At 37.5% G+C, this 72,089-nt stretch overlaps 1 protein-coding gene and 1 pseudogene across 1 annotated transcript; one reads left to right on the forward strand and one right to left on the reverse strand.

The window, feature by feature from the left end:
• Positions 1 to 5,589: 5,589 nt before the first annotated feature.
• LOC138378440 (forkhead box protein K2-like) lies at positions 5,590 to 8,986 on the reverse strand (annotated as a pseudogene).
• A 4,594-nt stretch (positions 8,987 to 13,580) lies between these two features.
• On the forward strand, positions 13,581 to 42,705 carry LOC138378441 (zinc finger protein 43-like). Its single transcript, XM_069463776.1, has 3 exons — positions 13,581 to 13,747; positions 40,922 to 42,241; positions 42,426 to 42,705. The coding sequence occupies exons 1-3, from the start codon at positions 13,581 to 13,583 to the stop codon at positions 42,703 to 42,705; spliced, it is 1,767 nt and encodes a 588-aa protein (XP_069319877.1).
• Positions 42,706 to 72,089: the final 29,384 nt, after the last annotated feature.

The following is a 72,089-nucleotide window of genomic DNA, read 5'->3' on the forward strand; positions in this document are numbered from 1 at the left end:
GGTTCCTTTAATTATTGAGCTAAGTGAGTAAATGTACCATCTAAATTCAAGAAAATGTATCTTTTTGAAAGATAAGTTTCAACAGCATCAAACAATATAAATATTTATCACTAGTCCTGACATGAATTACTTCTATAAAAAGAATTAGAAAATAATTTATCTATTAAAATTAAGAAAACTAAAAATTCATTTCCTCAGCACATAGTAACCACTTTTGTGTGCTCAGTAGACACATGTGCCTAGTAACAATTGTACTGGACAGTGCAGGCTTAGAGCCTGGTGTTTACAGGAAACTAAAAATGTTTTTTTCAAAGTTTATTGCAGATAAGCGTGACATATGATCATATAAGACTTTGAGCCTAAAAATACCTTAAATTTCCATAGGTTCTGTCAGGAGGAAGTAGAAAGGAACATAAAAATTTTCTGAGCATGCTCAATGCCAATTTCTTGGGCATGTCTAATGCCAGTTTCCAATGAATGGTGATGAGCAATGAACCATTATAGTATTTAAGTTCTCAGTGTTTATATTTAAAAGGCTAAAAGACATGTCACCCAACGAAAATCATTCTAAGAGATACAAGGGCAGAAATGTGAAAACTGATGTATTAAGAGTACTTAAATTTTTTTCTTCAATAGATTCTTATATTGCATCTTTTCTTCTTTCTGTGAGGAAATATTCTGGAGGAATATTTCAGAGATGATCCTGAACCAAACTTATTTACACATATGTTCATATTTTTTCAGTGACACAAAGCTAACAGCTCCAGGTGCATTGATAGGTTTTGTAAGATATTTCTTATTTATAAAGCATCTTTAGAAATAAAAGTAGATTCCTGAAATTAACATCTGAATTTTAAGAAAAAAAATCTATCAAAGGAAAGTAAATACATGCGTACGAGTTTAATAATCATTATGGTTTAAGATATTGCCATTGTTTTTCTCATCACAAAACAATTGCTATTAAGTACAGCAAGATAAATGCCAGGGAGTATTACTCAGCTATAAGAAATAACAGTGATATAGAATCCCTTTTGTTTTCCTAGAGAGAGTTGGAACCCATTCTATTAAGTGAAGTATCCCAAGAATGGAAAAATAAGCACCACATGTACTCACCAGCAAGCTGGTTTCCCTGATCATCACCTAAGTGCACATTTGGGAATAACACCAATTGGGTATCGGACAGAGGTGGGGGGTGGGGAGAGGGGATGGGTGTATGCCTACATGATGAGTGCGATGTGCACTGTCTGGGGAATGGACACACTTGAAGCTCTGACTCAGGGGGATGGGGGGGCAAGGGCAATATATATAACCTGAGCTTTTGTACCCCCATAATAAGCTGAAATAAAAAAAATAAAAAGTACAGCAAGAGAGATTTCTGGATTCTCCCCCAACAACCCATTGCCCAAATGCACCTGCAGTGCACACACACACACGCACACACAGCATGCTGCGGGGATGGGGAGCAGTAATAAAACCATCTGCTCCATAGGCAGAGACTGAGTAGAGTGTAGGTATAAACTGAGTCACAGACTATATTCCCCAGGCATTCCGATGTGTGTTGTGACTGAGAACTCCTTCCTTAAAGTGTTTGTTCCTTGGATCATGGGTGTTAATCTTTTCCTGATGACTTCTTGTTCCTGCTCAGGAAGTTGCCCAGGAATATGGTACAAGTAGAACTTGGACAAACACTTTGCCAGTTAACTTGGTAACTATAGCTGTGTCCTGACAGTTGCATCATTTATGCAGAATTCCTGTGTTAAGTATTCATCATTTGGAATGACAAATCCTATTCAAGTACTTGGGATTGTTTTTCTGCTCCCGACAGCAAACCTGTAAAGAGAAGTCAAACTGCATGACCCAGAGGGACAGAATACTTAGGTCAGTACCTACTCCTGTAGCATCCAGCAAGGGTTTAGGAGAGGAGGCTTCTGCTGTGCACTTGAATAGAAACCCCTCAGTGGGCACTGGATCAGACACAGGCCTTTTCGTGAAGCTGCAAGCCATTTGGGGACACTTAGCACCTGCTGGAGAGAAGCATGGGTGATGCTTCCACATGCGGAGAGATAAGCCATGCAGGAGGGAGAGCTGGGTTGGGAGACGGGGAAGTTCATTGCAAACAAGGGAAGCTTGATGTGCCTATGAAATAGCAGAGGGGTCCTGTGTAGTCACCATTTAGATATATGGGACTGGAGAAGGAATCTGAGCTAGCGATAAGGAATGAAGAGTAAGAGTAGCTGTTCACATGTAGAGAAAGTCTATAGAATAAAAGGACAGAGCATAGATCTGTAAGGACTATCATAATTTAAGAACAAGTCCCCAGAGGGGCAGGTAGAATGGGAGGAGGAAAACTAGGAGACATAAGATAAAAGGCGACAAGATAAGAGAGGCTATGGTCATAATGCTAATGCTGCCAAGAAGTTGCTAAGTGATGGGATAGAGGAGAGCACAGGTGGAACAAAGTTCTTGCCTTTATGAGCTGATGATCTAGTGAGGAAGACATTAAGTATTTTTTCAGGTATACAAATATCCCAGGTGGTGGGAAATACCAAGAAGACAAAGCAGAGAACGAGATACAGTGATTGGAGGTGCTCACTATTTTAGGTAAAATCATCAGAAAGAGCCTCTCCTGATAGGCCACATTTGAACAGTGACCTGACCAAAGTGAGGAAGGTAAGGAGCTCCGGCATTACACCCGGTGGAAAGAGTGCCAAGACTCTGAGACAGGAATGTGTTTCATGTGTTGAAGGAACAAACAGCAAGGTGGCCAGTGGGGTCAGAGTGAGGAATCAGGGAAAGAAGGAGGAGAGGAGGTTACATGGGCAAGGCTGTAGCTCAGTGGTCCCCAGACTTTTTGGCACCAGGGACCATTTTCATGGAAGACTATTTTTCCATGGACTGTGGGGGTGGGGGCATGATGGTATTGGGATGATTCAAATGCATTACATTTATTGTGTACTTTATTTCTGTTATTATTACATTGTAATATATAAAGAAATAATTATACAATTCACTATAGGTTGGGAAGCCCTGCCGTAGCTCACAGGGCCTTGTGGCTTTCAGGGCATGGGAAGAAGTTTGGTTTTTAATCCAGTTTGATGGTAACTTTTGGTAGATCTTGAGCAGGGGAGTGCAGTGCCTTAATTTAAGAGGTTATGCTGACTGCTCAGGGGAGAGTAGACCATAGTTGGGAGTCAGAATGTAGGCAGAGAAGAGGGTTAGGAAGAAAGTCTGGTGATAAAACTGAGCAGTGATAAATGGTGGCTCAGAATGAAAAGCGGACAGACTCCTGATGGAGGAATTGCTCACAGGTTGGAGCAGGGTAACTCATGTAGGTATTTGCCCCAGCAACTAGTCAATGGCAATGCCCTTTCCATTATTAGGGCAGACGTGGGGAGTTGTGTGTTTGGAAAAAGAGCTCTGCTTTAGAAGTGTGAAGACACGAGGGACCTTGGCAAGAGGAGTCTCAGGAGAGTGACAGTGACAGGGGGCAGATGGAGTGGATTAAGAAGAGACAGGAGATGAGAAGCTGGAACCAGAGCATGATTCTGTGAGCAAATGAGTGGAACATCTCGGGAGTTGTGGGGAATGGGATGGGAACAAAGGGGACACATTCATCTTGGGGAAAATCTCTGGCAGAGAGGGGGAAAGTGTTCAAAGAGAGGTAATTGTTGGAACAGTGATCTGCAGAAGTGGGATGGAATTGACTGCATTGATAGGAGAGTTAGCTTCAGTGAAAAAAAATACATCTCTGGGCTGTTTTCAACATGATCATGATGAATGACCTTTTCCGTGTGTTGAATTCAGTTTGCTAATATTTTGTTGAGAATAATGCACCTATGTTTATCAGAGACATTGGCCTGTCATTGTTGTTGTGGTGTCTTTGTCTAATTTTGGTATCAGGTAATACTGGCTTCATAGGATGAGTTTGAATGTATTCTTCTTCCTTGATTTTTTGAAATAATTACAATAGGATTGTATTAATTTTTAAAAATCTTTTGTATAATTCAGCAGTGAAGCCATTAGGTTCTGGGATTTTCTGTGATGGAAGATTTTTTATTAGTACTTCTACAAGTATATTAAATACTTGTTAAATAGACATTAAAATATATTTAATATATTATCATAAATACATGTATACTTTAATATATTAAATACATTTAATCAATATAAAACATAAATATATATTATATATATTTTTATTGCACCCTTGAACAATCCAATCTTTTTGAATGTACATGGAAATTTCACCAAAATTGAGCATATGATGAATGGCAGAGTAAGCCTTAAAAAATTCCAAATGATTTAAATTGATTAGAGTGTACTTTCTTTACCTAAATATAATTTACTTAGAAAATCAGTAACAAAAATACTAGAAATGCCAAATTTCTTTGAACTTAAGCTAATTGTTTTAAGGCTGTTAATATATTACAGACAATATCATATTTTAAATAAGAAAATATGTACATAAAGTAGTTCAAGAAACTCCAAGAGAATAAACACATATTCATACCAACGCACATGATCATCAAATTGTAGAAAGTCAGAATTTTGAAAGCAGCTAGACAGAAGAGAATCATCCTATACAAATTATTCTCAATGAGATTAACAGCATATTTTTCATCAGAAACAAGGTCTGAAGGGAGTGAATATCATTTGTAAAGTGCTGAAAGAAAAAAATATATATCAATATAGAATTTTATATCCAATAAAGCTTTCCTTTTTCATAAATGAAAAAAAGCTATTGAGATATTCAAAGATGGATAAAACTTAGGAGGTTGTTTGCTAGTAGACCTGCCCTACAAGGAATGCTGAAGGGAGTCCTCTGGCCAGAAATGAAAGGACACTACACAGAAACTCAAAGTAATATGACGAACAGAGAAATAAACTGCAAGGTAAATATAATAGCCTATACTATTGAATTTTGGCTTATAACTAGTCTTTTTTTTCATTTCCTATATTATTTAAAAGACAAACATGAATATTTATAAATTCATGTTAATAGGCACACCGTGAATGACAATGTCACTTGTGCAACAATAACCTAAGGTGGATCTGTAAGAAGCAGAGCTTTTGCATGCTACCAATGCTAAGTTGGTATCTAATCAATCTAGATATTTTAAATCACATTTTGTCTTTATGTAACTAATAAACATTCCTAAAATTGCCTAAATTTACCATTCTGAGCTATTTCATTCCACCAGGAAGATACAAGTATTTTTTTTCCTCTCTTTAAAAAATTTAAATACCAAAATTACTACATTTAAATAAATAACATTATGATAATGACACCAAAAATTCAAAATAACGCTAACATCCTCTTTCTATTTGCACTGATGCTCTGTACTAATCCCTAGAACACTCTGGAAAGGTCTGGAAAGGAGAACGTTTTGTTCCTCTGGAGTCTGGGCTGAGGCTAGGGGTGGGAGGAGGTTGGAACTTCTCATTCTCTCACTTGTTTCCTTTCCTCTCCTTTTCAATTTTGGTAGGAGATAAGTCAGCCTTAGTTTTGAATTCAGTTCTGAAAGGTCAGGGAAGTTTCTTACTGCAAATCAGAAAACAACCTAAATGTTTCCTGATTTGGGTGCTTGCTTAGACCCTAGAATTAACATTCAGCTCCCGCTCCATTGGCATGGCTGCTCCCGCCTGGAGTGGGGACAAGTGCAATATAACTGAGAAGACAGTTGGTCAGATGATGCCTTGAGCTGGCGACTAAACCTGCAATAACACACTATGGAGAAATCTGTGATCTTTGTTTGAAAATGCTTGTGATAAGAGACTGAGTTTCCCCCAAAATGTAGTGGTAATGGCTCTGTTGTTTTAAATACACAATACTTAGGAGACTGGTTTTACTTAGAATGGAAAATTTTGCCAGGGACAAAGTTAACACAAAGAAACAAACAACAAAAAACAGCAAGAAAGAGAACAGTTAAGTGCAGCTCGGATGAGACCGGGCAGTTCTTTCCCAGCACCAGCTTGTCCCTGAATTCTCACGGTCACATGCAGCCTCAGCATTAGTCTTCTGTCCTACGCACTGAAATGGAGGTGGATTAAATTCATCAAGCAACTGCTCTAACATGGAAAATCTGCAAGTGTCATAAACTAGCTCCACCTGAACAAGGTAAATAAATAATTCCAAAGGCTGAAAACAACAAAAACACAAAACTACTTTGTTTCTTTTCCCCAAATGAAATCCACATGAAGGTCCTGTATGATTTACAAAATTTCCAGAGTAGAAATGCAGTGATATGAAATGTCACAAACCTCATTATTGTGTAAAGAAAGTGCACTTCGGAATATAATTACACATGTGAACAACAAAATACCGTCTTGCCTTCCAGTACCAGCGGTGAGTACTGTGAGGACCATTGTGAGGGGCGGATGGGAGGGTGGTCCTGCCTGGTCTCTGCAGGCGGCCGAGTCCCTGGAGGTCTGCTGGCACCTGCCCCTGACCGCTGACCACGCTGCACCATCCTCACACGGAGATGCCTGGTCCTCCAGGAAGGGCCATGGTTTTTCACTGGTAGTTAAAGCTTCACCGAAGGCAGCAGCCCAGGGAGCGCTCAGCAGGAGAGACACTGTCTCAAGTACCGGTTTTGTTGTATGTGGTTTTTGTTCAAGTGTGACTTCTGCCTGTAAATTAAGGAGTTTTCAGGCCACCTGGGTTTTGTATTTTCAGTACTGAGAGGTGAAGTCCAAACGCAGGGCCTTTACCACTGAGAGAGAGCGCACTCCTAGTATTGGTGAGAGGCAATGTCCCCTTTTGGCACCACAACATTGATATTTTAAAGGAAGAAAAACTTTCCCAGTCGCTAGTTTTAGACACCCTTTTCCTCATAGCTGCCCGTGACGTGTCAACACTCAGGGTGATGACGACGCTCTGGCCGTCTTCTGTTTTGATTCGCTTCAGCCCTGGCTGCCCAGGCTGGTTGCTGTCCTGGCAGATGCTGATGCGGGGGTCTCCAGCACGTGTGAAGGACTCCTCGCGGCATTGTTCACCTGGCAGTGGACCGCAGTGGGGATTGGTACCACAAGAGTCCTGTTTTGCGTTACACTTTTTACTGGTAGCTAGTGTTGACCTAGAGGTGTCTGTTGTACTAATAACGAAGATCCTCATCAATCTAACACTAACCTATTACCTGGCTTCTGTAATCACGCTTACCTATTGCATCAGCCTCCTGAGACCCCACCCCTTGGACCACCCCAACCTAATAAGAGTGGAAAAAACCCAGTAGACGGGCTCATAATTTGGTGGTAAGTCCACTCTGAGCCCGCAAGCAAATAAACCTTGATTCTCTGACTCCCTGTGTGCTGCTTGGTTTGTCCTTGGAACCACACACTGTAACACTTGCTATAACACTCCTACAGTGACCATCTGGACAGAGGTGGTCTGTGACATCTGAATGATCTGGCTGGCAGCACCTAATGTGCCATGGCTAATTGCAGCAACAGGTTCTACTTTTACTTCCCTGTGATTTCTATTCTCTTGCAGCTGGGCACTAGCAAAGGCCAACACAGCTGCCTGAGTGACTACAGCTTGTCCTGAGATAGTGTAGGTGTTCACTGGGGCCAGTCCAGCCATGCTGGTTACTGACACTGCTGGTATCTGGTGGAGGACGTGAACTGTCTGCACAAAGGGTGGCTGGAAGGTCACTAGGTCACCACCTTGCAGTGGTCACTAGGGTGGCAGCAGAGTAGGCAGCAGGCTTAGCCACCTGTAGTAGCTGCCACTGAATGGTGATTAAGACCAGCTGGCTGGACAGAGGTGACTCTGGTGAGCTTTGGGCAACCCAGGCTTCTTGCATGATGGCAAGTGTGGGGTGTGAGTTGCCAGGCTCAGGCTCCCGATGGGCCAGCAAGGCTTCCCTCCACAGGCTCTCAGGGCTCTGGGGCCACTGCAGTGAGCAGACACTACTCCAGTGTAACTGGGAGAGGCTCCTGGAAGAGAGTGGTCACAGAGAGGTTCTAAAGCAAGGTACACTCCTAGGCTAAAAGCCTACTCTGTTAATTTGCTTTCAGAGGCAGGATCTCTACCTTCCAGAATGAGCCTTTGCCTGGTTCTTCCTGGGAATGTGGTACTTGGATGAAATAACAATTCAGACAGAGATTGTCGGGAACTGAATTCTGCCACTCCTTGTCAGTCTTGTAGTATGGATAATTTTTAATGATGTCCATATAAATTCCATTTAGGATGAATTATTTACCAGGAGCCATTGTAATTGCTTATACTATTGTGCATAGGAATAAGGTGGCTTTGAATCATCCTTTGTGCTTCCTCCACCAGAAACTTCCTTTTCATTTTCTGGGTGCAAGTTTTCAGCCACTAAATTGAGGTCGGATGGCATCAGTGGCCCCATTTTGAAACCTGAAGACTCCACTTCCTGGGGGCTGGATGGGCAGGAGTTGGCAGCACTGATAGTTCCTGCTGGGGAGGGAAGGGAGATGATGAAGTGGGCCATGGTGTTTTGAATGTTGATGGTCAGAGGCGAGAGGTGCGGCTGCACAGCCTTCGCTGGGGACTCAGGCGCTTCTTGCTTCTTCCTCTTCTGGCTGGATAGGGAAGGGAAAGTTGGTTTGAAGTTTGTGCTTGGAAACCTGGTGCATGAAGCTTGGTAGCTGCAGCAGCGGCACCCGGTGCCTCTGGAACATCTGTCCACAAACACACTGCTCTGGCCAAGGCAATGCAACTGGAAATCGCCACTTTACACCTGGGCTGTGCAGGTGGTGGGTCCAGGGCTGTCCAGTCATGGCCAGCGCTGCCGCTCGGGGTCATAAAGATCTCGAGGTGGCACTGGGAGATGAAGCTCGAGTGGCCCATGCTCACATCCACTGAGCCCTGCGACGAGATGCACTTGATGGTCACCGAGTGCTTGGTAATTAGGTACTCGAATTGGCAGCCCTCCAGCTGCGCCACTTCCCCGCAGCCTGGCCAGGACCACCACCCCTGGCCCCGCCGCCCATGAGGGGGCGCTGCTGAAGCCACTGCCATCGGCCTGAGTGGGAGTCCACCGCCACTCACTGGGAGCTACGAGCCAGAGCAGAGGCCTCCAGTTTGCCAGGGAGCAAGCCAATTAGAAACGGCTAGTGGCCTCAAACTTGAGTTAATAAATTGATAATGTTAAATTCAAGCACATATAAACCACTAAGAAATTTCAACAGAATACAAATAAAAGCCAATGAGAAGGAAATCAAAATAGTACCCTACAAAACTTTATTGAATGCAAAGAAGGAATTGATGGAGGGAATAAAGAAAAAAAAGGTAAGAGGTGCACAGGAAACAAATAGTAAAATAGCATAGATAAGTTCCCCCTTATCAGTAATTAATTAAGTGTAAACGTATGAAAGTCTACAATGAAAGGAAGAAACTGGAGGAATACATTTTAAACAACAAGCAACAAAATGATCCAAGTATGTGTTATCTACAAAAGCTATATTTTATATTCAAAGATATATATATGTATATATGTTGAAAGTGAAAGGATAGAAAAACATATTCCATGCAACATTAGGTGTCTATGTTATAATCAGACAAAATAAACTCTAACCCAAAACATTTTATAAAAGATACAGGCCATTATTTATTGAAAAAACAATTGATTCATCAAAAAGATACAATTACAAACATTTATGCACCAGGCAACAGAACGCCAAAATATATGAGACAAGTATTGACAAAATGGAGAGGAGAAATCATTCTACAATACAGGTTGGAAACTTTAATACCCCATTTTCTTTAATGGATAGATGATCTGGACAGAAGATCGGTAAGGAAAGGAAGATTTGAAAAGTGCTATAAACCAGCCAAATAGAGCAGACATAAAGAAATTCCTCCACAGAGCATAATGCACATTTCTATCAAGCCCAGATGGAAAATTCTCCAGGTTAGACCACATATTAAGCAGAAAATAAGTGATAAGAAATGTAAAAAGATGGAAGTTATAACAAGTATCTTCTCTGATCACAATAGAATGAAGCCAGTCATCAAAAACAAAAGGAAAAATGCAAACTTCGTAAATAGGAAATTAAACAGCACAGTCATAAGCAATCAATGAAACAAAGAAGATAATACAAAAGAAATTGGAAAATACTGAGAGGGACATAAAAATGAAAACACAATATAACAGAACATATATTCAGTGACTGCAGTGCTTAGAGGGATGGTTAAAGCAGTGAATGCCTATATGAAACAAGAACAAATGTCTTAAATAAACCTATATTACAATAGAAGGACTTAGAAAAATAAAGTCAAATGAAACCCAAGCCTAATAGAACAAAGGACTAATAAATATTACAGTGAAGACAAATAAAATTGAGAGGAGAAAAACATTAGAGAAAATGAACAAAACTAAAAGTTAGTTCTCCCATAGGATTAAGAAAATTGATAAATATGTAGGTACACTGACCAAGAATATATGAGAGGATATGAATATTTACAATTATAAATGAAAGTGGAGACACTAATAAATACCTTACAGAAATCAAATGGATTATAGAAGAATGATATCAGCCATTGCACAAAGAGATAACCTGAATGAAATGAACAAACTTCTATAAACACATACATTACTGAAAGTGACTGATGAGGAAACAGAAAATAGGAACAAACCTATAAAATATAAAGAGGCTAAATCAGAAAAAGAAATCAATCAAATATATTAAAGCAACTCCCAACAAAGAAAAACAGTACTAGATGGCTTTCCTGGTTAAGTCTACCAAATATTTCAGAATTTTTTAAAATCCTCCTCAGACTCTTACAAAAAATAGAAGAGGTAAGGTCACTTCCAAATATATTCTGTGGAGCCAGAATTACCCTGATCTAAAATACAGATAAAGACACCAAAAGAAAATTAGAGATCAATATTCCTTACGGTCATAGATGCAAAAGAGCCTGAACAAAATACTAGCTAATTGAATCAAACAGTATATTTAAAGGATAATACACAAAAAGCAAGTGGAATTATTTCAGGAATGCAAGATTAATTCAATATAAGAAAATCAATTAATTTAATAACACAATAGTAGAACTGAGGAGGAAAACACACACAGCAAATCAGCAAATGCAGAAAAAACATTTAAATAACAACAAAATCTCTTAGCAAGTATGGTTGCACATACCTTTAGTCCCTGCTACCCAGGTGGCTGAGACAGGAGGATTACTTGGGTCTAGGGGAGTTGAAGGCTGCAGTGCTCTCTACCTTGTGCCTGTGAAGCCATTGCACTCCAGCCAGGGCAACATAGTGAGAACTTCTCTCTAAAAATTAAAAAGAAAAACAAAAAAAACACACCTTTTTCTTTTTTTTTATTGACACCTGGCAAATCTACTTTGAATCCATTCTGTTATATGAAGAGGTGTGTGTATGTATATGTGTGTGTGTGTATACACATTTATTATTATTATTACTTCAGCATATTGTGGGGGTAGAAAAGTTTAGGTTATGTATATTGCCCTTGCCTCCCCCCCTCCCCGAGTCAGAGCTTCAAACGTGTCCATCCCCTAGACAGTGTGCATCGCACTTATTATGTTTGTATACATCCATTCACTCCCCCACCCACATCTGCCTGACACCGGATCGATGTTATTCCTGAATGTGTGCTTAGGTGATGATCAGTGCAGAGCTGATGATGGTGAGTACATGTGATGCTTATTTCTCCATTCTTGGAATACTTCACTTAGTAGAATGAGTTCCAACTCTATCCAGGAAAATACAAGAAGTGCTATATCACCATTGTTTCTTATCACTGAGTAGTACTCCATGGTATACAAAAAAAAACCATTTTTGATCAAAGCAGTCAACAAACTAGAAATTGGAAAAAGAGCATTTATTAAAAAAAATTAACAAGTCAATGGGTAAAGGCTAAAATTTCTCCACACCAGCTAAGATTGGGAACAAGAGAAGGATGCTCACTTTTCTCCACTTTATTCAACATTGCACTAGAAGACATAATCAGGTAAATTAGGCAGGAAAAATAATAAAACCCATTCAAATTGAGAAAGAAAAAGTTAAATTCTTGATATTTACATATGGCATGATACTGGCTTTAGAAAAACTCAAATAATCCCTAAAAATTTATCAGAGCTAATGAACAATTAAATAGAATTGTAGGACTCAAAATTAACATACAAAGATCCATGATGTTTCCATATACCAGCAATAATCAACCTGAAGCAAAAATTAAGAAAACAATTCCACAGAATAGAAAATACTCTTGAACTAAGGAATAATTTTAATCAAGGAGGTGAAATAATTGAATGCTGAAAATTACAAATATTTCTAAAACTTAAAGAATAGCCTAATAAATGAAATTGCACCCAGTGTTCATGGATTAAAAAATTCATATTGTTAAGATGGCAATACTCCACAAAGTGATCTATATAGTCAATGTATTCCCTATTTTAAAAAGTGCCTGTCTTTTCAGAAGTGGGAAAGTATATTCTCAAATACATATGGAATTGTCCACCTAATAGCCAAAAAAAAAAAAACCACGAAAAATAGAAAAATGTATGAGAACTCACACTTTCCAGTTTTAAAATATATTACAAAACTGCAGAATCAAAACTGTGGTAATGGCAAATGGGTAGAAAAGTAAATATATGGAATACAACTGAGAGTCCACAAATAAACCCATATAATTATTGTCAGTTGATTTTTTTTATAGTCACACTTGCATTTGATTTAAAAAATACAAAAATACCCGTGGTTCCTGTACGAATTCTAATTAAGAAACATTACTTTCAGAATAATAATGCTCGGTGATAGTTTTCAGAAGACTAAGAGCTTCTTTACCATTTAAGGGGTACATAGGGTGCAGGTGTTTACGTGAATGTATTCTTAAATAAGAGACTACACCACTCTAATTTGCCTGGCTGTAGCTCTGTTCCAGGTTACTGACTGCTAGTTCATGTTCCAGAGTTTCTTTGCCAACAGGTTACTTAGAAAAGAGGCACCTCCAAAGTCTTAGAGTGAATTGGGAAAGGGCTGGTTAAATGAGGAAACAGGCTATCATTCCCCTGTAAAAGTTCATCGTTTCCTTTCCCAATGCATCTTTTTATTGAGAACTTCTATTTTTTATCCTGTGTGCCTCCCCTGCCATCTCACACTCTGGCTCTACCTGCTGTATTTTGGCCACCTGCACCTCATTCATTTGTATCAGTTGTAAGATGGAAATTGGTTGATGGGGTTCTTCCTCACGCATCTTTTTAAAGGCACCTTCCTGGGAGATTTTGCTCCTGTAGTTTTTATTGGAAGTTATTCTGACAGCTGAATGACAGGTGGAGCAGTCCCCTCACATACTGGGAAGCAAGGAACTCTTTCTCGTCGTTGCACAGTTCTCTATAAGAAGCAGCAAATGATTCTGGGCTGCAGCATGGGGCGGTATTCGGCCTCTTCCTCCCCCCATCCCTGACTCTGCAGGAAGTAGAGCTGCTCAAGGGCATCCTGTTGGCAATCTTCTCCTTCCCCAGGATGTGGGTACTCAGAAGTGGGCTGACACTGTGCTTCACTTTCTGTTTCCTTTCACAGCCTGTAATTGTTTGGGTGCCAGGCTTGAAGTTCTCCAGCACTTCAGCTGTGTGGAAAACCGCCATGGCACGCTCCTTGCATTCAGCTAAGAGTTGCATGCGTGGCAAGCGCTGGCCAGGTGTGTCGCTTGAGGGCAGTATTTCCTATATCGCATCACTTTACTTACGTTCCAGCACATATTCGGAATTTTCTACTAAAGCAAGCAAGAGGCTCTTTTCCAATTCGGAGAGGTATTTGGCAGGTTTTATAATTTTGTCCTTTTGGATTTTTCACTATATTCCGTCTGGACACTAGCTATGTGAGTCCACTGCGGCGCAAAGAGGCAGCAGCAACATCCTGCCACCAGTGCAAGGGTCACAGCGGGTCCCCTAGGGAGCCTGAGCTAACAATTGATTGTGAACAAGGGTGTAGATGCATTTCAGTGGGAGAGGGGAAGAGTTGTCAACAAATAGTGCTAGAAAAACTGGATATCAACCATGCAGAAAGAATGAAGCTGGACTCCTAGCACAAACCTGTACAAAATTGACTCAAAATGAATCATTTACGCTCATGCAAAGGTAAATGTATTTCTGTGTGTTCAACCCTACTTGTGTTTTAATTGGGTCCCCTATCACCTGTACTCTGACAAACATTTTTCTGTCTGAAGTGATCCTTGGGCATATTCCTGTCACTGGATGTTCAAGGCTTTGTTCCCAGAGGCTTTGCAGGTGATGGCATGGACATGCCACGTTTTGTATAAAGCACAATATAATTGATCTTTTAAGACAACATAAGAATGGTATGTTTTTCATCTGAAGACATTCTTAAAAATGGCTACGTAGAAAATTTGTTTAAACCATTAATCAGACCTTCACTTGGAGAAGCTGCGAAGAGAAACTTTGTTCTCTTCCCCAGGTTAAGAACATACATTACTCACCAGTAAATACTTTGTGGTTAGAGTCTCAATGCAATGTCACAGACTTATTTTATTCTGTGAAACAATTAAAAACAATTAAAAAATTTCCTTAAGGGATTAGGTCAAACTAGTAAGGAAATAGTTAATTCTTTCAAGCAAATAGCAAGTAGGAAGAATTCTTATCATACTTTTATTTTTATATAAAAATAAATCATGGCTGATGATTGTTTTATGCTGCCTCTACTGATTAACAATTCTTATATTTTAAAGAAAACTTTACTTAACTTCAACTTGAAAAACACACAAAACTATGTATGTAGAAGTTCCAGAAACACAAGAACACCAATATTAAAGCAAAAAAAAAAAAATTGAAAAACAGTTTGTAGGTAGATACAGATATAATAAATAAAAATATTTTTATATTTTATAAAAATTTATTGAAATGTAATGAATCAATTTCACTTTTTAGTTTTGATCACTATCCTTTTGTCTTTTCAAATCATTCTAATATTTTTATACTAAAAGTGCATAATGTGGGTGTGTGGGCATGAAAGTGTGTACAATTTATAAATATTTGAGAATAATAGTGTACAACTTTTTCACGCACATTTTGAATGTGAGTATGTAATGGAGTGTACCTAAATATTTCTCAAAGGTTTATGGATAACAATGGTTAATATTTTTAATGTGGCAAATCTAATTTAGAAAATTGTTACAATCTTTAATCTCACAACTAAAATAATGCTTTTTAATTTTTCTAAAGAATATTGAATATTTTCTTATTTACAAATACCAATAACAACAACAAGAAAAGTGTAAACCTTCCACTCTTACCAGTTACAGAGGAAAACTTTTTTAAAAATCCCTTCGAATATTTGTGGCATTCAGGAATATGCTATCCTCTCCTTATTGCTATCTTTCCTTCATTTCTATTTAATCTTTGTTTTATTTGTAACTCCTCCTTACTGCTTGTACTAGGAAATTTTCAATAAATATATTCAGGCTGCAGCCTGAAGAATACACTGAAGACAATCACTGTGCTTTACACCTAAGATGGTTTAAGTTCCATAAGTCTCTCTAAACTTATCATGGTCAAAATTTAAAAAAATTTTCAAAAGTCAGTATATTTTTATTAAAAAACATACATGTGCATAAAGTAGTTATATTTTTATTTGTCAAAATTATTGGAGGTCCTATGTAAGAATTGGATGGTAATTTGCAAATTGGTTTTTACATATGACTTCAGTCTGTTGCTTTGTAAGCTAGAGTTTCCCTGTAAGAATGATACATGGAAAACAAAGTCAAATACATTAAAAATGCAATTCCAAGTTGTAACTTGCTCATATAAACAAAAAAATACCTCAAGTATGTTTAATTAATTCAAACTAGCTAGTGGACAATTTACTAAGTTCTATTAGTGAAACAAAAAAGTGGTAGGTAGTTCAGTGTAAAAAAAGGAAATGTCTCCACAGCTTTATGCTACCATCCAGGTTTTAAAGACATATCTGACCTTTCCATGTAATATTTTTGATAGAGTGAAAGGCTTGCAGGGTTTTAAAAATATTTGCTTTTCTTGTCACCCATTACTAACCAAAATTTTCACATTTATTTGTGTTCTTATATATTGTAGTATTTTCCCCTTCACAGAAAACAGGCAATTAAAAACAGTAATAATTTCCTTCTTCCACTAAAACCTCACTGTCAGAACAGCTTTTAGATGGTTGTGTGTAATCAGTAAATATCTTTTGAAAAACTAAGACTTTAGCCTGTACTTCTCACAAGGGATATGAGTTTTATTATTTCAAACCTACATTCAATATATTGATTTATGGAGATTGGGAAAGAACATACCTTATTTTGGACCTAGTCATTTGTAAATAAGTAGGATAAGGAAGAATTTTAGTGGCCAATCAGTTACATTAAAATGCATTTCTTTATTAACTGTCACATGTATAGACATGTACTTGGTACTAAAAGTTAAAAAAATACAGTAAAAAATTCAAAGAATTTACACAAATGTGTGGGTGACAAACACATGCAACATTCCTATAATTCAATATAAAATTTAAATTTTAAACAAAATGTAGGTAGAAGAATAAATCTGAAATTATTAGGAAGGTTCAAAGCAAAAGCGGTATTTGAGTTTGATTTAACGACTAGATAGATGGTAAGGGAAGAGCATGATATTACAGGCAAAGAAGGAAAGTGGCACAGTCAGAGACCAGTTTAGGTTTATTCTGAGAATGAGGAGTGTACTCAGGTGAGGACTTCAGGTTTGTATAGAGAAGAATGAGAATTAGGGACAGAAAAATATATTGCATATAGATTTTGCAAGACAAAAAATATTCCAATCTCGTGAAATGTAACTTATAAACAACTTGGGCTGTCTACTCACACATACAGCCTTGTGGAACACATGCATTTTCAGAGATGATCTAGAAAGCTCATAAGAAAAGTGACTTTCCTGAGGGAGATGGTGGTTAATGTGAGAAGATGCTGAAGAGGAAAAAGGTTGGATAAGGTGGGGGATATAAACATTTATGTCACTCATGGGATTTAACTGGTAAGAGGTCTTTCAAAAGTGGTATGATCAGTAGTGCCAAAAATCTATTATATTAATATTAATATGATATATAGATGATACCTTTAGGAAAAAGAAAATGTAATGAAAAGAATGGTCATGACTAAGAAAAACCATTTTACAGACAGAGGAATCTTAAACTTTATGCAGGTAAAAGCATGAACTAAGAAACATTATGACAAGCAGAGCTTTAGGAAAACAAAACAGAACAAAAAAATAGAATCGGAATCAATCCATGCTAGAGGCTTTTAAGGATTTTGTAATAATCTGCTGGAAACGGCAAATAAATAAGTAAATGGAGTCTGGGCACGTGGCTAACACCTGTAATCCTAGCACTCTGGGAGGCCAAGGTGGGAGGATTCCTTGAGGTCAGGAGTTCGAGGCCAGCCTGAGCAAGAGCGAGACCCTGTCTCTACTAAAATTAGAAAAAAATTAGCCAGGCAACTAAAAATAGAAACAAAAAATTAGCTGAGTGTGGTGGCTTTCACCTGTAGTCCCTGCTCCTGGGGAGGCTGAGGCAGGAGGATTGCTTGAGCCCAGGAATTTGAGGTTGCTGTGAGCTAGGCTGACACCACAGCACTGATTCTAGCCCGGGCAATAAAGCAAGACTCTGTCTCAAAAAAATTTAAAAAAATGTAAGTGGAGATGACCTGGGCAGTGATGGACAGGGCAAGGGTCATGAAATATTAGTATTGAAAAGGATTCCAGTGGAATCATGGGAGGCAAATATGGAATTATGAAAAATGTTTTAAGCTATAAATAAGTCAGATTCAAGTTGAGGCACAAAAAACTGCAATGCCTGCAGCCAGCACTGGCCAACAGAAAGGGCCCAATTCTTCTCCATGACAACACCTGACCACACATCACACAACCAACACTTCAAAAGTTGAATTAAGTGGGCTATGAAGTTTTGTCTCATCTGCCATATTCACCTAACTTCTTGCCAATCGACTACCACCTCTTCAAGCCTCTCAACAACTGTTTGCAGGGAAAATGCTTCCACAACCAGCAGGATGCAGAAAATACTTTCCAAGAGTTTGTGGAATCCCAAAGCATGGCTTTTTACACTACAGGAAAAAACAAACTTATCCCTCACTGACAAAAACGTGTTGATTGTAATGGTTACTATTTTGATCAATAAATGTGTTATAATGATTTAAAATTCATAGTCCAAACCCACAATTATTTTTGCACCAAATCTAAGAAAAAGACTCCATCTAGTATATCAAAGGGCATGATGTCAGCAGGCACCAGATGTTCAGAGACTACACCCAACCAGATAAGAATGAAACTCTTTACTACCAGTCCTCACCAGAGGACTGAAGGGTGATAAAAAGAGCAGGGCTTCACCAGCTAGGTGAGGCCATCTCTATAGACACCATCTTGCTGTCACTTGTGGTCAGCACCTGGCATTTTCTTTTGAAAGATGTTGATGATCATGCAGATCAGCCCAAGATATTCTTCTTGTCCATGTTGCTCTCCTTGGACTGGTTCATTAACTGCTTTTCATGTCCTCTTTCTTTTGATGTTAAATGTTACTTTGTTGGATATGAAAATTTTAATCTATAACATGTATATATTAAGTATACTATTATGTATGGTTTGCAATATTGACAGATGTGTGGATTCACTTGCACCTGTGTACCAATGGCTCTGACTACTGAGAGAGCCAGTTGTACTAAAGTGAATTTTCTTTTTGGAAACTCCATGAAGCTCACAGCTTTTATGATTAAAATAGCATCAGTAAAAGTCTGGACTTGCGGAAAGACACCATACATGGAGCTGGTTCTGTCTGAACCTGTGCCACTCAAGACAATATGCTTTACCGATCTCATGCTTAGATGGTATGACATTGTCAAGTGTTATAAAGGTGTGGAAACTATTAATCTCAATATCTGCACATGTCTGAAGAAGATAAATGTTACGAAATGACTGTTGCTGATAACAACAGAGCACCTAATGAAGGCAACTGTTAGATCTCTGCTACATATCAATGTCCAGGCTGAATGGGTTGTCCAACTCCTAATAAAATTTAACTATTACTGAAATTTACTCCCTCACAGGCATTTTACACATATCAAGTAATTCAATCTTCATTAAAACAATAAATATCATAGGCTGAATATGATAGAAGTCAGTGAATTTCACTTCTGTAGGTCTTGCTCAGATAACTAATTGAAATACTTTATCCTTAGCAGTTTGATATATTATCAACTCAGGTGTGGTTATGCAAATCAAAAGACCAATAGTACACCTATACACAAAAAACAATTGTGTAAGACAGAAATCAAAACTTTCAAGAAAAATATATGAAGTTGATTTTACCATACTATGTTTCCTACTTTTTGTCTTTCTGCCTTCCCAGTCAACCAGAATTTCTAGCAAATGGTCAGTTCCACCATGATTTCTCAGTTCCTCTTCATGGGCTTTGCTAAAGGCTGGAAACTAAGGTTCTTGCACTCCATGCTATTCCTATGAAGTACTTGGCAGCCTGTTTGGGAGTCTTTTCATCACCATTGTCACCCGTGTCAACCAGAACCTTCACAGGCCCTTGTATTCCTGAGGAATTTGTGCATTATGAATATGTGCTATATTTCTATCACTGCCTCCAATGCCTGTGTTAACTCTGTCACTGAAAACAGGGCCCTCTCAGTGGATGGGTGTACAACTCAGATCTTCTGAGACATTTGTTGTGTGTATGTAGTTTCTTTTCCTCACCATCATGGCCCACAACCACTGTGTGGCCATCTGGCAGGCCCTCCATTCCCCAGTCCTCATATACCAACACTTTTGTGTCTGAATAACACTGGCTTCCATACTCAGTGGTCTCTTATATGCAGGCATGCACACTGTCAACACCTTCCACTGGTCCTTCTGTGGTTCATCAATTCTCCTGTGATATGCCCCCTCTGTTGAGGCTCTCTTGCTGTGACCCCTCCAGCAATGTGCTCTTACTTCTTGCCTCTGCCATAGGAGTTTGTGGTGGCTGCTCTACCTTAATGCCCATGTTATATATTTGCACATTTTCTAATGTGCTCAAATTTCCAACCAGACAGTGAAGAAAGACCTTTTCTCACCCATGCCTCTTATATACAAACAGTGTCTGTCTTCCTCAGTTCTCTCATGTGTATGTACCTACAGGCTTGGGTAACTTCTGAAACAATTCAGGATACAATTCTTTCTGTATTTTATACTATATAGCTTCCATTCTTGCATCCTATTATAGTTGTGTGAGAAGAAGAATAGAAAGGCTGGCACCACATCTAAATTTTTCTGTACTCACCTTTTTATACTCACCTTTTCTGGTATTATAAGGATTAAGTCACACAATGTAAAGGCTTCTTCCCAGTGCAACATACCATACTTATGAGCACATAGTACATGCTCAGTAGACATTGCATTATGCTGGTCTTCACTTTGGAAAATAAGTATCTGTGTTGTGATGACTGTTGGGCATAAGACACTCTGTATGCTGTGCTTGCTGTCTCTAGCTGAGTGCTACTAATAATGGATCTAGGTTGAGCAACATCAGCACTAAAACCGGACTTGACAAAGAAGCCAATTAATGTACCCCTTCCACACCAGCAGATCACATTTCTTAGATTGAGGCCCACAATACCACATGATTTCTATTCACATTGATGGTTCAGAGATAATTTTTAAGTAATTGCCTCTCAGCTCAGGCTTTCAATTAGGATTATCTGGCTAGCTTGAAAGAAACATCATCACCTGTCTATGGGGCTGGGTGGGAACATCCATGTGGATTTAATTGTGCCCCAAATAATTCTCATTTGATACCAGGGTTAAGAATTAGAAATCCCAAATACATTCATGAGACTGAGTTTACACTGTTCCAGAGAGAAGTCACAGGGCCTGCTGCTTTGGTTTGGTAGGGGCAGATCAGTGTGGTCCAGATTCCCACTGCTATAACAGAAAGTCCTGGCACATGTGGCAGGGGGAGGTCACCAAGGGAAAGACAGGAGAACCTCACATTTTAATCTACATCAGGAAACATCAGACCTGACTGTTTCCTGTGACTAAGAACCAGTGAGTGTAGCCTTTTCTGCATTTTGTGGTCCTCCTGCTTGTGGATGCTGTGTAAACAGGTGAAGAGATTGTGCTGACTCCTTTCAGGGCATAGTCTCAAGATGCAATTCTAATTGTTCTACACAGTCTCACCTGAAAAGAAATTTCAGCGTAGGAGAAGGAGAAATGGCTGGTTTTCAGGTAAGTGTGTCCCAGGTTAGGGGCTGTGTCCACTGTTCCTCCTGGAATGTCATGCAGAACTTCAATTTTTAGAACTTGTAAGCCTTTACTTCTTTACTTCTGATGTTTATGCCTGAGTTTTTTTCCACTACATTTTTTTTTCCATTTCTTCTTAGGATGGTCAAGGAGCCCTGGAAAATCCTTCCTCCCTATATAATAAAACCTGCTCTGCATTCTCTTCACCCACGCTTCTTAATAAAATAATCAAATTTCATAATAAATGTGTGATATGTAATATTGAAAATGTTCCCATTGGGACAGGTCAACTTATAATAGTGTGGATATCTGATATTCCTATTGGGGATGGGATAGGGTCTTTGTATTTGAGTGAAGAAGGGGAACATGTACTCTCAAGGTTTGATTTGGATGTTTTCATCGGCTCTATGTGAAATAGTATTTGGAAAATGCAGAAAGAGGATAGCATTCATTGCCTAGGATAACAAGAAAATTCTGGAAAAATAAAAAATAGAAGACTTGCTCTGTATAATGCAAAAGTATTTACATACAGTATTAAAGATGACAAAACATGGGAAATATCTATAACTTGAACTTTGCATAAAACTGATGATTCTTCATAGTTACATATTGTTTGGGCACTACCATCCCAGCAGTGATTTTTTTATCCTCTGTGCAATGGTGTCTAATACCAATTTGTCCCACTACAGTTGATGTTAATTTCATTCACTTGGTTAAGGTGCTCTCTGACAGATTCATCCAATGTAAATTTAATTGTTTTTCTCTTTATTATTAAGTGTTTTTTGGAGATTTACTGACTGAAGTGCATGAACCATCACATTGACACTGGAAGTTCCCCTTTCTTTTTATAGCTTTCTTGGAAAATGAAGGCTCTTATCTTTGTCTTCTGGTCAGATGAAGTGAGATAAATTGAAAGTCTACCAGTTACTGGATGTTGACAAAATACTGTCCTTAGGTTAGAAGCACTGGCTTCACTGGTTATATTATGTGAAAAGCAGAGACTCAGACCCCACCCCAGATCTCCTGAATTAGAATCTGTATTTTAACAAGATCTCCAGTTCATTACTGTACACATGAAAATTGGGTGATGCCTTCTAACTCACTGTTTCTGTGTGTGAGAAATATGCACAACTTATTTCATATGATGTAAATATAGCACACATAAATTTATATTGCTGTGTTGAGGCCCTTTATTTTATTTTATTTCTTTATGTATTTTTTATTTTTTTGGAGACAGAGTCTCACTCTGTTGCCCAGGATAGGGTGTCATGGCGTCAGCCTAGCTCACAGCAACCTCAAACTCCTGGGCTCAAGTGATACTTCTGCCTCAGCTTCCTGAGTAGCTGGGACTACAGGCATGTGCCACCATGCCCAGATAATTTTTCTATATATATTTTTAGCTGTCTATATAATTTCTTTCTATTTTTAGTAGACACGGGGTATTGGTCTTGTCAGGCTGGTCTCAAACTCCTGAGCTCAAAAAATCTGTCCGCAACAGCCTCTCAGAGTGCTAGGATTAGAGGCGTGAGCCACCACGCCCAGCCGAGGCCCTTAATTTTATATTAAATACTTTATCATGCATTACAGTATCATATGCACACTAGTTTCATACATGTTATACAATCTTCATTCCTGAGAATTAGAGAATATGTTGAAGAATATCACTGTGCTAAAAAATAGCTTTTGGGATAATTCCGGTCACCCATATGTCAGAAACAGTCCTCATAACTTTCATTTTCCTTATAGTCAAATTAAGAACTCTCTCTTTGGAAACTTGGGAAATATGTGTCTTTTTTCAGGAACTGGTGACATTCTGGGATGTGGCTATAGAATTCTCTACAGAGGAGTGGTCATGCCTTGACAACGCACAGCGAAATTTATATAGGGATGTGATGTTAGAGAACTACGGAAACCTAGTCTCCCTTGGTGAGGATCACTTCAATACACAATTCCTATTCCACACTAAGGACATTATTTTATTTTTGTAGATTATTTCTTGGAAGTTTCTACTTAACATGAATGAATTTTATATCCCTGCTTTTAAAGAAAATTTGAAGGATTTTGGTGTAGAAAATAAAATCACTAGATGTCTCATCTTATGAACCTTTTCCTTTCTTGAGCTGATTTGTATACTTAACTCTAGATTAATGGTTCCTCTAGAAATCAGGGTATATAATTGTTGCCTGCACCTTAGAATATAATTTCCACCACTTATTTTTAATTTGGTGCTAGTGGGAATTGGTGCTCTGGAGCCATAAATTTGGAATAATTTCTTATCATTCTACATTGTCTGTAAGAAAACAATATTTTGGAAAAGAGTTTTCTAGAATCTTCCATAATATTCTGTCCATAAGTATAGTACTTGTAAGATGAGTAACTAGAGAGTCTTCAGCACACATCATGTGTATTCTTTCTAATAAAACAGGTCTTGCTGTCTCAAAGCCAGAGCTGATCACATGTCTAGAGCAAAGGATAGAGCCCTGGATTATGAAGAAAGAGGGAACAGCTAAATATCCAGGTAGGTGAGATTCAGTAAAGCAGATAACAAGTGTTACAGAGCCAAAGCTCAAGGAGAAAGACAGATATAAAAACGTGGTTTGGAATGCTCTGCTCTATTGGAAATGTTTTTTGAGAAGCCTGTGTATGTTTCTCTTTCTCTTACAGAAGGACATCTTCTGTCCCATGCCCTTAAACTCTCTAAGAACTGTACCCCTACAGTGATCTTCCTTAGAATTCAGTGAGAGCTAAAGTTCTTGTCATGTCTTATAAGGGACTACGTTATCTATAAACACTTCTATTGTTCGGGAAGATATGGGAATATCTGTACATATTCTGAAGACCTCTACATTAAAGCATCTTTTGACAGCGTTTTGCTTTGCTGCCCCATCTGGAGTACAGGCGTTGATCATACCTCTCTGCAAACTGAAACTTCTGGGCTCTAGGGATCCTACTACCTCAATCTTACAAGTACCTAGGACTATGGGCATGAGCCACCATGGCCAGCTGATTTATTGCTATTATTATTATTTTTGTTAAAATGGAGTCTCATTATGTGGCTAGGGCTGGTTTCAAGATCCTGACCTCAACTGATCCTCCTTTCTTGGCTTCCCAAAGTGCTGGGATTATAGTTGTGATCCACCATGCCCAGCTCCATTTTTGAAGTTCCTTTTGTTGCCTCATTTTTGAAATGTGTAAAAGGGAATAGTGGAGAAATTGTGATTTGCTTCAGTAATGCTAGAAACACTAGGAACAGATGTTTCATATTTTCGGCATCATGATTCACATTTCTAAGGTTTCAGAGGCGATCCTACAGAAATTCAGACTCATTAATTTTATACAAATGCATGGCCTCTTCCTAAACCTAAGAACATCTAATGGTATTTCACTTCGAAATATCCTTTTTTCTTTTTTTATGTATATTCTTTTTTCTTGTATAAAATAAGAGTAAAATTTCAACTTTATTGTAACCAGATTCCCAAACTGTAATATAGTTTATTTTCCCTACTCACTTCATAGAATTCTTAAATATACTGTCTCCTTGAGTGCTTCAAATTGCTGAATATATTCATACTCCCAATTGAAACATTATATTTTGATACTTATGTTCCATAATTTTCCACTATTTAGTACTATCAGGAAATTGTCATTCATATATATGTGTGTATGTGTGTATATATATTTGTGTGTGTGTGTGTGTTTAACTGGTAAATTTTTCCACAAATAAGAATTGCATAACTGTATATATTTATTGTATACATTGTAAGTATTGCTGCAGTATACATGGGAGTGAAGAATTTTCTTGAGATACTCATTTTACACCTTTGGTTATACTCATAATTAGAATTGATGAATGAAAAGGCAGTTCTATTATTTACATTTTTAAACAAATCTCTGATGTTATTACTGGTTTACAATCAATAACTGTACAGGGATTGCTTTTTTTTTTTCATGAAGAAATGAGTTTAATACTGCATTAGTTAGGATTTTCTAATTACATGTACTGAAATCATCTGGGAATAGTTTAAGCCAAAGAGAAGAATTTTTTAAAAGATTCAGGGACATATCATGAGATCTAAGGTCAGGAATACCACTGAGTCTCGGGAGGGTACTGGAAGTAGGAACCGGAAAGCCATCAGGCAGCCAGGCAACTTCTTGATATGTTTGCTTCATTCAGTATGTGCTCTGCGCAGACTGGCTGTCCCTGCTTCCAGTCTAACGCAAGGCAAGAAAGGGCGATGTTTGCCCCCCCGCCCCCAAATTATAATTCCTTTTATTCGAGAGACCAGTCAAGACTCAGTGAGGATCTATCTGTCCACAGGGATTGCTTTTCTGCACACTTTACCCACACTTGTTATGTCTCTTTTTTTGGACATTAGCCATTTTAACAGTTGTGAGGTGATACCTTATGATAATTTTGATTTGTGTTTGCATGATATTTTGGTGATGCTGAGTTACTCTTCATGTTACCTTCATAAAAGGATTTTATGCCTTCCATTTAAATCTTTATTACATCTGGTGTTATTTTTTGAATATCATGTAAGAAAAATAGCCTATTTTTATTCATTTGTTTGCGGGTATCCAGTTTTCCAGCAACAAGCATTCAAGAGACCATAATTTATGCATTGTGCATTGCTAGTGCCTTAGGTAAAGGTTGGTTGACTTTATATACTTCAGTTTATTTCTGAGCTCTTCATTCTGTTCCATTGTTTTTTGTGTTGGTTTTATGTGCATATTTTGTTTTTATTACTATCACCTTGAAATATAGTTTGAAACCAGAAAGTGTGATGCCAGAACCTTTTTTCTTCTTTCTCAATATTGTTCTGGCTCATCAAAGTTACATGAGATATCATCCAAATGTTAGGATTTGTTTGTTAATACTGTGAGTAATGCCCCTGGAATTTTGATAGGGAGTGCATTGAATCTATACATTGTTTTGGATAATATCTTTCTATTTACTCATGTCATCTTCAACTTCTTTTATTAACATCTTATAGTACTCAGTGTAAATGTTGTTTTTTTTTTTACTATTTGGTTAAATTTATTTCTTAGCAATCTATTCTCTTGATGTTATTGTAACTGAGAGTGTTTTCCTTTTTTATTGGATATTTTATTAGTGTGTAGAAAAACAACTGATGTTTGAATATAAATTTTATATCCTGTGACTTAACTCAGTGGTTTTATTACTTTATAAGGGTTTTTTCCTGTCTTCTTTATGGTTTTTGATATAAAAGATAATGCCATCTGCAAACACTGTTATTTTTACTTTCTCCTGTCTAATATGAGTGGATTCTTCTCATGTTCTTGCCTAGTTTTTCTACTTAGGTCTTGTAGTAATATCATAAAATAGAAGCATTAAGAGTGGTTGCACATTATCCTTATATTGGTGTCTGTGTATGTGAAGAATTAAATACCTTTTCTAGTTTTAAGCTTGTTTTGGAAGGTAAAGATGTTTCTTTTTGGGTACTTGGGCTAAAGGTATGTCCACTGGGTTTTCAATGAAGAGTTGCTGTATCTAGGTCACAAGGCTGCCCCTTGCTCTGCAGTGGAGTCTGCATTTGGTGGGCCAGTTCTGAAGAGCTTGGGTAGTTTTCAATCCTCTCTTGTTTCTGGGTAAGCTGGTTGTCTTCAGGATTTTGATCTCTATGACACATACTAGGGTATGTTTGTGCAGTTGAGTCTGCGTATGGTGGGGCTGATACCAGCTGTGTGCGTGGGTGTGGCTCCCAATGAGTACCTTGGAAGTTTCCCTTCAGGTCTCTGTGTGGATCTATGCACTGAAAGAACTGACCATGGACTGTAGTTGAGACAGCTGTAGCAGAGTCACAGGTCTGCTTTTCAGATGACAGTAAGACCAAATTATTCAGGTCTGCCTCCATGGCTACAGATAGGTGTGTTTCTCCCAAAGTCCCTGGATGAGCAGCACCACTGCAACTTTGTCACAGGGAACAGTTAGAGACTCTGTGTATCCAGGTTGGTTGACCCATGATGTAGTCTGTAGTCATGACAATGGGTCCTTAATTTTGGCACCTGAATGAGAGCCTGAATATTCAAAATGACCCTCCAGGATCTATGGTTCCACTAGGGTTTAATGACCTTCTATTTAAGTCCCCAAATTCAGATAAGTGTAATTTTCCATGGATGGCCACCAAGGTTTTGTTGTTGTTTGGAAAAATATAAGCGGATCCTTCACCTCCCACCATATTGCTGAGTTTAGTCTCCTTATATATTTTTAATTTCTGATCTGTTCTGTTTCAATTTTTTATAATTTTAGAATCAAAGGTTCAGAATAACATGACAGAATTTCAATTTCTCTACATTCTCACCATATGTATGTATGTATGTATTTGTATATATATTTATTTATTTAAAAGTTCTCAATGTAATGGATGTGAGGTGATATCTCATTGTGATTTTGCTTTGCATTTCTGTAAAGATTAACAATTTTCAGAATCCTTTCAAATTTTGTTTGTCCATTTGTATTTCTTCTTTGCAGAAATGCCAGATCAATCCATTGTCCATTTTTCAATCAAGCTATACACTTTTTGTTGTTGAATTTTAGTCATTGTTTATATCTTCATGATGTTAACCCCTATCAAATATGTGATTTGCATCTATTTTTACCCATTTTGTAGGAGGCATTTTTACTCCACTTAGTCTTTTCTTGGTGCAGAAATTTCGAAGTTTGATGCAATCCCATTTTTCTTTTCTTCATTTTTATTGCTTATGCATTTGATATGACATCTACTAAAACAGTGCCAGGACCAATATCATGATCTTTCCCCTTTATTTTCTTCTAAGAGTTTTATACATGTATTTCTCTTTTTTTTATTTCAGCTTATTATGGGGGTACAAAAGTTTAGGTTATGTATATTGCCCATACCCCCCGACACCCCCTGAGTCAGAGCTTCAAGCGTGCCCATTCCCCAGACAGTGCGCATTGCACTCATTATGTATGTATACACCCATCCCCTCCCCCACCCACATCTGCCCGACACCCGATCAATGTTATTCCTGAATGTGCTCTTAGGTGATGATCAGTGAAACCAATTTGACAGTGAGTACATGTGGTGCTTATTTTTCCATTCTTGGGATACTTCACTTAGGAGAATGGGTTCCAACTCAATTGCCCATCAATACATGAGTGGATTAATAAAATGTGGTATATGTATACCATGGAGTACTACTCAGCTATAGGAAACAATGGTGATATAGCATGTTGTTTTTATTCCTGAAGATTTGTTTTCAAATCAAGAAGTGCAATGTCTCCTTGTTTTTATTTTCTAAAACAGTCTGACTATTTATTGTTCCAATACATTTTAGAATTTATTTTATTTATTTTTTTTATTTCAGCTTATTTTGGGGGTACAAAATTTAGGTTATGTATATTGCCCATCCCTCCCTACCCCCCCGTCAGAGCTTCAAGCATGTCCATTACCCAGACAGTGTGCATCACACTCATTATTTAGGTATATACCAATCTCCTCCTGCCACCCCCTCATCTGCCCGACACCCAATTGGTGTTATTCCCAAATGTGCACTTAGGTGATGATCAGGGAAACCAATTTGCTGGTGAGTACATGTGGTGCCTATTTTTCCATTCTTGGGATACTTCACTTAATAGAATGGGTTCCAACTCCTTTATATATCTCCAGATCAAGTATGATTGGAACTTATTAATATTGCATTGAATTTGTATATTACTGTGGATACTATTGACATCTGAACAATTTTAAATTATCTGACCATTGAGCATGAATACATTTAAGAGTGTGTTTAATTTTGACATATTTTTGTATTAGCCAGTTTATCTTTTGCTTTTCATTTCTAGGTCCACTTCATTTTTGCCAAAAAATATATGTTGTATGTTTTTAGCCTTCTTCAAGTTGATAAGACTTAAGTGTCCTAACAGCATTTGTCATGTCTGATTAAACTATTGTGTATTCTGCTATCTTTGACTGAAGAGCTCTGTAAATATCTTTCACATCTAACTGGTCTATAATGTTTTTCCCATTATCTGTTTCTTATTGATCTTCTATCAAATTTTTGTATTCATCATTGAAAGTGAGGTCTCCAAGTCTCCTATAATTAGTGTGTTGCTAGGTGTTTCTTGCAACACTTCTGTCCACACTTTTGTTCATATTTGCTTAATATATTTAAAAGCCATAATGTATATAATATATATTTAAAAATATCTATGATAAAATATATGCATTGCATATATATGTTCTATGTGTATTCTGTGCTATAGATTTCTGCTAAATGACCCATTTTTTCATTATATTATAAGCAGTCTTTGTCTCTTCTGATGGTTTTTGACTTAGAGAGTATTTCCTTTAATTATGGCCAAAATATCCTCCTCTAATTATTTACATACATTTATTTTTACAATTACTTTCAACCAATTTGACTTTTCAGAGCTAAAGGAAGGCTTTTGTAGGTGGCATATTGTAGGGCACTGTTTGTTTTTAATTGATAAAGTCATCTTATTTTTCATTAGAGAATTTAAACCACTTATATTTAAAGTAATTTCTAAAGGATATGAAGTTACCATTGAAATTTGTTAATTCTTCCCCATGTGCCCTGTAGATACATGGTTCCTCACTGCCTGTCTTATTCTCTTTATTTTTGTTTCCTTGATTTGGAAGTAACATGCTTTGATTGCTTTCCCATTTGCTTTTGCATACCTTCTACAGGCATTCTGTTTGTGACCACGTTAGGAAATGGAGACTACCTAAATAATCTCTATGTTATAACAATATATCTTAATCTCATAACAGCTTCACTTCAAGTGAATAAAAAACCTATATGTCTTAAAGTGCCACATGTTCTTATTAACGTCACAAATTATACCTTTTATATCGTATATATGAGAACAGATATTTGCACATTTATGCCTTCAGTTTTTTTTAATTCTATAGAATTATTATGAGGGTTTATGAACCATCATGATCATATAGAATTCTATATCTGTTTATAGATTTATCTTTAACACAGAGCTTTATGTTTTTAAGTGTTAATAATGCTACCCAACATCATTTGATTTTTCATCACCGTGGACTCCCTTTGCCTTTCTTCTGGCCTATTCCCTTGGTGATGAACATCATTGACTTTTGCTTAACTTGGAAAATCTTTAATTTTTCTCTTGTTTTTGAAAAAATATTTCCCAGAGGAAGCCTTCTTAGTTGGTAGTATTTTTTATTATCACTCTGGAATTTGGAAAATTCTCAGCTGCCTTATTCTCCAAATAATCTTTCTGCCATTTTCCCACTATATTCTTCTTCTAGGAATTTTTCTTAGATACATTGGTCTACCTGATTGTGTCCAAGGGTCCCATACTCCACCTTCAGTTGTCTCCCTTTTAAAATGTTGCTTCCATGACTCAATATTTATAAATGAAATGTCTTCAACTTTCTGATTCTTCTGCTTCTTTAAGTGTGCTTCTGTGCTTCTCTAGAGAATTTTTCAACTCAGTTATTGTATTTTTCAGATCCACAATTTGTGTGGGTTCTTGTTATAGTTTTTATGTCTGTTAATATCTCAGTTTCTTCAGGCATCATTTTGCAGATTTTGTTGTCTGTGTTTTCTTTTTGTTTGTAGGGGATGTTTCCGATGATTATTTTTAATGTTTTTCAGATACTGCAAATATCTCCATTTCTTAAGCGTTGATTCCTGGAGACTTATGTATTTTGTTGCTGTGGAACAGGTTTTGTGAATCCTCTGCATTCCCTGAAATCTTGTGATAAGTTCAGTTAATTTTATCTTTGTTTTTACCTATGTATTGTAATTTTGTGTGACAATATTCAACTCTACTCCCTTTACCACAGTATCAGTTACTATTTAAATTGGAATTAGCAATTTAGCCATTGCTAAAATAATTCTGTATGTGTTTGCTTGCCGGTATGAGTAAAAATTATGTCTAGTGTGTTTCAAACTTACTTGTTTTCTTGGTTTGTGGTCTATAATTCTTTTATCTTGACTAGGTGAGTAGTCATAAAAATTGTACTTTCAGCAGCTCTTTATTGGTGAATGTGTATTATATTTGTGTGAGAGAAATAATCATGTAAGGAGACTTCAAGATGGCTGATGAGAACCAAGGCTTGGTCGGACCTTTCAGGTAGAACAGTTGAAAATTCAACAGATGGGAGTGGAGGATGATTCCTGGTCAGCAGTGGACCATAGGGTCTGAAATTAGTGAATTCCAGGACACTAAGAGCAGGTAATGAGCATCTGAGAAGAGAGGAGGATAGAAGATAGGAACTGGCACAAACAAAATCAAAGAACTTCTGGAGCCCAGGGAAAAAGTAAGGGATTTTGACCTCCCCCACCCAGGTGCCTCAGGCCTGCAATATGATGTATGTCTCTCATGCCATGCGAATGTGCTATGAGCAACAAGAGAGGCAGCATCACTACACCTGGACACCCCATCTTCTGCACCTGATACACTCCTGGCATCCCAGGAAGTAATTTTGGCTTAAGGTTCTCATAGCTGTGTGACCACACTCACCCCATAGCAACTGCCAAAGCAGCTTGCACTGAGTGACTAACCCTGCTTTGGGTAACGGGTAGCACACTTCCAGCAAAAGCTGCACTGAGTGACTGAGCATGCCTTCGGCAATGGGGTGCAAACTACCAGCCAAGCCTGCCTTGGAAAGTGTATCTGGTGCTGCAACTCAGAGAGGAGGAGGTTGGCCTGGCACTCAAGCTTCCTGAGAGTGTTACAGGAAGACCATGGCCCGTTCTCGCCACCATAGCTGATGCTGGAATTCTCTGTGCTGAGATGCCCAGCTCTCAGTGCCACGGGTGCATTTTCACCTAGCTCCAGCATTGTGGCCTCAGCTTGTGATCTTCCCATTGACAGGTACTTGATGCATCTGCCTGCTAATAGCATAGTCAACAGGATGAGAAGCATTGGGGAAGGGTCCCAGTTTCAAAATTAGGCAGTGAATGAAAGGCTGTGTCTATTGGGAGGGTGTGGAGGAGAAAAGGAAAACACTGGTCTATCAATGTTCCCCCTCCAAACCTACCCTCAAGAACTGCCATATTGGATTTTGCTGAACCAGGGAGAATCAATTTGCATAAATACTGGTTCCTATGGTAACTAACTACATCTGGTGCCTCCGTCTGACGTATAGAATCTGCCCACAGCACCACTCACTTTAATAGAGAGTTCAGCTTGATCCAAAAGTTCCTTGAGCTGCCAGTGTTCCCCAAGGGGAAGTGTCCCCCTGGCAAAGTTTCCTGAGGGTAGAGAGAAGACAATATAGTTGAATGTGGTCACTCCAGCCCCTTCTGGACCCTGAGGCATGGAATGAACCTTTAACCTATACATATCTGTGAACTGCATTTGTGGAACTGGAGAACAGCATAATCCAACCTAACCTCACCCAGCCTAATTCCCCACCTGCCTCTTCTGTGGTAGTAAATAAATGACTTACATGGAGGTTTCAGGGCCCCCACCCACAGCCTGGGGCATCGGAGGGCTTCTCCTGAGGAACTAGAGCTGGTCACAGGATCCCAAAACAATAGTTTACCTTCTTCCTTCCTGCAAACACCATCTACTGACAGGGAGATTAACTCACATGCCTGTTACACATTTACTCAATCATAGAGGGTGTAGTTGATTCTCACTCACAAGCACCAACTAACTCAGAAAATAAACTGTGTATATCATTATCTAAACAAAAGAAAATCCAAAATAAAGAAGCAAAGTCTGCTCCAGATGAGAGGGAACCAGCAAATGGACTCTGGATGTATGAGGAATCAGAATGAAGCATCACCCCCAAATGGGAACACCAGCTCCCTAGCAATGGATACCAACCAAAAACAGAATACTGAAAGGACCTATGAAGTATTTCAAACATCGATAGAAAGGAAACTCCATGAAATTCAAGATAAAATGGAAACCCAACACAAAGAAACCACAAAAACTATGCAAAAACAGAATGAAAAATTTACAAAAGATATTGAATTAAAGAAAAATCAAACAGTTTCTGGAAAGGAAAAATTCATTCAACGAACTACAAATCACAGTGGAATGCCTTAAGAACAGGTTACATCAGGCAGAAGAAAGAAACTCAGAGCTTGAAAATAACACCTTTCAATTAAACAAGTCAATCACAGAGATAGAGCAGAGAAATAAGAGGAATGAGCAAAGCCTACAAGATACATTGGATCATGTAAAGAGGCCTAAGATAAGACTCTTAGGGACTCCTGAGGGTGAAGGAGAAAATAAACAAGGGTTGGATAATTTTGGGGGTAAAATTAAGGAAAATTTTCATGTCCCTGCTACAACTCTACATATCCAGGTTCAAGAAGCTCACAGGACCCTTGGGAGATTCATCAAGAGACAAAAATATCACAACACATTTTCATCAGACTAGCCAAAATAAACATGAAAGAGATACTCCTAAGAGCCATAACGTGAAAGGAGCAGGTAACGTACAAAGGAAACCCTGTTAGACTAACTGCAGACCTCTCAACTGGGACCTATAAGTCAAAAGGGATTGGGGCCCTATTGGGTCTTCTCAAACAGAATAATGCCCAGACTAGATGTTTGTGTTTTACAAAATTGAGTTTCACTTAAGGTGAAAATAAAGTTTTTCTCAGACATTCGAACACTGAGAGAATTCATCAAGACAAGATCTTCCCTGCAGGGAGTACTCAGAACTTCTTTATTCATAGATCAGCATGATAAACACTTAACAACATGAAATCACCCAAGAGCTAAGGTAGAAGTCCAGTGGCTTAAGAGATAAAACAAACCGACAACATTCAACTCAACAGGATGAACAGAAATCCACCACATTAATCAAATATTTCAATAAATGTGAATGGTTTTAACTACCTAGTGAAGAGACATACGCTGGCTGAATACATAAATATACACAGGCAAGTATCTGCTATCTTCAGGAAACACATTTAACCCACAAGGACTCATCGAGACTGAAGGTCAAATGACAACATTGTATGCTAATTGAAACCCAAAGAAAGCTGGAGTAACAGTTCTCATATCAGATAACTTCGACTTCAAATCAACAAAAGTAATGAAAGAGAAAGATGGCCATTATATAATGATAAATGGAACAATTCTCCAAGAATGTATAACAATCTAAAATATTTATTATGCACCAAATACAGGAGCACACAGATTCATACCGCTAAAACTACTTGACCTAAACAAAATCATAGATAATACAACCATAATGCCAGGGACTTCAATACCCTGCTGACAGAACTATACAGCTCCTCCAAGCAGAAAATAAACAAAAAGACAAGGGACTTAAATAAAACTCCAGAACATATGGGCCTACTAGACAGTTACAGAACATTCTATCCCAAAACACCAAAAAATATTTTTGGCTCATCAGCTCAGAGGACATTCTCTAAGATTGATCATGTCCTAAGCCATAAAAAATGTCCCCCAAAATTAAAAAAAAAAGAAATTATACCATGCATTTTCTCAGACCACACTAGAATAAAATTAGAAATCAACAACAGAAACACTCATCTCTACACAAAGTCATGAAGACTAAACAACCTACTGCTGAATGATTGGCAGATCGAGGAGGAAATTAAGATGCAAATGAAAATATTCTCTCAACTAAATGATAATGGGACACAAGTTATCCAAATCTTTGAAAACAGCTAAAGCACCCTGAGAGGAAAATTCATAGTCATAAATCCCTACATCCAAAGGACAGAAAGGTAACAAATCAACAGTGCAATAAATCAACTGAAAGAACTGAAAAAGGATGAGCAAACCAATCCCAAACTCAGCAGAAGAAAGAATATAGCCAAGATCACAACAGAACTAAATGAAATTGATAACCAAGGAACTATACAGCAGATTAATGAAGCAGAAAGTTGGTTTTTGAATAGATAAACAAAATTGACCTGCCTTTTATGAGGTTAACCAGAAGCAGAAAAGACAGGACTCGAATAAGCTCAATTCGGAATGAAAAAGGAGAAATTACAACTGATTCCACAGAAATACAAAATATCATCTTTGAATATTCTAAAAATCTCTATGCACATAAACATGAAAACATGGAGAAAATGGGCAAATTCTTAGAAAAACCAGCCTCCCTAGGCTCATTCATGATGCAATTCTTGAACAGACCAATATCAGGACTGGTATTGAAGTAGTAATAAATAACCTTCCTTAAGAATAAAGTCATGAACCACATTGTTTCACTCCTGAATTCTACCATACTTAAAAATAAGTACTGGAGCCTATCCTGCAGAAATTATTGTACAACATTGAAAAGGAAGAAATCCTCCCCAACACATTTTACAAATCCAACATTGCCTTGATACCAAAGCCAGAAAAGGACAGAACAAAAAGAAGAAAAATACAGAGAAATATTCCTTATGAATATGGATAACAAATTCTCAATAAATTCCTAGAAAATGGAATGCAGCTGGTCTTCAAAGAAATAATCCATTATGATCAAGCGGGCTTCTTTCTAGAGATGCAGGCATGGTTGAACATATGCAAATCTATTAATCTAATTACATACATGAAAGGGAAATAAAAGATTTTGACAAGAAACTACTGAAGTTGATAAATCAGTTCAGCAAAGTCTCAGGTTACAAAATAAGTGTACACAAATCAGTAGCCTTCACACGAGCCAACAACTGTGAAACTGAGAACCAAATCAAAGACTCATACCTTTCATAGTAGCAACAAAGTAAATGAAATACTTAGGAATATATCTAACTAAGGAGCTGAAGGACTTCTACAGGGAGAATTACAAAACACTGAGGAAGGAAATAGAAGAGGATACAAACATATGGAAAAGCATACCATGCTCATAGACAGAATCAACATGATTAAAATGTCTATACTACTGAAAATAATCTATAGATTCAATACAATCCCTGTTAAAATATTAACATGATTTTTTACCAATTGAGAAAAAGTAATTCTACGCTTCATATGGAACAAGAGAAGACCCTGTATAACAAAACCAACCTTAAGGAAAATGAACAAATTGGGAGGCATCCATTTACCAGACTTTAAGCTATAGTGCAAGGGTATAGTAATGAAAACAGCATGGTACTGTCACAAGAACAGGACATAGACCAATTGAAGAGATTTGAGAACGCAGACATAAAAGCATCTTCATATAGCCATGTGATAGCAAACAAGAACATACACTGGGGAAAGGAATCCCTATTCAATAAATGATCCAGTGAAAATTAGGTAGCCACATGTAGAAGAGTAAAACAGGATCCGAACCTCTCATCTGTCACAAAAAACAACTCACAGTGGATAAAAGACTTAAACTTATGTCGTGAAACCATAAGAATCCTAGAAGAAAATGTTGAAAATACTCTTACAGACTTCAGCCTAGGCAAAGAATTTATGAGGAAGACCCCAAAAACTATCACAGAAACAACAAAAATAAATAAATGGGACCTGATCAGACTAGAAAGCTTCTGCACAGCCAATGAAAGTATACCTAGAGCAAATAGAGAAGCTAGAGAATAGGAGAAAATATTTGCATGCTATATATCCAATAAATTGCTAATAACTAGAATTTATATATAACACAGGAAAATCAGTAAGAAAAACAATAAAGGAACCCCATTAAAGGTGTGAAAAGGACATGAACAGAAAGTTTTTTAAAGAAGATGTATTAATGGGCAACAAACATATGAAAAAAATGTGTACATCTCTAATCATCGGAGAAGTGCAAATGAAAACCACAGTGAGATATCACTTTACTCCAGTGAGAATGGCTTTTATCAATAAGTTCAAAACAAGTGTAGGTGTGGATGTAGAGAGATAGGAACACTTATATATACTTCTGGTGGCACTACAAACTGGTATAATCTCTATGGAAAGTTATATGAAAACACATCAAAGTACTAAAAGTAGAACTACCATTTGATCTGGCAATCCCACTACTTGGTATCTACCCAGTGAAAAAATGTCATGCTCTAATAAAGACATCTGCACTTGAATGTTTATAACATCACAATTTACAATTGCAAAGATGTTGAAACAACCTTGGTAATTATAAATACATGCATATAAATATATGTATAAATACATATAAATATGTGATATTTGTATACCATATAGATTAGTACTAAGCCTCAAAAATCAGTGGTTAAATAAAATACCTTGTATTATCCTGGATTGTATTGGAGCCCATTCTTTGAAGTAAAGTATCACAAGAATGCAAAAACGTGCACCACACGTGCTCACTATCAAATTGTTGTCAATTTATCCACACATATGTGACCAAATGGAAGTAAAAATCAGCAGGTATTGGACCATTGGAAGGGTGTGTAGGAGTTGGGAAAATTCACACCTAATTAGTGTGGTGCACACAATGTGTGGATGCGCACACTTGTAGGTTTGATCACTTGGTGCAAAAGCAATATATATAATCTGAATGATTTACTGCCATAATACTTTGAAATTAAAAAAAGAAACAGTTTTATAATATGTAGGATAGTTTTGAAAAGCCTCATAACTGTGTATCTCTTTTAGAAATTATTTTTATTTTAATTATTGTAAAATCACAAAAATTACAATCTTAATTACTTTTAATTATTCACATCAGTCATGTTAACTATATTTACATCATTATGCAATATATGTCTAGAATGTATGTATTTCATAAAACTAAAATTCAGTACACATGAGAAAACTACCCATTTTCCCCATTGCCTAACTGCTGACAAACACCACCATGTTTTCTGTTTCTAGGAGTGTAACTGGTTTAGAAATATTGTACAAGTATAATCATAAAATATCTGTCTTATTCTGCTTGACATTTCCTTAAGCATAATGTCATCAAGCTTTATCTCTACCGTGGATGTTATTAGATTATTAGTTTTTTTTTTTTTTTTTTTTTTTGACAGAGTCTCACTCTGTTGCCCAGGCTAGAGTGAGTGCCGTGGCGTCAGTCTAGCTCACAGCAACCTCAGACTCCTGGACTTAAGCGATCCTACTGCCTCAGCCTCCCGAGTAGCTGGGACTACAGGCATGCGCCACCATGCCCGGCTAATTTTTTGTATATATATATTTTAGTTGTCCATATAATTTCTTTCCATTTTTAGTAGAGACGGGGTCTCACTCTTGCTCAGGCTGGTCTCCAACTCCTGACCTCGAGCGATCCACCCGCCTCGGCCTCCCAGAGTGCTAGGATTACAGGCGTGAGCCACTGCGCCCGGCCTATTAGTTTTTTTAAAGCTGAGAAATAATCCATTATTTCTAAATTTCAAATTGTATTTATCCTTTCATTTTGTAAGGGCAGTTTGGGTTTCTTTCATCTACTGGCCTTTGTGAATAATGATGAAATAAATATGAGTGTGAGGATACCTTTTTATTTTACAATGTATGCAGGAGTTTATATTTGTGTTTCTTTCTGATTCATTGGTCCAGTTTTCTGTCTTTCTGCCAGTAGAAAACTTCATTGACTATTGTAGTTTTTTCGATGTTTTAAAATGGGGAAGTATGGTACCAATAGCATTGTTTCTCTTTTTGATGATTGTTCAGATCTTTGTGGTCTCTTGAGATTCCATATTATTTTTGGGTTTGTTGTTTCTCTTTTTGAAAAAAAATATTGAGAATTTGAAAGGAATTGCATTGAATCTGTAGACCACTATCAACATCTTCACAGCATTAAGTCTTCTTTCCTTGAACAAGAACGTGTTCAAAAGTGTGTTATTTTCATATATTTGTGAATTTTTCTGTGTTTCTTCTGTAATTTATTCATGGTTTCATTCCATTCTGGTCAGAAATTAAAGTGTGTAAAATTTCAGTTTTCTAAAATTGGTTAAGACTTGTTTTGTGGCCAAACAGGTAGTTTTTTAGGAAGAATGTTTTATGAGCTATCAAGAAGATTGTATGTTCTATTATTATTCTGTAGAGTGTTTTCTATATATCTGTTAGGTCTAATTGCTCTATGGTGTTTTCAAATCTTCTGTTTTCTTATTATTAATTTGACTGGCTTTATCATTATGGTAAGTGGAATATCAAAGTATCCTATTATTTTGCTGTCCCTTTCTTGCTTCAATTCTGTCAATGTTTTCTTTATATATTTGCGAACCTTGATGTGAGATAAAGATAGATATCATATATATGTATTACTTTCATGGGTTCTCAGTGAATGACATCTTTTTATATTAAATGTCCTTGTTTGTCTCTTGTGATAGTTTTTACTTAAAGTGTATTTTATAAACTATAACATTTTTCACTTCAAATGTAATGTGCCTAATATAACTTTGAACTCCACTGCTCTTATATCCTTAAGGTTTTTATGGTATATCTTGTTATATCCTGCCAGTTTTAGTCTATTGTTTTTACAAGCTATGAAGTACAGTCTCTTTAGAGAGAATATAGTTGGATTTTGTAATCCATTTGTTTAACTGTGTCTTCTGACTGGAAATAGTAGTACATAAATATTTACATAATTTTCTCAAAGGGAAGGACTTATAATTTCCCTAATATTAATTGTTTTATATAACTTTTGTCACTATTTTTTCTTTCTTTCCTCTCCTTTTCTCCTGCATTGTGTGCCACTGATATTTAGGGACATATTTTTTTCTTTGTCCACCTTCCTTTGTGTATCTCTATAAACACTTTCCTGATGTTCACTGTGAGAATTACCTAAAATCCTTTGAAGTTGCAACATACGTTGAACTCAGAACTACTTAACTTCAGTTGCATACAAAAATTCTTAATCTTTACACCTGCCCCCAACCTTATGATATTGATGTCAATAATTATGTCTTTTTACATTGTATATCAATAAACATATGGTAATTCTTTGTTTATTTTGTCTTTTAAATTTTATAGTGTAATTAAATGTTTTTGTAGCATCATTATAGTACTGCAGAATTTTATTTTTGGTATGTGCATACGTTTCCCAGAGAGTTATATAGTTGTCATAGAAGACAGAAACCAGCTTTTGGAAAGGCCATAAAAAACGAGATGTATGGACATATGTGCCAATAGTTTCATTTTCTTTTGAAAGGGAGTCCAGGAGATGGGATTTTACTACTAATGTGATTCCTCTATATCAGCACAGAGGAAGGTCTTTGGTAGGTAAATATAACCAACTTTCCTTCCAGTTCCATTTGGTTCTTGGTATCATTCTCATCTGGGGTGCTATAAACTATTAGCAGTTATGAATTCTCAAAAAAGTCATGTTTGTAAGTATACTTTTAAGGTCATACATCTGTGATGGAAGTAAGACCATGGTATTCTATTGTGCTTTCTTGCTAATGTGCTTGGTATAGTTTTATATATTCAAATTGTGAAGTATATTCACCTGAGTCCAGTTAGTGAGATACTTTGTTATTTTCATTTCTTTCAGAACTGTCTTCCCATTGCACCCGAGACCTATTGCCAGAGCAGGGCATAAAAGACTCATTCCAGAAATCAATAATGAGACTATATGGAAGCTGTGGCTTTGAAAATGTACACTTAAGAGAAGACTGGGAGTGTGCGGGTGAGAGTAAGAGGCAGAAAGTATATCATGATGATCTTACTCAATGTTTGTCAACTACCCATAGGAAAATCTGCAAATGTAATAAATCTATAAAAGTCTTTACCAAATCTTCAAACCTAAATACACATAAGAAAAGACATACAGGAGAGGGAAGATTTAAGAATAATAAATGTGGAAAAACTTTTAACCACAGCTCAAAACTTTCTGGACATAGGAAAATTCATACAGGAGAGAAACCCTACAAGTGTGAAGAATGTGGAAAACCCTTTAACTGGCACTCAAAACTTACCACACATAAGAGAATTCATAGTGGAGAAAAACCATACAAATGTGAAGAATGTGGCAAAGCATTTACCCAGTGCTCAAACCTTAAGGTACATAAAAATGTTCATACCGGAGAGAAATTGTACAAATGTGAAGAATGTGGCAAAGCCTTTAGCTGGTACTCACGTCTTATTGAACATAAAAGAATTCATACAGGGGAGAAACCATACAAATGTGAAGAATGTGGCAAAGCCTTTAGCCGGTACTCACATCTTACTGAACATAAAAGAATTCATACAGGAGAGAAACCATACAAATGTGAAGAATGTGGCAAAGCCTTTAGACGTTGCACAGACCTCACTCTACATAAAAGAATTCATACAGGAGAGAATCTCTACAAGTGTGAAGAATGTGGCAAAGCCTTCACCCAGTCCTCAATCCTTATTCTACATAAAAGAATTCATAGTGGAGAGAAACCCTACAAATGTGAAGAATGTGGCAAAGCCTTTACCTGGTGCTCAAACCTTAAGGTACATAAAAAAATTCATACTGGAGAGAAATCATACAAATGTGAAGAATGTGGCAAAGCCTTTAGCTGGTGCTTAAGTCTTACTGAACATAAAAGAATTCATAAAGGAGAGAAACCATACAAATGTGAAGAATGTGACAAAACCTTTACCCAGTGCTCAAGTCTTACTCTACATAAAAGAATTCATACAGGAGAGAAACCATACAAATGTGAAGAATGTGGCAAAGCCTTTACCCAGTGCTCACACCTTACTCTACATAAAAGAATTCATACAGGAGAGAAACCATACAAATGTGAAGAATGTGGCAAAGCCTTTAGACGATGCACAGACCTCACTCTACATAAAAGAATTCATACAGGAGAGAATCTCTACAAGTGTGAAGAATGTGGCAAAGCCTTCACCCAGTCCTCAATCCTTATTCTACATAAAAGAATTCATAGTGGAGAGAAACCCTACAAATGTGAAGAATGTGGCAAAGCCTTTACCTGGTGCTCAAACCTTAAGGCACATAAAAAAATTCATACTGGAGAGAAATCATACAAATGTGAAGAATGTGGCAAAGCTTTTAGCTGGTGCTTAACTCTTACTGAACATAAAAGAATTCATACAGGAGAGAAACCATACAAATGTGAAGAATGTGGTAAAGCCTTTATCCGGTGCGCAGGACTCACTCTACATAAAAGAATTCATACAGGAGAGAAACCCTACAAGTGTGAAGAATGTGGCAAAGCCTTTACCTGGTGCTCAAACCTTAAGGTACATAAAAAAATTCATACCAGAGAGAAATCGTACAAATGTGAAGAATGTGGCAAAACCTTTAGATGGTGCACAGACCTCACTCAACATAAAAGAATTCATAGTGGAGAGAAACCATACAAATGTGAAGAACGTGGCAAAGCCTTTACCCAGTGCTCACATCTTAAGGTACATAAAAAAAAGTGATGCTGGAGAGAAATCCTACAGATGTGAAGAATGTGACAAAACCTTTACCCGGGACACATACCTTACTCCGCATAAAAGAATTCATACAGGAGAGAAACCCTACAAATGTGAAGAATGTGGCAAAGTCTTTACCCAGTGCTCACACCTTAATCTACATAAAGGAATTCACACCAGAGAAAAATTCTACAAATGTGAAAAATGTGGCAAAGTCTTTAATAACTGCTCACATCTTACTCAACATCAAAGAAATCATACTAGATAAAAGTGAGAGAAATGTAATGACGATGGAAGTGCTTTCCCAATGCATTAGCCTTAAAATGCACAACAGTACTTATTCTGAAAGTAAACAATAATAATGTAGAGCACTGAACATACCTTTACTTCTATCACAGATCTTATTGGACATGAGAGAACTTACAATGAAAGAAACCCTTCAATGTTTTCTCAAGCATTGCTCAACATCAGAAAAATTTTAATAGAAACCTTATAAATTTAATGAGCGTGAAAAAAGATTTATGCAAAAGGTATGCCTTAGAGAACAACAGAAAATTGATACTTAAAACTACTTTGCAGATATAATAAACTTCAGAACAGATTTAATCAAAAATCAAGTCTAAATAGATATCAGAAGATTCACAGTACAATGCACTAAGGCACTAACACATTCAACAATTTCTTTAAACCAGGTTGCTGACTATACAGAATAATCCAGTTAAAATAGTTAGATAATTTATTTGTATGTCAGTTTTAAAAAGAGAGCGATTTTTTGAGAGTTATAATTATGTGTAAAATATACTTTCTGGTCAGGGTGGGGTGAAAATGTAACAAAGTATAATTTTTTGCATTTTTTGATAAGCAAATATTGATGTGATTCAACTCTCAAAGCAGTAGGTGCTATGCTTTCATTCCTAGTGTGCATGTGAATGTGTGTGGTTAATGGTAGCTACATCACAGTTATTAGAAGTCTTTCTGTATTAAGTAGGCATCATTCATGTACTTTTCCATGGAAAATTAAAAACACTGAAATGTAACATGTATGAAACGGAGAGGTGCTTTGTGGTTGACTTTTAACAAACAGTATTTCAAGTGATGTGTAATGTAGGTATACAGACTAATATTCTTGTCATTATAATCAGAATGAAACAATTACAATATTAGAAATAAATTGTTTTACTAATAGCAAATTAGGATGATGAAATAGAGTGAATTTTGAAATATTTTTAGATTACATGTAAACTTAATTTGTTTTATTAAACTAAAAAAGGTTTCTATTGTGTCAAACATGTTGAATGAAGTGTTATTTTGCCATTAACATTAACCTATCCGATGTTACTCAAATTTGGAGATAATGGATTGTAAAAATGTACAATTGGGTTACACACTAAAATGGCATCATTTGTGATCCTTTTTATCAGTGACTTTAAATTTCTAATACTTTGATGAATAATGTTCCCAAAAGTTTTATTTTTTATTATTTTTGTGATTACATTGTTACTGTAATGCTTATAATAAAGATTGTCCACTTAATTAAAAGGCATCCATTTCTGAACACTGAATGACAACTTCTTCCATTTTATCCTACATTTTTCTTTCAGCATGCAACTGCTCTAGCCAGTGAAGCACAAATAAACACATTTTTTATTTACATGGAATCAAACATACAAATACATCATGGTTAAGATGAACTTTAGTTGTAATAGATTTACAGAGTAAGTAATTATGTTTGTGTGAATGTGGCTGTATACCTATTTTGAAATGAAAAAAGAAATATTGGAAAAAAAATAGGTAATTTCAAAAGTGTTGAGAATTTACTAGGAAACTAGAAACTTCAAAGATTCTGAAAGCAATTTTTTTTTTGCTTTATGTTGAATTAATTTGTTTAAAACCCTAAAGCTTCTGGTTCAGAACCTGCCCACACCAATCCTCTGTTCTTACATGCTTATTACTCATGCTAGGCCTAATGTATAATTTTATTATTTCAAAGTTCATTAAGTATTCTTTATATGACATGCTCTTCCATTATAAGAATGATTTTTATAAAATTTAATGGTGCTCATGAAATAATCTGAAGGTATGAGTAATTCCACAGTGTATTAATTTCATTTTATTTACTTAGTACATTCTATATTTTCCTTCTACTTGGGGAGCGTATTGAAAGCACTTTTGGTTACTGTTTCTTTTAATTTTGGTCATTGAACTAATTGATTTATTGACTGTGTCAGGCTAATTTGTTCAGGTAAACACTAAGAAGGATTTATAAATTATGAGGTTGTTTTGATATTTAAATAGAAGGAACAAGTACAGGACAGTGTTATGTATGTAGTAAATGCTTTATAATTAGCTGTAAATATTTCTGTGGGAGTGAGTTTGTGGCTCCGGGTAAGAGATTGAAAATGTCCAGGGTGAAAAAATGGCACTGGTTTTGCATATGGAGAGAAGAGACCTACAGAACAACCAACACTTGGAATTTATAAGTGGAAACTCTGCTTCTTTGATTTCCTAATTGTCTCCAGCGTTTTTTGCTTTTTATCTTCATTCCCTTCTACAAATATATCTAAGCCATTCTTCTTTTTGCCTGTACTTGGGCTACAACTTTCTCACTGTGGTACTCACCCCCTGCCAGTTCACACAGTACTTTAAAAGTTCTGATGAGAAGTTCAGTATTTTTTAATTTGGTGAAAGAAAAATTTATCTAGAGAGTTTGAGGCCATTTATAGGTTATACATGGAGCATTCTGATTACTTAAGATTAGAGAGATTCAGTGTCCTAAGCTAAAAGTAAGAGCCTTAAAGTACAAAGAAAGATAAACAATTCTGAACGCCAGAGGATTAAATCAAGAACTCAGTATTGTTTGCTTTGCAAAAGCAAGATGTTATTAGATCCTAACATATAATGTCATAAATATGAAAATAATTAAAATCAGTAAAGCATTAATAATTGTGTGATGTGTATGGTAGGCACTATATAAAGAAACATCAGAATTTGGCCATCTCTTAATAGAGAGTTTAGGTAAAGGAAGAAGTTTGAATTTAATTTTCTATGAATTACTTATGCGTACAACATACACATCCATCTAGAATCTACTTATGACCGTGTATTTTCAGTGTTAGAATGTTATAGAATGATTTCTGTGGATTTAAAATTTGGAATAATCTTTCTTTACCTGATATTTCAATCTTAGGGAATTTATTTTACGTGACTTTATTTCAGTTCGTACAGTGCACAGTACACAGTTTCCATTTTTAGTCATCTAACTGTGGCCAACAATTTGGTCATTCTCTCTAGAGGAATCTCGGATCATGGCAGCTTTTTGATTGAAAATTTCATCAGTGATTTGGCATGCAATCTTGTTTTCTGTGCTGACAGTGGCCAGAGTTGGGACAGTGAGCACTACATACCTCTTTAGTGTCTTCCATACCATAATCATCAGCACCAAGAAGTCCAGGTCTCCTAAGCTTCAAGTAAAAGCATTAAAGCCCTTTTCGTGTTCTGTCCTGGATTCTGAATCTGCTGGTAAATATTAGAGTTCCCTTGCTTATAACTGACAAATAGAATGACAAAAGCAGCACGAAAACTACATATTTTTGATACAGTTCAGCTAAGCTCATGACAAAGATCCAGGGTCAGCATTTAGAACAATGCTATACTTCAAATATTTTTATTGATTTTTTTTAATTGACTGATAATATTATATGTATTTATCATGTAAAATGTGATGATTTGAAATATATATATATATATATATATACACACACACATACACACCCATTGTCTAATGCTTATTCTAGCTAATTAACAAATGCTTTACTTCTCATAGTTATCACCTTTGTGGTGAAGAACACTTATAGACTGTCTCAGCATATTTTTTTTTAATTTTTATTTTTTTTATTCTTATTTCAGCATACTGTGAGGGTACAAAAGTTTAGGTTACGTATATTGCCCTTGGCCCCCCACCCCCACGAGTCAGAGCTTCAAAGGTGTCCATCCCCTAGACAGTGCGCATCACACTCATTATGTATGTATACACCCATCCCCTCCCCCACCCACATCTGCCCAACACCCCATTGATGTTATTCCTGCATGTGCTCTTAGGTGATGATCAGTGAAACCAATTTTCTGGTGAGTACATGTGGTGCTTATTTTTCCTTTCTTGGGATACTTCACTTAGTACAGTGGGTTCCAACACTTTCCAGGAAAATACAAGAAGTACTATATCACCATTGTTTCTTACAGCTGAGTATTACTCCATGGTATACATATACCACATTTTATTAATACACTCATGGATTGATGGGCATTTGGGTTGTTTTCACATCTTTGCAATTGTGAATTGTGCTGCTATAAACATTTGAGTGCAGATTTCTTTTTTATAGAATGTTTTTTGTTCTTTTGAGTAGATGCCCAGTAATGGGATTGCTGGATCAAATGGTACTTCTGCTTGTGTCTGTTTAAGGTATCTCCATATTGCTTTCCACAGAGGTTGTACTAGTTTGCAGTCTCACCAGCAGTGTATGAGTGTTCCTATTTCTCCACATCCACACCAGCATTTATTGGTTTGGAACTTTTTGATGCAGATCATTCTCACTGGAGATAACTGATATCTCATTGTGGTTTTGATTTGCATTTCTCTGATGATTAGAGATGTTGAGCATTTTTTCATATGTTTGTTAGCCATTAGTTTATTTCTTTTGAAAAGTTTCTGTTCATGTCCTTTGCCCATTTTTTGATAGGGTTGTTTGATTTTTTCTTGCAGATTTTCCTGAATTCTATATAGATTCTAGTTATCATCAGCCCTTTATCAGATGTGTAAGAAGCGAATATTTTCTCCCATTCTGTAGGTTGTCTATTTGCTCTTGTGATAGTTTTCTGGGCTGTGCAGAAGCTTTTTAATTTGATCAGGTCCCATATATTTATTTTTGTGTTGCTGTGATTGCCTTTGGGGTCTTCTTCATAAATTCTTTGTCTAGCCCAATGTCTATAAGGGTTTTTCCAACATTTTCTTCTAGAATTCTTATAGTTTCACACCTTAGGTTTAAGTCTGTTATCCACTGTGAGTTGATTTTAGTGAGAGGTGAAAGGTGTGGATCCTGTTTCAGTCTTCTACATGTGGCAATCCAGTTTTCCCAGCACCATTTATTGAATAAGGATTCTTTTCCCCAGTGTGTTTTTGTCTGCTTTGTCAAAGATTAGATGGCTATATGAGGATGGTTCCATGTTCTTTAGAGACTTTTTCTAACCAAGTGGCTTCTTTTCTAATCCTTCCTAGGTGAGTATCTACATCACAGGAAGCATTTATGTATATACACAAGATGTATTTGTCACCATACATATACCTTCTTTCTCAGCTAATATATAATCTGAAATCTATAAATTTTGTCATTTCCTTATTTGGAAAGTCCCATATGTTTATTATATTGTGCATATACTATTGGACTAATCATTTCTGAAATATATCTTAGATAAAAAATTTTGAAACATAGTCAACAAGTGAAAAATGTTTATTACATAAATATTAAATTAGTTTGTGTTGGCAAGAAACACTTTAGATACCATTTTAAAAGATTCAGTACTCAAGTATATTTGAAAAATGGATTTTTTTCAATTTACCTTAAGCAATACACTATTAAATTAAGAAAATATAAATAATTAAAAGAGAGTATATTTTACCACAATTCACAAGAAACATACAAACTAAGCATAAACAACAGAATCAGATTTTTTAATGCTGCTCTAATCTGTTTTATTACATTACATGGATCATGACATCCTTTGCATATCATCACATATGCATCATGGCATCAGTGTTAAGGACTTCCATCCATTTTTACCACACATTATTGAACCAGGCTTCATCATTTTACATTTTTTTTTCAAACAAAGTTTGTATGAAAACACCTTCATGCTCATACTGTAATAATTACTGATGATATGCCCTGAGATATGCCCAAAACAAAGAGACTGGGTTTTTTGTGCTCAGTTTTCCCACAATTAAGTCAAGTATCTCCAGTGAGGAACGTTTGAGGGACCTAAGACACATGGATGCCTGTGAATCTCACCCAATGTCGGTCAGGCAGGGCCTGGGCTAGAAGAAGACACTGGGTGTTTCAGGGAAGGGAGGCTCTGTCCTCCTGAACATTGACCATTATGCCACAAATTGTCATGTGATTCCATGTCTTTCTCTAGCTGGAAATGATGACTGTCAACCTAAAATAATAAAAAATGTCATCTAATTTAAAGAGAGTATTCATGTGCAAAGGTTCAGGATGGCCACCCAGGAGCATAGATTTAAGTTGCCCTGCCTGTAACCTCTTATTAGTAGCTGTTACAAGTTGGTTTTTAAGGGAAAAAGAGGAGAGGCAGTTTCTAAGTTGTTCACCAAGAATTTCCATTAAAATTACAAAAGCTATTGATTGGTTATACTTTGTTTTTTTGTACCACAAATTTCAGGAACCGGAAGGTATGTGTCAGCTAGCCCAGAACAAAATGTCTTGAAACAATTGCCCAGGCATGGTTTAGGGGGTTGACATATGTCACATAACTCATGTGTCTCTGGACCTGATCAATTCTGCATACCTCATATAGCTCAGAAAGCTCTGAGGTATTTTTCTTTTCTCAGGACACAGAGGAAATGTGTTCTGAGGGCAGACCTCTCCTCACACATTGCTGCCACATGTGATAACTGTCCAATCACACACATGTGCACTTGGTAATGACATGGCCATGCCCCTTTCAGGACAAGGATCCAAGCTCATGAATTGCACCCACAGCACATTTGCACCTAGATTTTCCCACCAAAACCCCACACAAATACCTAGATGACTCCTGGATTATTCATTGCCCCAATACTGCATCTGTAGCAGGAACCTGTTCCCTACACCAGGCTAGGCTCTGGACCACCCAATCACAATCTCGTCTACATGGACACAGGAATAAGACATAGCCCTACCTGTGATTTTATCTATAGCAAACAAAACAAAACAAAACAAAAACACTGCAGTGTTCCCACAGCCACAGGTCCTTGATAGGACTTTCTTTGTTCTGCCTATTTTTTCCTACAAATCCTCTTTTTTGTCCACTCCATATGCCCAAGGCCACCCCTCTGGTGCCTAGATATAGCACCTCCTGGAATTCAGATGTCCATAATTTGAAGACCATAGCCCTAGATGTAGCTAGGGCAAGAGCAAATGTAGAATAGGAATCCAAGACTTAATTCTCAAAATTTAAAATGAGGGAAGAGATTTTGGCCCCCTTATTTTTCTTGAAGTGTTTAATTTAGAAAAATTTTATATTGCAATTTTTTTATGCCTCTTTGAAATATATGTAAATTATTTAACAGCTAACTAGGGCTTTTGCCATTCTTTTTGACTCAAGAATATCTTTCTCTAGGACCTGGGAACAATTGCTTTGAAATTTTAGTAGCCTGGAAGATAGAGCCCTATGCAACACTTTTTGTAGAAAAGTAGGAGCCTAACTTCAGGAGGCACCTGGCTGCAAGTTGGAAATCTGTATCTTGTCATGAAAACAACAGAAGTATATTTTTCCTTTGAATATAACCAATTCAAATTTCCTTTGAATATAACCAAAACAGAGATATTTCTCCAATTACCAGGTGAATTTAGGATGTACTATATATGACAAATGGTGCTGTTAAGTCTTCTACTTGAAGAGTAATGCTGGCAATTTTTCTTTATTTTTGAAATCTCTTAGCAGACTGCCTGTCATGCATATCACATTCTGGTTTAATTATGTAATAAAATAGTTTTCTTTCTGTTCTACCATTGTGGATAATTTTTCTGGGGCTTGAGATGATATTCTTAATTATTATATTACTGAAATGCTGTCCAGAGTTTTCAGAGATGATACAAATATAATCAGGTGCCCATAACATTTCACTGTGGAGGGGTCTTTTCCTCTGGGGCTTCCAGTCACAACCCCACAATTGTGCAGCTAATTGTACACTGCCCCAAATCTGTAGGAAGATTCATTTCTCTGCCTATTTGGGATCTACAGTCTCTTCTAGAGCAGTTAGGGCAGATTTCTACAAAAAAGAACTTCACAGGGCAGCAGTCAGTCATCCCAGCTCTTTCTTTCAATGCACTTGGCATTTTCAGAACTTGAAACTGAGTCAGAGTCCATGGGGCCCCAAAACTCAACCAGGCTTGCACATGTGCTTTCAGTAGGCTTAGACTCTCAACTTTCCCCTTCTCTTGCACAAATGTTCATGAATATACAGAAGGCACCTGCAAATTCCCCACCTCTCCAAGACCCAAATCCATAGCTCTAAAATTTAAATCCAAGTCCTGGGGTTCTTCAGGATATGTTAGAGCCTTTCCATGAGGAATCTCTCCTCCAGCTTCCCTCCCCTCACTGACACACCCAAGAATACAAAGCCCGGTTGACCCCATTTAAAACTGCCTATAATATCTGGCCCCAACCTGGGATTCACAAGACAGGGCCAGACTTTGAGTTGAGGATACTCAGAAGACCTAGGGGAGACATTTTCTGCACTGAGAGAGAGCAACATAGGTATCTTAAAGCCCCATTTTGGAGTGCACCCTCTGAGTTTTCCAGATCTTGTCCAGTGAGCTGCTATAGTACTGTGAGGGCTTCCTGGTGTAAACAGAATCTGGTGGCAGAATCTGTCCATGTAAACAAGAACCTCAGCAGCCAGAGGGGAGGGCCACAAAACATCCACTGCCATAACCACTGTGTTACTGGGTATTAGGGTATTCTTGTTCTTCCTTCTGCCCCAGAGTTAGCTGGTCATGGATAGGTAGTTGCACACAGATGATGCAGGGACAGCTGCTTAACCAGGGCAGGTTTATTCTCTCTTCTGACCCACAGAGTCAGCTGAGTGTCCCCTGCTTGGATCACCATGGGGGCATCAGACTCATGTCACTAGAGATTCTCATACTAGGCTGAGAGACTAACATATTGGGGATGTCATATGCAGGCTGGGCTCAGGCTGACAACAGGGTTTAATTATTTCCATATCAGAAGGAGAGAAAGGAGTAAACTAGGGTTTGTTTCTCCCCTCACAGAAGGAATCTTCTTGGTTGGTGCCCAGATGGGAGTTGCTCCAGTGTCTTGGTCCTTGGGTGAGGAACAAGGAGGAGGTCTGGAGATGCAAACTGATAGATAAATCAATTGCCTTCATTTTATCTGGCCATGAGAAAACCAGATGAAGCAGTCGTGGTCTTTAATATCCTGAAACTTTCAGTCTAGAAAATATGTGTAAATGGTTGCACTTAGCATCTTGTGTTCAGTACCAAGAAGGGAGGTGTACAGGGGACTCGGGCTTCATTTGCACCACTTCTCTTATGTTGTTGTGAGTGCTTATGTCAACACTGAAGGACAATTCATGAAGAGAAGAGTTGTCATTATTATTATGATTATCATTTCTATAGCCTTTGCATTAAGGATAAATATTTAGCTTCTATGTAATTTTCCTAGAAAAATTTGGTGTTTGGTTTAAATAGTTTGCTATTGTATTTTATAAAATAGATACGGCTAAAATTTAAAAAATGAAAATCAGACAAACTCTGTGAGTAAAATTTCTCTGGGTCAGGATTAGGAAGGACAGAACTGGAAACAAACCAGCAGTCTAGAGATCAGAAGCCTTGGACCTGCTCCCTGCCCCAACCCTGCCAGATCCACCCTCTTCTGAGCCTCGTCCAGGTTGGCCCCACACTGGAATCTCCCCTCACAGAACTGACTCGAAGAGATTATATTTGGGTGCTGCTCTTGCTGTCTCCAAAGCTAGTGCTCACAAGTTTTTAAAACACAAAAGCAGGTAAATAGGAACAAAGGACTAAATTTGGGGGCCTTATTTCTTTTCTCATTAAAACCTGTGTTTCTAGAGACATCCCACCTAGCAACCTGTTCTTCATTCCTGCGGATCCGGTAGTTGCTTCACAAGTTATAAAAAGGTAAATATGTACTCAACGATAAAACATCTGTCTGAACTACACTCCACCCTTCTTTTCTGTATTGCTTCTATCTGTCTATATTTAGCTTTTATTTTATATATTTCCTTCTTAAAATAAGTCTTAGGGAAACAGAAGATAAGTACAAAGACTGGGTATTTCATCTGAATGCTGCTTGGAATTTGGGGATACTTAGTACCTGACTCCCTGGATATTATGAAGATTGACTCACACACTGTGATGTCCCCAGCACAGAGCTCTGTAACATGCTTGTGAGCACGTGGCACCTGCTTGGGAAACACTTCATTAACACATGTGTGCATGTTCTTTTACAAATGTAGACTCACTCAGACATTGCTGCCTTCTCCAGCCTTCTGTAAACTTTAAATGGCCAACAAAGAATGTGATCTCTCACGACAGTATTTGTATTGTGATAAGAGTGTTGGGTGTAAGGGACTGTGTGCTATTTCTGCTGTCTCCAGCTGCGTGCTACTGGTAATGGGTCTAGGGAGAGCATCATCTGCATTACAGGGATTTGTTATAGAAGCCAATTCATAGTCCCCTTGCAAACCTGCAGAACCATATTACTTAGAGTGAGGCATGGAATCCCAAACGATTCATGTGCACATAGAAGCTTGAGAGACAGGACTCAGCTAAGTGGTTCTCGGCCCCGGCTTCCAGTTAGGATCACATGGCCAATTTGAAGATGTGCCATCACGACTGCCCTCCCTCACAGATTCTGTTTTCTATGATTAGATTCAGATTATGATTTAATGCTTCCTATTCATAGCACAGTGGTGATTATGCTCCATCTGTGTTCATTGACACCTGATACCAATTTGTCCCATTACAGGTGATAGTAACTTCATTCACTTGGTTAAGGAGCTCTCTGCAAGATTCCTTCACTATAAAGTTCACTATAAAGTTTATTATTTTTCTCTTTGTCATTAATGCTATCTTGGGGGAATTTAAAGAGTGGTGTGTATTAACCATCACATTTAATGTAAACCCCCCCTTTCTTCTTAGTTTCCATTTCCTCATAGCTTCCTTTGGAGAATAAAGTATCTCATTTGTTGACTGGAAATACTGCTTTTGAAATTGGTAGACTTAAAACAGTCATGCTTTAGTCCTGTAGGAATTTCTCTCATTCTCCCCTCTGTCACAAGCGTGTTTTGTTATTACTTTTCTGTATTTTCACAGAAAAGAACAAGAATGAACATGTAAGTAATATATTCAAGCATCTTAAAACTTTAAAATACAATAGGGCACATAGAATAAATGAAACAAAAAATGGAAAAAATAAATGGCCCAGGAACAATATCTCTTATTTTAATTTATATCATTGTTTGTGATGGTCTCCATGGTATGTTTAAAAAATCATTGACAGAGACTTATAATTTTTTTACAATTAAATATGTTTCTTTTTTATACAAAAATGTTCTACTCTATCACTTTTGATATTTATATACTTAATATTTGTAAGTATTTGTGCACTTAAATGTAACCATTATTTGATCAATTTTGTGCTGCTGCCTTGTTTTCATTACTCTTCTTACATATAAAATGTGCTCTGGGCCGGGCGCGGTGGCTCACGCCTGTAATCCTAGTACGCTGGGAGGCCGAGGTGGGCGGATCGTTTGAGCTCAGGAGTTCGAGACCAGCCTGAGCAAGAGCGAGACCCCATCTCTACTAAAAATAGAAAGAAATTATATGGACAGCTAAAAATATATATAGAAAAAATTAGCCGGGCATGGTGGTGCATGCCTGTAGTCCCAGCTACTCGGGAGGCTGAGACAAGAGGATCCCTTGAGCTCAGGAGTTTGAGGTTGCTGTGAGCTAGGCTGACGCCACGGCACGCACTCTAGCCTGGGCAACAGAGTGAGACTCTGTCTCAAAAAAAAAAAAAAAAAAAAAAATGTGCTCTGAACATTCTGTTGTGGTTGTCTCTGTATGTTGGACTCTATGTCCATTTGAGATAAATTCTAAGTCAAACAAACTAGGGTAAAACCCAAGATCTGCTGTTTACTGGATAATGGGCAAAATATTCTCATAAAAGAAAAATAGTGTTATTTTTCTCATAGATTATTTTGTGGATTTAAGCATTAACATGTGAAAAACTGTTAGAATGACATCTAGTACATAGTAAATGTTCATAAGGATTGCTGCTATTCTTGCTATAATGTTAGCTGTATATTTCAGAAAACTCTCAATTCCATGCCATCCATGAATTCTTCCCTCAGTGTTCTACCTCTGCTGATCAAAACTGTGGCTTTTAGACCTGAGGCCTTGGCATCTCCAGTGAGCTTGTTAGAAATGCCAAGTGTCAGGTGTCACCCAGATCTCCTGAAGCAGAATCTGCCTTATAACAAGACCTCTAGTTCATTGTTGAACACAATAAAATTTGAGAAATGTGCTTGTAATTCAACATGACTTTTCCATGTGAGGAATAGACACAAATGTTTCTGTATGACGAAAATATAGCACTAAAAAATATATATTCCTGTGTTGATGCTTTAGTTTTATATTTTGTATTCTATATAAGCATAGTGTCTACACTAATTTTGTGGATCTTATGTCATTCTGTTTCCACAGAGGTAGAGAATGCCTTAAGGAATATTAATGTGTTAAAGTATATCTTCTTGTGTAATTCAGGTCACTAATATATGTCAGAGCCAGTATTCTTAACTCCTTCATTTTATGTTGGGTCAAATTAAGAACTCTGCCGATGGCCACATGGTCATTTATTTATTTATTTTTGATTTTTTTTTCAGAGACTGTTGACATTTATTTATGTGGCCATAGAATTCTCTCTGGAGGTGTGGGAATACCTGGACCCAAAAACTCTGCCCATGGCCACATGGTCAATGTGTTATTTATTTATTTTTATTTCAGAAAGCATTGACATTCAGGGATGTGATCATAGAATTTTCTCCAAGTAGTGGAAATGCCTGGACACTGCTCAGCAGAATCTGTGTAGGGATGTGATGTTAGAGAACTGCAGAAACCTGGTCTCTGGGGGTGAGAATAACATACACCCAGAATATCTCATATACCTCAAGGGTTTTCTTTCTTTCCTTTGCAGAATGTGTCTTGGGAGCTTGTGCTTTGTATGAATGAGTTTCAGATAATTCCTTTCAGAAAAAAAATATGGGGTTTTTTAATATACAAAAAAGACTTTATGTTTCACCTCATTATTTACCTTCTTTTTTGAGATAATTTGCAAGTTGTAAAACTCTAGCGGTGATTCTAGAAATCCAGTGATATCAAATATAGTCTACACATTAAAATCCAGTTCCTCCTCTTTATTTTTGATTCAGTCATACTTGGAAGTAAAGCACAGGATCCACAATTTTAAAATGCTTCATATATATATATATATATATAATTTCAGCTCATTATGGGGGTACAAAAGTTCAGGTTATATATATTGCCTATGCCCCCCATCCCCCGAGTCTGAGCTTCAAGCGTGTCCATTCCCTAGACAGTGCACATTGCACTCATCAAGTAGGTATACACCCATCCCTTCCCCCCAGCCCCCACCTCTGTCCAATACCCAAGTGGTGTTATTCCCAAACGTGCACTCAGGGAAACCAGTTTGCTGGTGAGTACATGTGGTGCTTATTTTTCCATTCTTGGGATACTTCACTTAATAGAATGGGTTCTAACTCTCTCCAGGAGAACCAAAGAATGCCATATCACCATTATTTCTTATAGCTGAGTAATATTCCATGGTATATATATACCACATTTTGCTAATCCATTCATGAATTGATGGGCATTTGGGTTGTTTCCACATCTTTGCAATTGTGAATTGTGCTGCTATAAACATTCGGGTGCAGGTGTCTTTTTTATAGAATGACTTTTGTTCTTCTGGGTAGATGCCCAATAATGGGATTGCTGGATCGAATGGTAGGTCTACTTGAATCTGTTTAAGGTATCTCCATATTGTTTTCCACGGGGATTGCACTAGTTTACGGTCCCCAAAGTTATCTACAGATTCAATACAATCCCTATTAAATTACCAACATCATTTTTCACAGATACAGAAAAAATAATTTTACACTTTGTATGGAACCAGAGAAAACCTCGTTTAGCAAAAGCAATTTTAAGCAACAAAAACAAAATGGGAGGTATTAATTTGCCAGACTTCAAACTATACTACAAGGCTGTGATTATTAAAACTTCTTAGTATTGGCACAAGTGTGGGGACACAGACCAGTGGAACAGAACAGAAAATCCAAATATAAAACCATCCTCATATAGCCATCTAATCTTTGACAAAGCAGACAAAAACATACTCTGGGGAAAAGATTCCTTATTCAATAAATGGTGCTGGGAAAACTGGATAGCCACATGTAGAAGACTAAAACAGGACACACAGCTTTCACCTCTCACAAAAATCAAATCACGGTGGATAATAGACTTAAACCTTAGGTGGGAAACTATTAGAATTCTAGAAGAAAATGTAGGAAAGACTCTTACAGACATTGGCCTAGGCAAAGAATTTATGAAGAAGACCCCTACGGCAATCACAGCAACAACAAAAATAAATAAATGGGACCTGATCAAATTAAAAAGCTTCTGCACAGCCAAAGAAATAGTCATGAGAGTAAGCAGACAACCTACAGAATGGGAAAAAATTTTCGCATGCTACACATCAGACAAAGGACTGATAACAAGAATCTATTTAGAACTCAGGAAAATCAGTAAGAAAAAATCGAACAATCCTATCAAAAAGTGGGCAAAGGACATGAATAGAAATTTTTCAAAAGAAGAGATAAAAATAGCTAACAAACATATGAAAAAATGTTCAACATCTCTAATAATCAGGGAAATGCAAATCAAAACCACAATGAGATATCACTTAACTCCAGTGAGAATGGCCTTCCTAGATATCTCACAGGAGCTGTCAGAAAATGGTATTTAGGAAAATAATTTTGTAGAATATTCTCTCTTCTCTAGTGATTACAATACTAAGTTGAAAATTGAAGAACCCCAAGCAAAATTCATGTGTCATTTTTTAATAAAATAGAACTTGCTGTCTCTAAGCTGGACCTAGTCACCTTTTTGACACAAATGAAAGAGCCCTGCAATGTGAAGAGAGAGGAAACAGTATCCAAGCACCCAGGTAGGTGGGAGTGAATGAAGGAAGTAGATGACGTAAGTGATAGGTCCAAATGTCAAGGAGGAAGCCAGACCTTAAAGTGTGGATTAAGAAGCTCTGGTGTAATGAAACACATTTTTGAGAAGCCTAGGTTTATTTCTCTTGTTCTTATAGAAGGACATCTTCTTTCTCATACTCTTTTTTGTTTGTTTGTTTTTTAATTTCAGCTTATTATGGGGGTACAAAAGTTCAGGTTATATATATTGCCCATGTCCCGCCCATCTCCGCGAGTCAGAACTTCAGGCATGTCCATTCCCCAGACAGTGTCCATTGCACTCATCATGTGGTTATTCCCCCATCCCCATACTCTTAAATTATCTGAGTATTGGTTCTCCTTAAGATTGTGAAAAGTATTATCTGAGGATTCCCTTTGCCCTTCAGTGATCCTTCATCTATTCACAGTGAGAGCCAAAGTCCTCCCCTTGGCCTGTGAGGGCCTACATGATCCACTCATCCATTCCCTTGGGGTAGCTGGGGAAATCTGTGCATTTTTCTGACTACTTCTATGTTAAACTATTTTTTAAGTTGTGTTTTTGCTTCTTGTCAGAAGTGTGTGCACATAGTGGTGGACATAGTGAGATTTGGTTCAGAAGTCCCCAAAATACTGTAGACAGACATCAAATATTTTCTGTTTCATTAATTTCCAATCCTATGGAGGTTTCAAAGGTGATTCTACAGAAATGGAGACTCTGTAATTTCATCAGAGTACAAAGCATCACCCTTTAATTAAATATTAAATTGCATATAAAATAATTAGATATTTTATTTTTAAATACTCATTTTAAAAATCTAATCATACATTTTACATTAACAGTTCCTTTTTCCTAGCTTGAACTAAGATTGGAAATTTAAACTGTGTGTGTACAATTTCCACATGTATAAAATAGTTTAATGTGCTACTTTCCATATAGAGTTCTTAACTAAAAATGGTCTATGGGAAGCTTAGAATATTGTCTAGTATATAGTAACATATTGACTCTTACCTTATATCTTAATAATTATAATATTACAATTTTGTTTGTTTAAGTATGCAACTTACTGAGAATGTGTCCTCTATGTTCCTTTGTTTATTCATTCATTTCTTTCTTCCCAACATGTGGAATTTTCAATAAATCCTAATATAAATTTTATGTTTTGGAGGTGTACATCTTGATGACTTGACATATGTATATATTGTGTAATGATTAACACAATGAACCTAGCACATCGATAATATCACATAGTTGCCAAATTTTAGGGAGTGAGAACACTTAAGGTCTACTCTCTTAACCTATTTAAGAGAGTATTACTTAATCTCAAGTGTACAATACAGCACTATTAACCATATTCACAATGCTGTACATTATATCCCCAGAGTTTATTCATCTTATAAATGAAAGTTTGTACTCTTTGACAAACATCTCCCAATTTTTACCACACCCTGACACTGTTGGCACCCACCATTCTACTCTCTACTTCTATGATCTCTACTTTTTTAGATTCTACAAATAGCTCATATCATATAGTAAGTGTATTTCTCCATTTTATTTCACTTACCATAATTTCCATCTGGTTCATCCATCCATGTTGTCATAAATGTCAGGGTTACCTTTTTTCTTATGGCTAAACAATATTCTACTATATATCATGAATAATCTGCTGTAAATGTAGGAGAACAGATATGTCTTTGTATTACTGATTTCATTTCTTTTGGACATGCACCCAGAAGTGAGATGGAAGGATTGTATGGTACTTCTGTTTTTAATATTTGAGGAGCCTCCATACTGCTTTTGATAATGGCTGGATCAATTTACATTTCCTCTGGCATTGTACAAGAGTTTCCTTTTGTCCTCACCTTTCGCAACATTTATTATCTCTTGACTTTTTGATAATAGTCATAACAGGTGGGAGGTGATATCTCATTGTGGTTTCACTTGCATTTACTTGATGAATAATGATGTTGAGCATCTTCTCATAAACTTGTTTGCCATTTTTCTGTCTTCAGTGGAGAAATACTTACTTAGGTCTTTGCATATTTTAAGTCAGATTTACCCTTTTTTGGTGTGTTACTGAGTAGAGATCCTTATATATTTTAAACATTACATTCATCAAATACATTTTCTCCCAATCCTTGGGTTGCTCTTTTATGTTTGTTTGTTTTGTTTTGTTTTGTTTCTCTTTTACTGTGCAGAAACATCTTAGCCTGATGTAGTCTTACTTGTTTTGGTTTTGCTTTTATTGCCTGTACTATTTTGGTATGATATAAAAAAAATCATTACTAAGGCTAATGTCAAAGAGATTGTTCCCTATGCTTTATTCTAGAAGTTATACAGTTTTTGGTATTACAATCAATGTTAATCCATTTTGAGTTAATTTTTATATAAGGTATGAATGCCCAATTTCATTCATTTGCATGGGTATAGCCACCTTTTATCATCATTTGTTGAAGAGACTATACTTTCTGCTTTGTGTATTTTGGTGCCCTTGTCAAAAAGTAGTTGAATGTATACTCACAGGTTTATTTATACTTTCTCTATTCTTTTCCATTGTTCTATTTGTCTGTTTTTATGTCAGTACCATACTCTTGGTTGGTATAGATTTGTAATAGTTTGAAATCAGGAAATGTGGAGACTCCAGCTTTGTTGTCTCTCAGGATTTTGTTGGCTGTTTGTGGTCATTTGTTATTTCATAGAATTTTTTGAATTCTTTATTATATCGGTGAAAAATGCTATGGGAATTTTAAGAGGGATTAGATTGGGATTGCAGATTGCTTTGTATAGCATGGACATTTTATATTAATTATTCTAATCCATTAACAAGGGAAATCTTTTCATTTACTTGCATCTTTTTTCATTACATTCATTAATGTCAGATTTTACTGAACAGATCTTTCATCTCCTTTGTTAAATTGAGTCTTAAGAATTTTGTAGTACTTAATTCTATTGTAAGTGGGATTGTTTCCTTAAATCTCAGATAGTTTATTATTAGTGTATAGAAATGCAACTGAACTTTAAATGTTGATTTTGTGACCTACAGCTTTAATGAATGGGTTTATTAGCTCTAGCCTTTTTAATATAATTTTTATGGTCTTCTCTATATTTGATCTCTTCATCTCCAAGCACAGAGAATTTTACTTCTTCATATCTGATTTGAATGCTTTTATTTCTTTTTCTTACCTAGTTGCTATGTTCCTTTTCTTTTTAGCCTGTTTGTCCTTAAATCAAAAGAGAGTCTCTTATGAGTATTATAGTATTGGCTTGATCTTCCAGTACTATGTTGAATAAAAGTGGTGAGACTGTGTATCCTTCTATGTTTCTGATACTGGAGAAAAAATTTTAGCATTTCACTGTTGAGGATAATGATACCTGAGGGCTTGTTATAATGACCTTTATTATGTGGAGGTACATATCTTTGTATGTATATTGTTTCAAGTTTTGATTACAAAAGTATATTGAATTTTTTCAAATGCCTTTAATAAATTTTTTGAGATGATCATATGGTTTGCATCTTTTTTTGTTTTTGTAGTATATCATTTTTATTGATTTGTGTATGTTGAAACATCCTTTCTTCCTAAGTATAAATCCTCCTTGTTCATGGTATATGATATTTTTAATGTGCTCATGAATTTTGTTTCTAGTATTTTTATTTTTTTGAGACAGAGTCTCACTCTGTTGCCCAGGCTAGAGTGCCGTGGCATCAGCCTAGCTCACAGCAACCTCATACTCCTGGGCTTAAGTGATTCTCCTGTCTCAGTCTCCTGAGTAGCTGGGACTACAGGCATGCACCACCATGCCTGGCTAATTTTTTCTATATATTTTTAGTTGTCCAGCTAATTTCTTTCTATTATTAGTAGAGATGTGGTCTCGGTCTCGCTCAGGCTGGTCTCGAACTTCTGAGCTCAAGTGATCCTCCTGCCTCGGCCTCCCAGAGTGCTAGGATTGCAGGCGTGAGCCACTGCACCCAGCCCTCAAAAATACTTTTTGATTTTAATTTAGATTTCTTCTTTGACCCACTGGTTATTCAGGGACATATTTTTTTTACTATGCACATATTTTTGAGTTTCCATATTTTCTTTCTGCTATGAATTTTCATTATTATACCATTATGATCAGAAAGAAAAACTTAATATAATTTTAGTCTTACATTTGAGAAGACCATTTTGGTCCAACATATGCTGTATTTGAAGAATGTTTCATGTGTTCTTCAGAATATGTATTCTCATAATGTTGGATGGAAAGTTTGATGTATGTCTGTTAGGTCCATTTGATGTATAGTATTTTACAAGTGCACTCTTTTTTTTTTTTTAATTAGCTTTCTCTCTGAATGATCTATCCATTGTTTTTAAGTAGGGTAGTGAAATCCTCTTTTGCTGTTGTATTTCTGTTTCTTCATACAATTCTGTTAATGTTCACTTTTTATATTTAGGAGCTCTAGTGTTGCATGCATATGTATGTTTAATTGTATATCCTCTTGACAAATTAACCTCTTTTATTATCTAGTGAGCAATTTTTACTTTTGTGACAGATCTTTCCTAGAATCCTATTTTGTGCATATAAGTATAACCGCCCCTGCACCCTTTTGTTTATAATTTGCATGGAATACATTTTTTTTTTGACCCTTTCCTTTTTAGTCTGTTTGTTCTTAAATCAAAAGTGAGTCTCTTATGAGCAATATAATACTGGATTGGGTTTAAAAAAAATCTATTTAGCCATTCTATTCTATTCCATTTTTTGCTGCTATAACAGAATATCACAGACTGAGTAATTTATAAAGAATAGGAGTTTATTTGGGTCATGATTCTGGAGGCTGGGCAGGGCAAGAGCATGGTCCTGGCATCTGGTAAAGGCCTTTTCATTGCAACATAACATGAAGGAAGGCCAAAAAACTGAGGGACAGAGAGGGTGTGGACCAGACAAAGCTTTTTATTTATTTATTTTTTTTTAAATATCAGACCTATGCTCATAAGTAACAAACTCCTATGATTAAAACAAAAACAAAATTAATCCATTCATTTTGCCCTCATGGTCTAATCACTTCTTAAAGGTTTCATTTCTTAATTCCATTATATGACAATTAAATTTTACCATAAATTTTAAAGGCAACAATCAGTCTATAGCATTGTCTTTTCATGGGATAATTCAGTCGCTTTATATGTAAAGTAATTATGAATAGGTTAAGACTTTCTAACGTAAATTTGTTTTTCTATCCATTTTATGTATATTTTTTTATTTATACTGTCTTCTGTTTTCTTACTTTGTTTTTGTTGTCAGCATATGCTTTGATTACTTTCTCTCTTTCTTTCTGTATACACTACAGTTATTTTTCTGGTGTTTATGACCTACATACAATATTTTATACTTACAACAGTCTAGCTTAAGATGATAACAAGTTAACTTCTATGCATAGAAAAAAACTCAACACATTTTTCCCGTCTACACATTTTATACTATTTGTGTTACACTTTACAACTTTTTGTATAGTGTATCCATCAGCAAATTATATTAGCTATCTTCATTTTAATAGTTTTATTTTGTAACTTTTATGCTAGAGTTAAAATTGATTTATGCACCACCATTAGAGTATTAGAATGTTCTGAATTTTTCGTTGTATTTAGTGTTTCCAGTGAGATTTATATGTTTCATATTGTTAGCATTCCATCATTTCATGCTGAAGAATTCCTTTCAGCCTTTCTTGTAAGACAGGTGTAGCAGTGATTAACTCTTCAACTTCTTTATATGGGAATGTCTTGATCTCTTCTTCATTTCTAAAGGACAGATTTGTTAAATATAATCTTTTAGTTGTCAGAGCTTTTATTTTTATATTTTTTCATCCCTTAGCACTTTGAATATTTGGTCTCACTTCCATCTGGCCTGCAAGGATTCTGCTGAAAAATTCTGCCGATGATTTCATAAAGGTTTTATTATATGTGAAGACTCTTTGATCTCTTGCTGCTTTCGAGATTCTCATTTTGTCTTTGCATTTTTCCAATTATAATGTACCCTGGGAAATCTTCCTTGGGTTTTTCTTGCTTTAGATATTTTGAATTTAATGAAACTGGATGTCCACATTTTTTTCTATATTTGATACATTTTAAGACATTATAGTTTTAAATAATCTTTTTTTCTCTTTCTCCATTCTTTGAAAATCAAAAATACATCTATTTGTTCACCTAATGATGAACTCTCAGGCCCACATGCTTTCTCTTTCATTTTTTTTTTCTTTGTAATTGACTACTTTCAAAAGACTCGTCTGTGAGTTTGCTGAATTTTTATTCTGAATAACTGAGTCTCTTATAAAAGCTTTCTCTTACAGTTGTTGGTTCTGCCATTGTGTACTTCTGCAATAGGATTTTCATTTTGTTCTTTTTTATCTTTTCTATTTCTCTATTAAAGTTCTCATTGTGTTTATGCATTGTTTTATGATTATTTTTTAGTTATCTGTGTTTTCTTGTATCTCACTGAGATGCATTCTTTGTCAGACACTTCTTAGATCTTCATTCCTTTGGAGATGATTACTGGAGCTTTATTTTTTTATTGGTGATCATATCTGCCTGATTTTTTATGGTCTGGATATCCCTGGTTTCTGTCTCTGAATCTGAAAGAGCAAACACCTCTTTCAGTCATTACAAACAAGTTTTGGGAGCTAAATACCTTCTCCTATTGGGTACCTGGGCTGATGATTTTTTTTTCTGAGATTGTACTTGAGTAAGGTGGGAGCCAAGTCATGTGATTGTTACTGGGTCTGTGGTGGGTTCCATGGTTGGCAGACTTGTAATCAAGGCGTTAAACAGTTGTAGATTCTGGCTATTCCCTGGGAAGACTGAATTGTTTCAGGCTCTTGATCAGTAGGACTATTCCTGAGACAAGGGACTGCAGTTGTTTGAGCAAATGCATCCCTGATACCATGTGTATGGATAGGTGTGGTTCCTGCTGGGTCTCTGGGAGTGCTGTCACTCAGTCACAAGACAGGTCCTTGAATGAGCAGGACTGACCCCCGATGACAGCTGAGAGGGGCTGGAACTGATGTATAGGGCTGCTGCAGGATACACAGCTGAGAGCCATGTCTTAAGGTCTGTCTCTGCGTTTCATGTCATGTTTCCCTCCAAGCTTTTCGGTGAGCAGGACTGCTTCTAGACCTTGGCTGACAGGGACGAGCTGGTTAACGAGGCAATTTTAAGATTTACCATAAGATTTTTGTTAGCAGGCCCGCCTCTATGGGCACAAATGTGTGAGCTTCTACACATATCTTAGATTGAGTAAAATTGGTCCTGGACTGTGGATGAGGCCAGGTTGTGCCACTGCAAAATCAACTTTCAGATCAATATTTGTGGGTCCTTTTTACCTTTGAATAAAAATGTCTTGCAAAATTTAGCTTCATACTGAAGTCTATAAAGTCCATTATGTTTTAAGACAATATTTTGATGAGAATATTCTGATGTGCCTAGAACTTCTGTACTTATTTTTAAGTAATCAGAGCTTTATAACCCAACAAACTAGAGAAGCCTCAGATATCTTAAATTTTTGTTTATTTTCACAATCAAGATATCGCAAAAATTTTTTTGTTATTGGATTTCTCAAAAAAAGAGAAATTCATACAATCAGCAAAAAAATTAATTTTATTCCACATATTTAATATTTGCAAAAGACTTCCTTCTCCCTTATGTCACCCTGGACAATTCCTTGGCTTTTTTCTTGTCATTTGTTTCAAGTAGTTTTATTAGTTTTATCACCTTTTTGGTAGTAAGGAAGGTAAGACTGAACCTTTAGTCTGCTTTACTGGAGTAACCCTAAAATGTTAGAAGGATTTCCTAATTTCCTGGGAGACAGGGAAAAGTGATTTACTTCTGGTGTCTCATGCTTAAAGTGGGCATAAGAATTGGCACAGGACTTGGCTGGTCTCTGACTTGAACATGAGGACTCCATCTGAGATTTCTAAGGCTTATTCTCAAGCCATTAACACCTCATGATGGCACCATTGTCCTGAAAGGGGAGGATGTGGGTTTCCAAATGTTATTTGGATTAAAAGAGGGATCCAAAGGACATGAAGTTAATGAGTTTTAACTCGTAATCTGAAGTACCACTGTGGTGCTTAAAAATGTTTTAGTTCCATTGACAAATATCAAATAAAATACATGCATGAATTAGGGTAGAAAGGAGATTGGCAGCTGTCTCTACAGGATGAAATGAAGCCGTAATTAGTAATTTGGTGGGTGGAGGAAAGGTTTGGGGAGAGGAGGGAAAGGAGTTGCAATTTTTTAGAGGAATTCTCATAAACATGCCCTACTTGTCAAAAATGCCTGAATTTGGATATTTAACTTGAGAAGTAGAAGTCCTGGTTCTGAGATTTAGAAGGCACGTTGATACAGCGCGTCTGGCAATGACACCTTCTCCAGGCTCATGTTCTGGCCCCAGACTTGCTTGTTGATGTCAGCACTTGAGTAGCTTTGTATCACTTGGGAGGGGCATTTCCTCTCATGTCTTTTCTACTGTAATTGTTACGGTTTCTTCTTGGTACATGCTGTTATTTGGAAATAAATTCAAAACAAATTCCATTTTGTTTTTCTTTTTTAAGCAATAAAATACCAAGTTTTCACCTAGAAGTCAGATGATGTTATTAATTGTAAATGTGTGGCCTGGCTCAGTAATTATTAACCACCAAGCACCTGCTGTAGATATGTAAAGAACGACGGGCTTATAGACTGGAATCCTGTATATGGCTCTGAAGTTCAGAAAAACATATCAAGAAAATATTTCAAAAGTTTAAGGAAAATTGTGACATTTTAGAGCCCCTGCTGTTAAGTTTTTGGTGGCTGGAATATGAAGACCATAACATTTGTTTTTCAGGCTGGTATGTTCTGCCAATTAATATTCAATAAAGGAGGAATTGGGCCCTCCTCTCTTTGTCAATATCCAATTCAAATGACAGCAAAACAATACTCCTAAAATGGAAAAAAATGATAACAATGTACTAAGAAATAAGACAGAAGATTCAGTGGCAAGACATTTTGAAGAATTCCTGCAAGAGAGGATGCCTTTGGAGAGGTAGAGAAAAATTACAATCCAGTCTCCTAGCAGGGCCTCTGAGAAAGACATTTCACTCTGTGAATTACATATTCAAATAATAGAAGTAATTCATTTCAAAATTTAGCTAAGGCTGGGAACTGTTCTCTAAAGAAATCAGCTCCCATGGCTGCAAGGGGCCCTGAAAAGTAGAATGCAACCTATAGCAATGCTAGAAATTTCTTTTTAAATGAAAAGCAGCCCCTTTCAGGACAGAAATACACTAAACTTTTATGCCCCAGATAAATTTTATCCAGGGATGGCCAGCATGGACCTTTGTTTTTCTGGTAGCTTCCCACCCACACATCCTCCCAGAAGCTTGCCTGGCAGGATCCACACAGCAGGTCCAATGGAGGGGACGCTCTTGGGATACAAATCCACAGCACTATGAAAGGAGCACACACCAGCTACCTACACTAAAACAACATCATCCTTCATTCAAAGCACCAGGAAAAACACAAGAATCACCAGTTATTTGAAAAAATTCAAGAGCGTGAAAAAGAACACTCGAGACTATGAAGCAGAACAACTAGCCCTTGGGGAAACTGGAATAATTCGTAGAACAGAAAAGAATTTAAAATCTCCTAGTCAGTGTTTAGCAAGCAATAAGAGGATAATTCCTCCATAAACATGAATAAGTTGCTTTGACAGGGGAGCTATCTGAGAAAAAAAAAGAGCTCTTATTAAATATGCTAAAGTTTTACAAATTTCTGTATGGGCTAAATATTAGGATGGATTTGGTTGGTGAGCCAACTGTGATTTGGAAAAGAATGTTGAGAAAATTTCAGCTCATAAAGTAAAGGGAAGGAAATGAAAAGATACATTAAAGATGTGGACAATGTATTCAGGGTGTTGAGAAAGGAGGGCGAAGTTAATGGAAGGGAAGAGCAGATTAAAGCAATAACAGGGAGAAAAGGTCCCTGCACTGAAAAGGATTTAAGTTTTTACACTGAAATTGCCAAGCAGCATAATTTAGGAATAAAGAGCGATTTTTTGGTAACATCACATGTAATGTTAAAAGAGCAAAGATACAGAGGCAACCCTAAAAACCTACAGAGTGAATAAAAGATAAACAAACACTAGATTACGTGTACTAGATTAGGTATGAGAGCGACACAAACACCCTGGCACTTTTCTTTTAGAGGATGCTACGAGGGAACAAGGCAGTGGCTTCACAGTTGACTTAATCAATCAGTGTTTTCTCTGTGCTGAGCACTGCTCTGTACAAGGGTTCCTGCCTTCATGCAGCTTACCTTCTAGTGGGAGGGGACCAGCAACAGCCAAGATGCAGAGGTGTAAAATACACTGAATTTTAGACGGTGTTGAAGCTTAGGAGATAAAAATAAGCAAGCAAAGCAGACATGAGATGTTGACCGGGGAGGGAGCTGGCTGTGTAGACAAGGTGTCCAGGCCAAGCCTCACCCAGAAGTTGTTTTTGAGTGAAGACCCAAAGCATGTAAAGAGGAAAACATGCAGATTCCAGAACATTCTTGGTAGACACAGCAGCAAGCATAAGGGCCTGAACTAGGAGCTTGTTTGCCCAAGTTCTGAGGATAATGGATTTGAACCTTGCTATTGTCTGAATGATTGTGTTCCTGAAAGTCATATGTTGAAACCCTAATCCCCAAGGGGATGTTTATTTGGAGGTGGGGCTTTTGGGAGGTCATGAGGTCACAAGGGCAGATCCCTCAGGATTGGGATTAGTGCCCTTATAAAAGGGACCCCAGAGAGCTCCCTTGTGGGTTCTACCATGTGAAGACACAACAAGAAGATGCCGTCTGTGCACCAGGAAGGGCCCTCAGGAGACATGGAATCTGCCACACCTTGATCTTGGACTTCCAGCCTCTATTCATAGAAGTAAAGTAAATTTCTGTTGCTTATAAGCCACCCAGTTTATGGTATTTTGTTATAGCAGCTCAAACAGACTAAGGCAAACCTAGAATTCTATGCTATGCCAATATCCAACCAAGTGTTAAGGAAAAATAAAAACATTTTGTTACATGTGCCAACACTCAGCAAGTTCTCCACCTACACACACTATATGCAAAAACTTATACACAGATATTCTCAAGTCATATGAGACAGGAATCCACAATAGACATGACCTGAAATATGAGAAATAAAGATAGCCAAGCCTGATTCAGAGGAAGCAGACCATAAATACAGATTGCCACACAAGTGGCAGAAAAATGGCCCCCCAAGATGTGCACACCCTAATCCTTGGAACCTCTGACTGTGTGACCTCATACGGCAAAGGGACCTTGCAGGTGTGATTGTGGTGAGGACCTAAGGTGAGGTCATCCTGGATCACGCAGCTGTGCCCACTGTCATCACTTAATTCCAGAGCCAGGAGAGATTGATGAGGGGCCTGAGCCGAGGGGCTCCTAAGGTGGCTTCTAGAATGTAGGAAAGGCAAGGGACCACACTCCCTCTGGAGCCTCCAGATAAAACCAGCCCTGAGACACCTCGATTTCAGCCATTGAGACCCATTTTGAATTTCAGACCTCCGGCACTGTAACATAGTAAATTGGTGTCATTAAACAGTACCAAGCATGTGGTCATTTGTCACAGCAGCCATGGAAAACTAGTAAGCAACTTTGTAAACACAGAGTGTGACGTTTGTATTCCTAAAATCTATGTTTAAATACATATATGAGGGGATTGCATATATTTTTAAACTTAAAAGAGCCCTTTTAAATCCCACACAGCTATCTGTAGATACAGTAAAAATATAGTCCCAGAGTTGGGAAAAAAAGAAATCACTGCTGAATAGGAGAAGGTCTTATTTTTCTCAGATAAACCTAGCACTTTGCTTCCAAGGAGAGAAAAACAAAACCTGCCCTAATTTCAGGCCACCTGTTGTCACACCATGATCATGTGAGGCTCAGAGTATTCCGGTTCCTGGGCTAAAAAAAAGTTGATGACACCGTGTCCTGTTAATGAGTACAGGATCTTATCAGAGGACTCTGGGCTTTGATCTAGAGTTCATCAGCTTAAATCTTTATAATTAGCTTTTCTCGACCTTCTTGGTCTTTATTTTTTTCCAGTCTAATGATCACTAAATATCACTTACTATTGCACATATGGATGTTGTTTCTTGAAGAAAAAAAAAAAAACCCACATTATTTCCTCCAAAGTCTCAAATGTAGTCTTATTTATAATGCTAGCAGTTCCCATCACTCCTGGCAAAAATCACACCAGCTTGTTTTCTTCTCTGGGGTCAGATTGGTGCTCTCCTCCCCAGACAGCTCCAACTTGCAAAGGGGTCACGTCCCACAGTTCATGTTCAAGTCTGTTGTCTGGAATTTGGAACAGATTTTTCCCAGACAAACAAGGTAATAAAAGATGATTTGGTCTCTAGACTGCTTTTTAGTGTGTGGTTGAATGGTCCCAACACAAGTGCTGGGATCGGAGAGCAGAGGCAGCTCAGCCGAGCAGACGAGGAGGAGCCCTTCCCTGTCTCTGGGCGATGGGACCGGCCCCAGGTGATGTGTCAGACAGGTGAGTGAGGTCCCTCTTCTCCTCCTCCCCAGATCCCGTTGGCCACTGAGGAGCTCCAAACGCTCAAGCCTGCACCGGCCACCCACTGTGACGTGAGCCCCCACTGATGCTGACCAGCACTCATTTCAGGTGGCACCCTGAGACTATAATCTGCATGTCTGTGACACCCTGAAACTACAATCTACATGTCTGTGGCACCCCGAAATTACAATCCACATGTCTGTGGCAGCTCCTGGGGGAGTCCCTCGGGAATGCTGCCTCCTGGCTTTGTTCTCCATCTCCCAGTACTCCAGGGAGTGTTATTAGATGGGTCCCATGTGGTCTCTGCAAACTCTTTGTTAGCGAGCTTAACACAGGTTTTACGGGACACAGCCCGTGCCTGCTGCCGGCCAGTCATGCTGACACCAGCAAGGAGTCCTTGGAGTCCTTGTTGTGCCTCCACCTGATCATGGGCTGCTGAGCTCTACTGCTGGCTCTGTCAACCTGACCGCAGCTGGCTGGACCAAGGATGGACACCTGTCCCGAAGAAGCTATCTCTGGTTTGTAAGCACGAGAGAGCACCAATCAGGATGTTCCACGTTTAGGCTGGCTTTCCTAAGACAGTTCAAATTTATGTCCTTTCTTCCTGAATGAATTATTACTAGTACCCCTTGTCGTACTCAGAAGTGTCTTAGCTCAGACAATGAATTACATGGCCACCTACCTGTACCACCTGGTGTTTGGCTGAGTTGGGGGTTTGAACAGGTCCTATAGGGAGGGAGTCTGGATGCCAGTGTGGGGAGGAGACTGAAGCCCTGCAGACCCACAGGGACTATGAACTCCAGCAGGGATGCCCGACATCCTCTTCTGAAAGGATGGCCTTGAGATAGATCATTTTGCTCATCAGTCAACAAGTGTCCTTGGACCGCACCAGACATGGCAGACACTGCAGAAGTCAGGGGAGGATGGGCATCAGTAGGCTGGGCGTGGTCCCTTTCCAAGCACGTGTAGCCTGTCCCTGAGTGGGCAGGTGCACCCCGCCACAGTGACCAGCACCCTGTGGTGAGGGCAGGTGACAGGGAAGAGGGCCCCTTCTTCTAAGGGACACCCAGATGTGGGTGTCAGGAAAGGCTTTCCTGGAAATAGCATCTACATGGTATCCACAGAGGGTGGTGAGAGCACTCTGCATGGAAGGAAGGGGCTGGCACTGGTTGGGAGGCACGAGTGTGGGAGGGCCTGGTGAGTCACCAGAGGTGTTCCCGGCCAGTGGTCCCCAGGTGAGCTCCCTGGACCAGCAGTGTCAGCATCGTGGGAAGTGTGAATTCTTGGGCTCTCGCTCTACCTCCAGACTCAGTGGTCCTGGGGCCTCACACCTGTGTTTTAACAGGGCTCCAGGTGCTCTAAGCCTGCTCATCTTGAACCCTGCTCAGACTCTGAGAGCCAAAGTGCTTCCTTAGGAGCCCTGGGAGCTGAGCCCTGGGGTGCCTCACAGCAAACGCCCCATGCAGAGGTCTCTGGAAGGCCCCACTGCCTGGGGATTTCTGGCACCTCTGCAACCCTGGGCCACCTCAGGAAAGACACTACTGGCCTCAGATCTGGGAACTTCAGACTCTTCTACCATCTCTGGGACATCCTCGGGTCTCTAGTCTGCTGCTGGGTGGCAGAGGGGACTCATGTTTGTCCTCACAGAACCTCAGCAGAAGGGAAAGCAGAAAGAATGTGATTCTGCCCGATCACGTGACCATCTTTCCCACGTGCTGACTTCCTGAGTCTCACCTGTGACGTCGCACCGGGAAGAGAGGATCCCCAGCCTGCTGCAGACTGTGGCTTCAAGTCCCAAATTTACTACTTACCCATTGTATAGCCAAGAACAAGACACTGTGCCTCCTTTTGTGCCTCAGTTTCCTTATCTGTAGAATGGAGATAATCTTTGCTACCATATGGGATCACTGTGAGCAATAAATGGGTTCATAAATGGCCCTCTAAACAGGGCCAAATGCAGAATGTGTCTAGAAATGTTACTTCTTCCATCTTTCAA

The sequence above is a fragment of the Eulemur rufifrons genome, chromosome 30, assembly GCF_041146395.1.
Source record: "Eulemur rufifrons isolate Redbay chromosome 30, OSU_ERuf_1, whole genome shotgun sequence".
NCBI lineage: Eukaryota > Metazoa > Chordata > Mammalia > Primates > Lemuridae > Eulemur > Eulemur rufifrons.

Coding starts and splice junctions, on each gene's coding strand:
- LOC138378441 (XM_069463776.1), top strand. CDS start 13,581: ATGGCACGCTCCTTGCATTCAGCTAAGAGTTGCATGCGTGGCAAGCGC. Junction 13,748..40,921: donor CTCTTTTCCAATTCGGAGAG/GTATTTGGCAGG, acceptor TTCTGGACATAG/GAAAATTCATACAGGAGAGA. Junction 42,242..42,425: donor TGTGGCAAAGCCTTTACCTG/GTGCTCAAACCT, acceptor TCACATCTTAAG/GTACATAAAAAAAAGTGATG.